Here is a 72,089-nt window from a genome sequence, read left to right as displayed (position 1 = left end):
GCTTGCACATTTGTGTTCCCAGAATCCTGAGAGCCAGCAGGGCCCTCAGAAGTCCGAGGTTTGGCTTTTAGATCCAGGCCAGAGTCACCAGCCAGGAGAGTAGGTAAGGCACAGGTGTAAGGGTCCTCAGCCCCCAATCCCACATTTGTATCCATTCAAGCCAGGCACTCCCACGCCTGGGCTCACCAGGTAGGTGTTAACTCTCTGAAAGCCTGAAGGGAACAAACTCTAAGTTGACCTCTGAACTCAAAAATGTAAGTTGCTCTGGGTCAGTTTCCTCAGTGCTCAGGGCTCCTTCATGGGCAGCCAGCCAAAGACAAGAGAGGCTGAAACTCCTCTCCAGGGACCCTTAGCTCCGAAAACCGTGAAACCAGGAGGCAACTGGGAGAGATAAGAGGGTCACTGACCCGAGGCTTCCCCGGTCATATGCAGTCGGCTCGGGCTACTCATGGCACAGTCACTGACCTTTCCAAAAGGTGTTTCCAGGGGCGGTGGCCGGAGGGGCGAGAGCAGCAGCCCAGGCCCCGCACCCAACACATCTCCCTCTCAGCCGGCTCTGCACTAAGCGCAGTGTAACCAAGGGCGACCAGGAGGCCGCCATCTTGAGCTCTGTACAAAGGGAGGAAGAGGAAAACTTTATTGAAACCCAAAAGAGAAACGGTGGCACAGACAAACCAAGCCGTGCTCACAGAAGGCTACGCAGGAAAGAACGAAAGGAAGCAGAGGAAGAACGCGACCTCCGGTAGCAAGAGGACCGGCTAGACTCGGGTGCCCTTCCGTCCTTCCGGGCGCTGCCAGACAGACTACGACTCCCAGCATGCAATGCGGCAGCGCCGGGGGCGGAGCAGAGCGAGGGGAGGGACGGGCTTGGGGAGAAGGGCGATCCTGCGCCCAGAGCCTGCCCACGTCCGTGGCACTGGATCCTAAAATGTTTTCAGGGAATTGGAACGTGGAACGCGGTAGTGACGTACGGTCACGTCACCACCCCTGAGCATTTTTCGGTTTGCGTACCTGACCGAGATTTCGAAACCTAAATAAGATGTAGGTGACCCAGTGGGCACTCATGTTTTAATGAAATATTGATGTTTACCTGGTCACACCTCCCTAAATGGTAGCCCTAATTCCTTTGCCTCCAGCGTCCGACTCATCTTTGCCAGAGTACCTGAAATGAGCACCTTCCACTTTTTCTTCCTATATTTGAATACCATAAGTCATTTTCAATATGGCATACACTCAAATGTTTTTAAAGAGTGTATAACTGGCATAAGAAAGCCAATGGCCCAAGATGGACAATGAGTGGATGGAGTGGCCATGGGATAGTGTGTCCAAAGAGGAATTTCTCTTAAGTGATTGCCCTAATTTGATTAAACAAAAAATGTTTGAGTTATTATAAGTGTATTGAAAGTACAAATTCCTGTCCAGAAGAGGCTGGCAATCCATCAGCAGGGATGAAAAAAGGCAACAAAAGATTCTACCAGATGTTATGGAATCAATGAAAGGAGAACACTTAAGGAGAGCACTTTGGCTGGGAAATCAGGAGGGCGTTCTGGAAGCTTTACTTTTATCAAGAGATGAAGACCTTCCAAGAACAGGAAATAGAGTGAACCAAGGCAGGCAGGCAAGAAAAGTATGAATTACAGGAAGGATAAAGCCACATTTCGATTGAGTGAAAATTAAAAAGACTACACTAGAAAGAGTTCCAGGAAGTCAAACAATTCATCCACAATAGAAGATTGCTAAGAAACAGGAAAAAGAGCACAGCATAGAATAATAATTTGGAAACTCTCTACTGTCAAATTGTTTATGGAAAAGTTATTTTGATTGTATCTTTCAAAACAAATTTTCACTTACTATTTGATATCTATCTTAAGTTGTATTGTCTGACCTGACAAACTATTCCTCCATGCTATAGTGAATATTTCTTTTTTGCATTTAATACTATTAATTTGGAGTGTGACACTTTGTGAAAGATCTTTTGAAAAAAATCTATTCTTCCTTGATTTACATATTTATCACATTCAAGATTTTCAGAGAGTATCTGTGTGTCATTTTGTTTGCTCTGGAAAAATAGTTGCTTGCCATAGTCAATGAAATTACTTTAAATTTTTTAAATAACTTTTTTTAACATTTATTTTTGAGAGAGAGAGAGAGAAAGCACAAGCAGGGGAGGGGCAGAGAGGGAGGGAAACATAGAATCTGAAGAAGGCACCAGGCTCTGAGCTGTTAGCACAGACACTGTGTTCGAACCCATGAACCATGAGATCATGACCTGGGCCAAAATTGGACACAACGGACTGAGTCACCCAGGTGCCCCTGAAATTACTTTTTATTAGAGATTCCAACAGCTTAACAATTATGGAAGTGAAATAAGCACTCGTAGACAGTTTAATGCCAAATTGGCGGGAATATCTACAGGAAATTTTCACATGGCTGTGCAAGTGAACAGAAACATAGCAAATAAACTTTATTGTGTGCCAGTATTGCGTGCCAGTATGAGGTAACTTAGATTACATCTGTTGTATTCAAGAGAATTCATTATGACCAGAAGAATAATTAAGTAGCCATTATAAACCATTTTATTAAAACATCAATCCTGTGCTCCTGCAGTTCCTGCAATTGCTAAAACAAATAAAAAAGCAAAAATAACTCTGAAAGAAATTCATTGAACATTATCAGAAAAAGTAATAGAAGGAAATCAGAAAATCAGAAAGCATTATTTTGTCCTTATTTTTAAAATCTCCCTAAAGAAAATGCCAAGTGGTGTTGGAATCTAATCTCATGGTCAAAACCAAACGGAAAGTACCCAGATGCCAAAGTAATGAAGGAAATGGGAAAGAAAGTAGTCAATAGACAACATACTATATAGAAGTCATAAATTATATTTGGGTTCTGATTTTGTCACTAAATTAAACTCTCCCTTTGTTTTCCTTATCTATAAAATTAAGATAATGTCTATCCTAGCTACCATCCAGAGGTTTTGTGAGAGTTAAATGAGATAATGTATATACATAAAGGGTTAATCATATACACTTATAAACAGAAACTGAAAGAGGATAAGGTCAAAATATAAAATAATGAGTCTAGGACAGCATGGATTCATGATATCCAAGAATTATAAAAATAAGGAATGTACTCTTAAGCTTGCAAAAGGTAGGGAGAATTTTTTAAATAAATAGAAGAAAGTTCTACTGAACCTTAATACTTCAAGTAGCAAATTTATGAAACTCATTAAAAGCAAAAAAAAAAAATCAGGATGATAATCCATAATAAGTATGGGTGATTTGGAATATTTAGTTCTTCTCCAACTCTAATACACTATGATTTTTCATCCCTAAGTTCATGAGGTTGCCATTTTAGAGTGCCTTTTAGCCACTGTCAGAGAGACACTGTAGAGGAACAGATATAATAAGCCATTGGCAGGAACTAGCTAGGATCCCAGTATAAATCTAACACTGTTATTGTTGTTCTAAAACCAATTCCTTTGAAGGAAGAGGATACCCTAATACATGATTCCCACTTCCACTATCCTATCTGTAGCCCTCTCCATCTCAGTAGATGGCAACTGGAAGGCTACTCATAAGAGAGTTATCCTCTTCCTCTCTCATCCCACATCCAGTCCAACAATGAATTTGTAGCTTCACCTTAGAAAGTGTTCAGAATCCCATTACTTTACACCATCAACATTGCTACCGCCATATTGGTCTAAGTCACCATCACCTCCCTCCTGGATTGCTGCAGTTACCTTCCAATTGGTCTCTTCACTTCCATTCTTGTCCCCTACAGTCCATCCTCCACACAGCAGCCAGATTTATGTTTTACTTTATTTTAAAGATTTTGTTTAGGGGCGCCTGGGTGGCTCAGTCAGTTAAGCGTCTGACTTCAGCTCAGGTCATGATCTCACCGTTTGTGGGTTCGAGCCCTGCGTCGGGCTCTGTGCTGACAGCCCAGAGCCTGCAGCCTGCTTCGGATTCTGTGTCTCCCTCTTTCTCTGCCCCTCCCCTGCTCATGCTATTTCTCTCGTTTAAAAAAAAAAAAAAGATTTTATTTTTTTAAGTAAACTCCTTACCCAACATGGGGTTTGAACTCACCACCACATGATCAAGAGTCACATGCTCTACCAACTGAACCAACCAGACTCCCCCAGATTTGTTTTTAAAATTTTAAGTTGAATCATGCCATTCTTGTGTTTAACATCCACTAGAATGCCTTCCCCTGTCACTCAATTGTTCAAACATCCTGCAAGACCTCATGACTTGGACCCCAACTGGCTTTGTGATCTCATCTCAAGCCCCTCTCCCTTACCCTCCTTCAGTCCATCCACACTGGCTTTCTTACTATTCCTGGAACTCACAAGCCTACTTATCACCCCAAAGCTTTTGCATTTCCTATGCCTTCTCCTGGAATGCTCTCCTCCCAGATATCTACTTGGTTCACTTCTTCATGTCCTTACTTCCTTATATCTTCTCAGTTAAGGCCTTCCCTAGTTACCTATATAAAATTACAGTCTCACCCTGCACTCCTTTTCCTCCTTCCCAGCTTTATTTTCTCCACAACAGTTACTCTCATGGCATAATACACACTGTATAAATTTATTAGTTTATTATCTGCTCTTCTTAGAATTTAAGCTCCATGTGAACAGGAATTTATGTCTGTTTTGTTCACTGTTATATCCCCAAAGTTTAGGAGAGTACCTAGATTAGCAGACACTCAATGTTTGTTGAATGAATAAGCAGTCTTAATAAAAAACACAAAACTTATTGTTTTAGTCTCTGCAAAAAAGCAAATAACCCGCTTCATGAAATCAGTTATACTCCTCATATTTTGAGCCCATTTTAAAGATTTATTAAAAACACCATCAAACTCAGTATCACAGAAGTGGAATACAAACAAAGAGCACTTATTTTCCACTTATTTATTTATTTGCTGATTTGTCATTACACATAGATCCTCATAATTACAGCTCCTCATAATTACAGGTTCTTCTAATTTGTAACAAAGAAATACTTCAGAGCTATAAGAAACACTATGATTCATTCAAAGACACATAAGGAATGATTTAAAACCATAATAACTCATTTTATAAAGTAGAATCAAATATCTAGCTTCTAAATTCCAACAGTTGTATTTAAAAGATTCTGAACCAAGGGGTGCCTGGGTGGCTCAGTCAGTTGACCATCAGGCTCTTGATTTCCAGCTTGGGTGATGATCTTGCAGTTCACGGGTTTGAGCCCCATGTTGAGATTCTCTCTCTCTCCCTTTTTGCCCCCCCCCCCGCGGTTTGTCTCTCTCTCTCTCTCCCAAAAAATATATTTAAAAAAAAAAAAACACAAAGATTCTGAACCAAAAATATAATTTCAGGGGTGCCTGGGTGGCTCAGTCGATTAAGCTTCTGACTTCGGCTCAGGTCATGATCTTACGGCTTGTGGGTTCTTGCCCCACGTCGGGCTCTGTGCTTGCTGACAGCTCAGAGCCTGGAGCCTGCTTCGGATTCTGTCTCCCTCTCTGTCTCTGCCCCTCCCCCGCTCATGCTCGCGCTCTCTCGCGCGCTCTCTCTCTCTCTCCCTCCCTCTCTCTCTCAAAAATAAATAGACATTAAAAAAAATTTAAATATAATTTCAGTTACTTAATTTCAACAAACTAATCAAACATGGTTAAGTACCCTACTAACTATGGAAACTTCTAAACACAATATACAGTACCTACTTCAATAACATAAATTTACATAAAGTATAAATTTTGTCTCAAGCAGTCCATTCCTTCTAGTAAGTAAGAATTATATATTTGCTAACTTTCCAACAAAAGTTACCATTTTTCCCTTTATTGAAACATTGTTTAACCTGTAACTAAAGACTACCAAGACAAAATACTTGAAGTCAAGTCCAGGGCTCAAATCTTTATTTAATTCCTTTCCACTTATTTTCAACAACAGATTAAAAATAACTTGTTCTGTTTGTTTTTCAGTTTCCAATATCCTTTACTGGGATATTCTTTTTTTTTTTTTTTTTTAATTTGAACCACATGACAACAAGTCTGTATCTACCTATATCTTTCCTCCTTAAGTGTTCCTTACCTAAACTTTGAGGGTAGAGTGGAAGCTTTCCTTATATAATTTCTCCACATGCCCTCTCTGCCATCTTTCTTTTTAAAAGAGCAGTGACCCCCAACCAATTCTAACCTCCTTCAACTCCACATGCAAATTTGTAATCTGGTAGCCACCTTCAATTAGTTTCTGTTCCTCATCCCTCAAATCCAGTCTTTCACCAGATATGCCTGAATCCTATAATGTTAATATGACTTAAATCCATCCATTATCATTGGATCTTCCTCCTGTCTTTCCAAGGCTAAATGCAGCCATTTCCTAATTGGCTACATCTCTTTCTCCTCCATTCCAGCCTGCTGTCAGATTTGTTTCCAAAAATATGATCTGACCACATCCCATCACACAATCTAAACCTGCAATGCCTTCCTACTATCTACAGAATGAAATAAAATTTCTTTATTATAAGCCTTTGGAAAATCAAACTCTGGCCCCTACCTAACTTACCATTTTCTCCTGTCAGTCAAATGACTTAGACTCAGAAAACATGTACTGGGCGATTTACCAAATATCTCATTTGTTTTCATGAAACTTTCTCTATATTATTTTAGAAAAACTGGAAAACTGATCCCAGCCCCAACTCCCTACCCCTTTCTTTATTTTCTAAGTATGTTCTGGTATTTTGTGTAATTAGAAAAAAGATCATATTAATAAAATAATTACAAAAACAACTTACAAAAAAAATTGAAATTGAGTACTTCCAGGGCAATTCCAAGGATGTTCCAGGTTTAATACTGCATACGTGTTCAGCATTCATCTCACACACACACACACACACACACACACACACAACATTCACATAGATGGACTATGGACTATTCACATGGATATCCAGACTTAGAAAAAATAACTTACCCAAGATAACACAGGTATTACTCCTTCTTGAAGTTAACTGACTAGTAATAGAGGCTGAAAGCTTGTCTATTCAATGAGCTAGTTCTTCAAACAGCCCTTAAATCAGATCTATATATAGACAAAAAGAAAGTAGACCATGCTACATAGAATTTTGATTGACACTCAGTGATGGTCATAACAAATCTAGTTTTGTCAGTTGGTTTAGTTGGTGGATGCAATACAGGCAATCAAATAGACCAAATGTTTTTCAGTTCTATAGACTGCATATTCTAAGGAATATAAGTTGGCCTGAAATGCAGCCAATATTTAAAACTCAAAGATGCAATCATAAAATTGTATGAACTCATTTGTTTGAATAAATATTAGTACTTGCAGCAGATGATTAGTCTCAGAATTAGCAATGATTTGACCTAGACTTCAAAGGAATCAGCTGGGTATTTCTTTTGCTTTGTTTTGCTTTTGATTGGACATCTTGGGGAGATTACTTGGATAAGTTTTAAATCAAGGTGAGTTTTATTTACCCAACTTTACTGACAACAGAGAAGTTCCTAATCTAGACTCTCTAGATGATAAAACTTGAATATCTGTTAATCATAGGACATATCTAATTCAAGAAGGGTTCATTCCAAAGTTGAGTATCTTCTGCCAAAACCAAGACTGTGCAGAAAACTAAGGGAACAGATGAGGAAAGTGTCATGAGACCTCTAATGTCTATACACACCAATTGTAAGGGCCCAATTTTCCCAGCATGTATCTCACTTAGGCCAAGCAATTCTCATCAACTTCAAAGGGAGAGATGTGCATCCACAGACCCAAGTTTGCAGTATCCAGGGCTTACTCAGCAGGAATACATACTATAATTTATGGTACCAGGCTTCATTTCTTTAGTCCAAATCAACTCAGCTGGATTTTGAAGCTTGAGTTCTTACAAATAATCAACTGTCCCTTAAAATATTAAATTCCTTTGGCTTTATTTTACACATCAGTCCTGTTGATTACCTAGGATATGCCATAGTTTGAGTTTATACATTGATATGCAAGACTTGTAATACACAGCTATATACTATATTACTCTGAAGCATTATAGTATCAGATTACCAGAATTTATTCTGGAGGTAATTTTATGCATAGCAAAGAGAGAAGCAGGAGATATAATTTGCCATGTTTGCTGTTCAACAATTTTTTTAAAAATATAATTCTGTTTACAAGTACTGTTTTTCAGCTTTAATTTGATACTTTACTACCAGGTAAATTATCTTCTAATGTAATTACTTTTATATAATAATTATGATCTTGAAAGTCTATGAAGTGATTAAAGGGCATTTTCTAAGAAATAGATTTCTGGATTTAAATTATGCAATTTTTCTGCTTAGAGTTTTGGTGTTATCTAATTCATTATTATCATTATTACTATTACTATTATTAAATAGTTATGAAATGACAAGTATAGAGATAACCTTTACAAATACCTGAGACTTTAGGTCTAAAATGTTTTTAATTGCAGATTTCAAAAGTTGACACAAGTATATCCCCCTTATCTTTTTTTTTTTTTAGCATTTATTAGTTTTGACTCACTCTAGCATGTTATACACATCAGCACCTGTGCCCATTTAGCAAAGAATTTCAGTACAAATCATTTTTGAATTGAATAGACATCTCTATGAAGCATTGCAATTGTTGCAATATTTTTAGAAACTGAAACAAGGAAATAAACAACTTCAGTAAAAGTGATTTAAATAACAAATAACGTATCTTTATAAACAGCTTATCTCCTTGAGAACAAAGAATAAACAAGGAGACAAGGGTTTTTTTTCTTTCCACTATTAAAGCAGATCACAATATGAATGGGTGAAATGTCATGAATAATTGGAGAAAATCACAGAGTAATCTTCGGCAAAAACATCTGATTTATTTAAATTGTCGCTGTTTGTCTTATTAGAACCTTTATTTAACCTTGTTATCCACAATGCAGTATCCAAGCTGGTTTATCAAAAATATACTTTGGAACTAGCCATATTTTGAAAATTGTGACTTTCTCAAATGTAAGCTATAGTAGTGTAAACCTCCTATGACAGCTGTCTTACTTGGGACCTAATTAGTGGACATTACCTTACACTGAAATGCCTGTGACCAATGTTTTGAATCTAAAACAACAGTAAATAAATCAAGGCTTTGAAAAATTCTGTCAATAGATTTAAGCTCAGGTTTCTGGTCAAGAGGATCATCAAGCTTTCCACTACTAGATTTCATCTAGATACAACATTCACTATCCTCTGCTCACAAACCTAGCCACATAAGATCAGTCATTCCTGATAATGGCGTTCAGGGCCTCATCCTATGAATTTCCATCCATGTTCTTTCTTTCCAGATAAATCGATTTCCTTACAGACTCCTACATAGATTTCAGGGCTTAGCATGTGTCTAGCACTGCTTTAATTGCTTTACAAATATTAACTCTTTCAATGCTCATAACCACCTTGTAAGGTAGGTACTATTATTTTCCTGATTTTATACATGAAGAAATGGAGGCAGTGACAAGCAAAGTACTTTTTGTAGGGTTACACAGCTATAAGTATTTTGCCCATCTCCTCTCATGAACCCTGATTAAATAGAATTGATTTGCTCATAGTATTGTCTTCCAGTCAGACACATTTATATAGCCAAGAGATATTTATAATATAAAAACACATCAGAATAGTAATATTTAAATCATGCTAGTATTATGCATAATGGATAGGATAGGCTAGAGAAAATAAGGAAGTACGAGATCTTTGCAGTCTAACATCAACCAAAACTAAGCTATGGCAGGGGAGTCAGGGGTGGACAAAAAGTAATATTTACAGCAAAAAGGATTTAAATATTAGAGATACTGTGTAAGGGCAAATAGGATGAGACCAATTTTAGACATGTTGAGCTTGAATTAGACAATAAGACAACAAATGGAAAGAGCATATGGGTATCTGTGTGATATCTGTGTGGATATCTGTGTGGTGTGATGCATGGTAAGTATTGTAGTGATACACCCACTCCAAGTTGAGATCTTTATAGATTTGGGAGCATTAGACAGCTTAGTGGATCAAGCCCTGGTCCAGCAGGTTTGGTCAAGCTCTCTACCAAACCCAACCCACAGGTCCTGGACAAATATATCTCTTATGCAGATATGTTTCCAAATGAGTAGTTAGAAGAGTTTACTTCTTTTGCAAATACAATTAGGAATCAACCTGGTATGCCTGGGAGTGTATGTCCTGGTGCCTAAGAGCTTTCACTAGAACACTAGCACCAATCCACAGATATTTATTTGCCAGGTCCTCCATGTTCCAATAAGAGTTGTGGCGCTGTTTATATCCTGACATCCTCCTTTGACTTGGCATCTCACAAACTTTTGGTCTGAACAGTTTTCAATTGTTAGTGCAGTACTTTCGTAGGGTCAAGCAGGGGTAAATATTTTTCAAGTCCATTCACTTTTCTACATTCCCACCATTAACCATCTTAGTTCTGCCGAAGTGACCTTTCTAAACTAAAAATCAAGTCAAATCACTCCTATTCAGTGGTTTCCTTTAGAATGCCTTTAGATAACATCCAGAACCATATACATGGACTGTATGGTCCTCATGGCCTTGTCCCTCTGGCCTTAGTCCTTTCTATTCCCTTTTCATTCCAGTAGCACTGAACTATGTGTAGCTCCTGAGCTATGCTCTTTCTTTCCTCTGGGCCCCTGCATGTTTATCTCTATCTCCAGAAGGCACCTCCTACACACATGCACACCCCATCACAGGCACCTTGGCCGTCAGACGCCAACTTTCTGTCTTAGTCTTCTTGCCACTTCCTTCTGGCATTCTTCCCTTACTACCCTCAAGACTGGGCAATACAGCTCTTATCACACCCCACTCACATGGCTTGTTCATTTTTATGTCTCTATGACCATTCTGAAAGATCCTGGAAGCAAGAACTGTGTCTTGTGTGCCACCTTCCCTCTTCTCCATGCTCCTCCTTCCCCTAGCACCAAAAACATTGGTTTATTGTGGATGCTCAGTGCATATTTGTCACATGAATGGCCAGAAGGACCTAAAAGTCCAAAGAGGAACATATCTGTTCACCTAAAGAGACCATATGATGCCACTGTTTCTGGAATGGGACTCGCTCCCCACCCCACCAGTTCATCAACTAATCTTGCATTCTTGAAATTCTCTAGATCTTTGCTACTCATTGTGGTCTGGAGACCAGCAGCATTGGCATTACCTGGACCTTGTTAGAAATATAAAATCTCAGACTTCATCCTGGAACTCCTGGATCAGAATCTGCATTTTACAAGGTCCCCAGGTGATCTGTATGCACATTAATATTTGAGAAACACTGCTCTAGATAACATTGGTAGTTTTTTAGTCAGAAAGTTGGTAATCCTGGTTTCCAGTGCTCCCACAGCTGAGGACTTATTTTTGCCCTGATCCAGGTGTATACCAAGCTTGCCTGTCCTTACCTGTTTGAAATAAGTTACTTTGCATGTCAGGGGCCCTATTGCAAAAGGCATCCTGTACCTGCCCCTCCCCGGCCCTGAAATCAACCACTCAACTAAAAACAGGAATAGCTCCTTGTCATGGGTGCTTCTGACTTCTAGACATTGAATACAGCACTGTCTATCAGAAGAATCCCTCCTTTCCCAGGAATAGGACTTATATCCCTGATGTCTGAGCAGTCTTCAGCCATTGGTTGGGAGCAGCTCATGGGAAATGTGGCCTTGGAGCAAATGCAGTAATGAATTTCAGAGCACAGCAGCTGAGGCCATAGGTTAATTATGTTTCCTGAGGCTGGAGATCTGAGAGGCACATTCTCATGGCTACCACAAAGAGTATGGAGAAGATATAGAAAAAAAGGAATAATTAGTGGAGAAGAATTTGAAAAAAACAAAAGAGAGTGGTTCTGATGTTAATACAACCAGCTGGACACTGCCTGCTTTACCAAAACAGAAGAGGCACTAAATAAAAAAAAGGGGGGGGGGCAGAATTATTTGTTTTGGAAGAGATATTTTGTACAGGATCTCAGGGTGGGAATTAAGACTCCTCAAAGGGCATGCCTAAAACACAGCAGGTGGTTACTAACCTGCCTGCTGACACTTAGAGTCACTTTACCCATAGGTTTTCTTTGTTGAGTGGGGTATGAAACCAGGGCCTGCCTGGCTAGCTCCACTTCCAGGAACACTTAGCCTCTTTATTTATTTATTTATTTATTTATTTATTTATTTATTTTTTCAACGTTTATTTATTTTTGGGACAGAGAGAGACAGAGCATGAACAGGGAAGGGGCAGAGAGAGAGGGAGACACAGAATCGGAAACAGGCTCCAGGCTCTGAGCCATCAGCCCAGAGCCCGACGCGGGGCTCGAACTCATGGACCGCGAGATCGTGACCTGGCTGAAGTCGGACGCTTAACCGACTGCGCCACCCAGGCGCCCCTCACTTAGCCTCTTTAAATAAAACTGTAAACAAATATACAAAGAAAATCAGTGTTAAGATGTATTTAGCTAAAGTATAAGCCTCCCAGAGACTCCAAACTCTTAGACTGTTTAAGGAGCAACCACGTGCTGATCTCCTTGACTGTGGAAGTAGAGAGGTTAACCTCTGAGAGGAGAAGGATCTGTCTGATGTGCAACTAGAACAGAGTAACATCATCTCCAAAGCCTTTGATTCTCCAACACCAATTCAGCGTCCAACAATTCAAATCCATTCTGACACAAACTGCCTGAACACTTCAGACACCAGCCTATTCCAACGGGGTGCCAAAGCTATCCACTTCTGCCCAGTCAACTACACATTTGGGGTGTTCTCATAATCTCCTCCCTCTCAGGTTTGATAATTCAACTCAAAGATATCAGAAAAACACTTTCCTTATGCTTGCTGGTTTGTCTCTTCCATTTGGCTCAGGAACAGCCAAATGGAAGAGATGCATAGGGCAAGGTCTGGGGAAGGGATGTGTGGAATTTTTATTTCCTCTCCTGCCTGCCACCTTCCAGAAGATGAGGGTGGGGGAGGGGGTTAACATTTCCCATCCTCTCCTCAAGTATTTGGTCTTTCTGGTGACCAGCTCCCATCCTGAAGCCATCTAGGGGACCTGCCCTGACTCACCTCATTAACATAAACTCAGGTGTGATCAAAAGGGGCTCCTTAGAAATAACAAAAGACACTCCTACCACTCAGAAAATTCCAAAGGTTTTAGGAACTCAGTGCTAGGATCCAGGGATAAAAACTAATATATTTTTTATTACACCAGATACAATCTCAGGTACAGGAATGAATGAGAAATACAATTCTCATGTGACTTTAAGTGTGATGATACAACCATCTCCAGGCACCTGGGTGGCTCAGTCGGTTAAGCATCTGACTTCAGCTCAGGTCATGAGTTTAAGCCCCGCATTGGGCTCTGTGCTGACTATTGATCCTGCTTCGGATCTTCTGTCTTCCTCTCTCTCTGCTTCTCCCCCTTGCATTCTCTCTCTCTCAAGAATAAATAAACATTAACAAAAATTAATAACCAAACCATCTCAAATCATTGAGTAAATAATAGATTTTTTAAAAAAAATAGATTGCTTAATAAATGGTGTAGGAACAACTAGGTAGTCAAATGGGGGGAAATTTAGATCCATACTTATACTAAAAGAAATACTAGATAGATCAAATATATTTTTAAAAAACTATAAATATTCTAGAAAAAAACGAATTTTTTTTTATAAGATGAGGGGGACTTTCTAAGCATGCTTCAAAACTCAGAAGCCCATAAAAGATTGATAAATTCCACTACATAAGTTAAATACAGAGTACACGGTAAAAACCGTTATCGGCAGAGTCAAAAGTTAAACTGAGGAAGATGTTTGCAATTTATATCACATGAAAGGGTTACCTTTTAAAAATTTTTTTTCAACGTTTTTTATTTATTTTTGGGACAGAGAGAGACAGAGCATGAACGGGGGAGGGGCAGAGAGAGAGGGAGACACAGAATCGGAAACAGGCTCCAGGCTCTGAGCCATCAGCCCAGAGCCCGACGCGGGGCTCGAACCCACGGACCGCGAGATCGTGACCTGGCTGAAGTCGGACGCTTAACTGACTACGCCACCCAGGCGCCCCGAAAGGGTTACCTTTTAATATTTAATAAACTCCAACATTAAAAAAAGGAAGTCAATGGAAAAATGGGCAAAGAATTTGAACATGTACATCACCAAAAAAGGAAATATGAATAGCTTATAAACATATGAAGAGATGCTCAACTGTGCTCAGTTGAATAAGGAATATGCAAATAAAAATACCATTTAGATTAGTGAAGATTAAAAAGTTTTATAACACTTCATGTTGGTGAAGGTATGGACAAAGAGGTACCTTCGTACATTGCTGAACAGGGTGTAAGCTGGTTAAACCTGTACAGAGGAAATTTTGCAATATCTCTGATAAGTATCTATACCTGTATATCCTTTAGGCCCAGTAATTCCATTCACAGCAATTTATCCTATAAATATAATACCATGTGTGTGTAATGATGGCATATTCAAGGCAATCCATCACAATACTGTAATAATGAAAGGTTGAGACCCCATATATATTTATTAATAGGGGACAAGTTAAATTATGGCACACCGCGTAATGGAATACTTTGCTGCAGTACAAGTATGGAACTATCTTCAAGATACATTGTTAAGTGAAATAAGATACAAAACTGTGTATCCTGTGGTGTTATATATACCCTAATAGACTACTGAAGGGACACAATTTTTATCTCTCATGGCCCCATAGTAATACAGGCACACTATAATTTATTTTTTCTAATGTTAGGTGCTTAGGAAAACATAAAATTAGTAATATATTTCTAACATCTTAGCCTATCCCTGGAATATGCTGATGTCTTCCCATTCCTATCCCCACTACAATTGCCAATCTCTCTTGAGTTACCAGTATTAATACCCTGGTTATATATCTTTCCACACTTTTTCCCATGAACATACAAAAATATGCACATATAGATGTACATATCTTTATTATTTTTTTGTTCTGTTTGTTTACCCAAATGAGATAATATATTGGACATATTTTTCTGTGATCTTCACCAATACACCATGGATATTCCTCTTCTAATTCTAATAACTAAAAATAGATATAGTCTTCATTCTGACTAGACATTGCCTGGACAGAGAAAAACTATAAATAGGGTCTTTACTTTCATTCAGTCACTAAATTCTCCTGTTAATTCTAGCAGCTTATTCTTTTTGGGTCTTTCTAGGAATACAATCATATCTCCTGAAAAACAATTTTCCTGCCAATGTTTATACCAGGAAGCTCTTCTTAGCTGTATGACTGCTATAATGCTGGGTTACTATCCTCTCTGACTGCTTCCCACTGCAGGCAACTGTTGCTGCTGTCCAAAACTGCTCTGAGTGGTCTTCAATGAATGAGACAGGAGCTTTCTATGAGAACACCTCAGGATATTTTGTTCAAGTGTCACAGATGACAGCACAATGCAGCAGTTCCTGATCTCTTAGTTCTCATATACTCTAATTCAAAGTGTCATCTTATAGGGGCCAAGAGCACACCATCCTAAAATATGCTACTTTGGCATATTATTTTCAATTTTTTTAGAGTTTGTTTTGAAAGAGAGAGAAAGAGAGAGAATGAGCAGGGGAGGGGTAGAGAGAGGGGAGCAGAGGATCCGAAGCAGGTCTCTGTTGACAGCAGAAAGCCGATGGGGGGTTGAACTCAAGAACAGTGAGATGGTAGGGGCGCCTGGGTGGCGCAGTCGGTTAAGCGTCCGACTTCAGCCAGGTCACGATCTCGCGGTCCGTGAGTTCGAGCCCCGCGTCAGGCTCTGGGCTGATGGCTCAGAGCCTGGAGCCTGTTTCCGATTCTGTGTCTCCCTCTCTCTCTGCCCCTCGCCCATTTATGCTCTGTCTCTCTCTGTCCCAAAAATAAATAAATGTTGAATAAATAAATAAATAAATAAATAAATAAATAAAAGACCAGTGAGATGGTTACCTGAGCTGAAATCAAGAGTCAGACTCTTAACTGACTGAGCCACCCACGTGCCCCTGGCATGTTATTTTACATAAAAGTTACTTGGGAAACAGTGGGTGCAAGCACAGTCAGACCCTTCTCTCTGCCCCCTGAAAGCAGGAAATAAATCTCCCACATGAAAGGTATCCTTTTCACACTAAGTTAAAAAAAAAAAAAAAAAGCCTTATCACCAGAGATAGGGACTTTAAAGCCTAGAATGCTATAGAAAAAACCTTGGTACTTTTTACTAATCTATCATCCTAGCCCAAATTCTGCTCAGAATTCCTTACTAATTAAAGCTCCCAAGCTTTAATTAAGCTCTGTGTCAATTCTTCACAGATTTATTGGCTTTTTGTCTAAAAAGTATAAAAATTGCCTGCCTTAGTCATTTCTTTGGATCTCAATTTTCATTCTCATTGGGCCTCCATGAGCATGTAATTAAATTTTGGTGTTTTTCTCCTGTTAATCTGTCTTATGTCAGTTTGACTCTCAAACCAGCTGGAAGATCTTAAAGGGTAGAAGGAAATTTTTTTCCTCCCCCACAATCTGCACTCATTTCTTGAACTCACTGTTGTAATAATACAAGCCAAGTTCCCATTTGGTCTCTGGCAACAGGACACAGGCCCAGCAGAGTCCTGTCTGAGCATACTTATTCTGCTATTCCCTTTACTCTCTGAAAGAGGTATATTCTTGGAGAGGATTTTTCTGACCACCCTGTCTAATGAGCTTGTCTCATTCTCTATTACGTTATCCCAGTTTTATTTTCCTTTATTTTTTTTTTTTGTTCTTTGTTTTCGCAGTTTTACTTTCCTTACAGCACCAATCATATTGGCAAATTTATTATTTGACTTATTGACTTATTATGTCCCCCCAAGATAGACCATATACTACACTATAAACTTGATGAATTTAGAGAATTTCCAGTCTTATTTGCCCTTAGCTCTCTAGCATGTACAACTGAAAAACACCTACTAGACCTTCAACAAACAAACAAAAAAACTCAACAAATGTTGAGTTTTCTGGATAATAGTCTATATCATGTTAAAGTAATTTCTTTATTCCAACTGCTCCTAGTGTTATTAGGTTGCCAATGATCTGGGCAATTTTTCAACTTAAGGGACAGATCCAATTATTTAAAGTGAATGAGGTTTCTGAAACTCAACATACTTTTAAAAATGTAGATACAATTGCAGAGCTATGACATAAACAGAGACAACTCTCTAGGTAGATTTTTATCCTTCTACCTCAATGTTCTAAATCTGCATTTGCTAGAGATGAACTACCATCTACTTGTTTTAGCTTTTTTTTTTTTTTCATTTCTTATAAAGGCTTATCTGAGTTTCATTTCAAATATTGTAAAAATACGTTTTTGTTTTGTCTTGAACTTACTGGAACTTTAGGGAAATGAGGGAAGAAAGTTGCAGGTCACCCAAAATAGGTCATGAAAGGCAGATTTCAGCCTACTTACTACGTTATTTTGTTTTAGACAGCCGACCAGTCCCCAAATGGTGTGACCTTAGTGCTGTGATCTGCCAAGGTCTTTTGTCTGTATTCCACTCTACTACTTTATCTCCCTCCGTTTATCAATCCATACACGTGTATGGTCAAACTGTCAAGTTGATATCAAAATCATGACGTGAGGCACTTGTTAATGGTTGCCTAGAAAGGCATTTTCAGTGGTTCACGGTGAGACGTTTGGTAGGCTGCGACAGAGTTTTGTTTCGAATGCGGGCACACCCTCCAAAACTCGCCGTTTAACTTTTGTCCCCGCAGCAAGGCCGCGAAGACCATTTCCGTTGTACCTCCCAACGCTCCAAGCCCAAGCTGCTTGCAGAAAGACAGGAAGCGCCCACCCCCGAGCTTCTAGGTCCCGCAGCACCTCTGCCGCAGCCAGGCGGCGACGCGCCCTCCCGGTGCATTATGGGCGCTGTAGTCTGGCCGGAACCTGTCGCGACCAGAAGTCCCGTGACTGTCGCCGCCCCTCCGCCGTCTAGCCTGCAGTCCCCCTCCGCGGCCTCAGCTGGGCTTTCCGAGCCCAGGTCGTGGCGTCCCGGAGAGTCAGCTGTTTTTCCCCTGGGCATAGGAGGCGGAAGCCGAAAGGACGCAGGGAGGGGCTTCGCGCGCTGGGTGAACGCCTGTCCTACGTGCTCGTTCGCTTCGCGACCGCTGTGCGCGAGCCCGGTGTCCCCGCGGCGGGCAGCAGCGGCGGCGTCGGTGGAACTCGGAGGGGGCGGAGGGAGTCCGCGGCGGCGGCGGCGGCTGCAGCAGCGAAATGGCGGAGACCGTGGCGGACACCCGGCGGCTGATCACCAAGCCCCAGAACCTTAATGATGCCTACGGGCCGCCCAGCAACTTCCTCGAGATCGATGTGAGCAACCCGCAGACGGTGGGGGTCGGCCGGGGCCGCTTCACCACCTACGAAATCAGGGTCAAGGTGAGGCCGTCTTTTCCGCTTCCAGGGAGACCCCCTCCCGCCCTCCGTGGTCGTCCCCAGCCAACCCACTAGCGAACCCCCTCTGGTGGCTACAGGAGCCCCGGGCTGACTCGGTCGGGCAGCCTTGTCCACGGGCGGGGTCTTGGGCCAGGGCCCTTTTTCATGTAGGGTTTGGAAGGGGGCTGCGGAGTGAGCTGAGCCCAGCACTGGCCCTGGGAGAAGGTGCTCGAAGAAGAGGGCGTGGGTTGAGCGCCGCTTGCCCCTGAAGCAGCTGATCTGGGAATGACATTTGAGTTGGAAAGGTGTAGATCTTTCGAGAACGCCGTACTTCATCGGGAGGGGGGCTACATGTGATTGAAAGGGGGTTTGCGCAAAGTTGAAGTTTTCCCAGTTTTCTTTTCCCGGAGACTTTTTCCAGAGGTGGCCAAGCTGGTTATTCCAGGCCCTTCCTGAGCTACCAAAGTAATCTAGGTTGTACACTTTTCTGAACAGAATCTAGTGGCAGCTCACAAAAGCCTGACGAATTTGGTAGGGCTGAGCCTGGCGAGAACGGAGAATTGACCTTAGCATTCTGGGCCACAGTCGTGCTAAAGGCTGAGGTGTGGCAAGTGTTGTCTACTTCCCAATCCAAAATTGCAACTGCCTTAAGAAAGCCTATTCATTTAGGGATCTTGCTCTCTTAATTTCGAGATTTGCACTTCACTGAATGAAGGAATCAGCTGAAGTAGAAACACACTTATAATTTCATAGCTAGTATTTGATGGCAATAAGTAATTCAGATGATTTGAAAGATGCTAATTGAGAATAGTGCTTCACTTTCACTGTAGTTCACAATTAAAGAACTTGCTCGTGTATGGAAGTATCTTTAAAAATTAATTACATAAAACGAATCTAGCTGTTAAAAACGACAACAAACTGTTTTACTAAAAATTAAGTATAATAAGAATTTCACTTCAGAGTAATCGAAATTTACATAACAAGTTACTATAAATAAATTGAGTAATTTCTCATTAACTTGTGCACTTTCGGCCTGTGTGGTTAAAAAAAAAAAAAAACCAAAACCTGTAATCTACCATCTTAACGCTTTTTAAGTATACAGTTCAGTAGCGTTAAGTATATTCATATTGTGACACTTATGTACATAAAAATGATTTATCATGTATTGCTATGAAAATGTTAATGATCAAACTTTAAGATATGAAACTGTTTAATGTTATAAGCCACCCTTGTGTCCCTTTGGATGTGTAAAATGTGGACCCTAAGCAGTCTTATTATAGTGAAATTGCAAACTCCAGGCTCCAGTGTACTTAGCGAAGTACTTTACCACATAAGCCTAGTGAAAAAGGCCTTCCTTCCTTTCTTTTTTTTTTTTTTTAAACTTTTGGTATGATTTTGGATACATGACAGATTGTTCACTAAGAAGAACTTCCTCTTATACCCTTATTTACCACCATGTTTTCCTTTCCTGTGCTAAAACAGAACTTGGTATTCCTGTTTCTAAACTTCCATAGCTTGTACTTCCTGTCATGCAACTGAAGCAAAATCTCCTGCCTACACTTCCTCCATTTAATAACTTTGTGTTTATGTTGCTGAGTGCAGGGTATTAAATACACTCTAGTATAGCTTTATTATTTAAAAAAAATACATCTGATACTTTACTGAATAGCTGATGTGGCACTTAAAATATAGTGTTCATTTGTATTTTTGAGACTAATTTTTTTTTAGTATTGGTTAATGAGTTATGGAATTAATAAAGTATACACCCACATCGGTTTTTTGGGGGGGAATGATGTTTATAGTCATAAATGCAAGTATCCTCTAAAAAACTGTGGGTTTCTAATGCTTATGAAATGCCACTGGAGTTTTTCTTAATATATAATGTGTTAGCTTGAAACTTAGGATACCATATAGTAAAGACAATAGGTTTTAAGGAGCATGTGATTTTTGAGAGTAATTACAATCTGTGTTAAGGGAGAATGGCCAGCGAGATGAATAGGTAAATCATTTTGTAATTTTATTTATTACTGCCTTTCTAAACTGTTGCTGCTGTCCCTAGCCCCTACTTCCTGCATTTTGCTGTTGAATTGCCATGTGGAGTTTGGGCCCTTAAACTATCTTCTAGTTACTCTCTAATTCTGGTCTTGAGAAAAATGTTCAATTTTATAGGCTCTGATTGAAATTACTCTAATTTACAGAGTAATTTTATCTAGATGGTGGCACTTTAGAATGCAAGTTTCCCAATCTCCATTTATCTTTTGGTTTAAGGGTAGTGTTTAAGACTATTAGGATCACTTGATTAGTATCTCTGGGCTTTTGAAAATAATTGGTACATTGTTAATGTTTTTAAAAATTGTTCTAATGGGTAGGTACAGCAGAGAGCACCATAAATGATGAAAGGTTTAGGAAAGCTCCGGGTCTAGAATTATTTTGTCATATTAAAGAGAAGTCTAAAGGGGAAATTCAGTCACTGTTTATGAAGTTTGTACTATAATGTAACCTTAATTTTCTGGGGATTTTGAATTAGTTAAGATCTTCTGTTGTAACCAGAGACAGTTGTCTCAAACAGGAATGAAGTTAAGGATCTTTCTTGAGCCCTGAGTTCAAAGAATAGATTTATCATTTATTAGCAAATAAGGTACACAATCTAAGTTCCACTTCCCCTCTGTAAAATAGGTATGCTAACAATAGCACCTACATTGTAAGACTAAATGAGATAACGCACATAAGTCTCTTGAGCATTGGCTGATAATACTAAGTGTTCAAAAGTTACCTTTTTCTAAATGTGGGTATCTTCTAATTTAAAAGGCAGTTATCAATTAACTACATTTTCTGTATTACTGTGCAGTTGAATTAACTAAAATTGTTAGATTTTCTTGGCATGGAAGTATACTTTCATTGAGGCAAGCGTGGCATAGAAGAAGCCGTCTTGTTTAGTACTTAACCAAGTAGCTTGTTTGTTTTAAATTTTTATTTTTTGTGTGATTCCATGTAGAAAGTTGTGATGCCATTTGGAAGGTGGTAAATTGCATATTAAGCCCAAAAATATTGAGTAGAGTATTTCATATTTTAAGGTACTACATTTCCTATGATGGTACTAGTATTTTTTCCAGTTTTATTGAGGTATAATTGCTATGTAATATTCATGTTTAAGGTGTTCAACAGAATGATTTGCTATATGTATATATTATGAAATGATTACTGCAGTAAGTTTAGCTAACATTTAACTCCTCATGTAGTTCATATAGTTACAGAAGTAGCCTTTTAAAATTGAAGCTTATTAAAATAAAGAGCTGAATAGTAAAGTTTGATAAACATTTTGACAAGAAAGATGGTCAGTAAAAGTATCATCTTGATAGTGTTTGCCATTCTAAACCTGTATTGGTGATTTTTCTCTAGGTGAGTCCACTCTTTTTTTTTTTTTTTAAGATTCTTTATTGATTTTTATTTGTTTTATGAGAGAGAGAGACAGAGAACAAACTGGGGAGGGGCAGAGAGAGAGAGGGAGACATAGAATCTGAAGCAGGCTCCAGGCTCTGAGCTGTCAACACAGAGCCCGACGTGGGGCTCAAACTCACAAACTGTGAGATCATGACCTGAGCCGAAGTCAGAGGCTTAACTGACTGAGCCACCCAGGCACCCCGAGCCCTCTCATTTTAAATTGGGAGTTATTAATATCCAGGTTGGAAGCTGAGAAATAAATTAATTCTTAGACTTGTTTTTAGGATTTATAAGAATGTATCATTAAAGGGCCAAAGTAATATTTTAAAGAATCAAGGTATTTTAGTGCCAAAGGACATCTGCAGTATCTATGCAGCTTTCTCAGTTGGCCATGAGATGTCTGATACACATCTTTGCTGCTGGCTAAGGTTGACATCCAGTATCTCTGTTAAGGAAGGGCATGTGGGGGCACCTGGGTGGCTCAGTCGGTTGAGTGTCCGACTTCAGCTCAGGTCATAATCTCACAGTCTGTGAGTTCAAGCCCTGCATTGGGCTCTGTGTTGCCAGCTCAGAGCCTGGAGCCTGCTTCGGATTCTGTGTCTCCTTCTCTGCCCCATCCCCCCTTTCAAAAATAAATAAACATTAAAAAATTAAAAAAAAAAAAAAAAGGAAGGGTATATAACTAGCTTTGAAGATTCTGTTCTTACTTAGTCCATCCCTTAAGTTGGGAAGAGGGAGTGGCCTTGCTATATTGGGTTATTAGGGACTGTTCTATCTGTATTGTTTATTTTAGTACATCAGGGACCCAAGGCACAGAAGGTTATCTCTTACCCAAAGTAAATTATCTAACTAGTATTAGAGCCAGGGTTAGATTTGAAGTATTCTGGTCCTGGTTCAGAACTGCTTCACAGCCACAGTTCATTTAATTCAAAACAGTACATTAAAACCTTTGTTATCAACAGCCTACTGTTGGAGCATCCTCAGGTGTCTGAACCTTTTGAAGGAAATCCCATAGTTGGCACTATGCGGTAATCCACAGTAGGTCGGATGCACGCAGGAGAGAACAACTGCAAAGAGCTTGCTATTAAATTTTGTGCTCTGATGAGATGACCTGAAGAGAAAGTGTTGTTGACTGGCTAATGATGTTATAAAAGAGATTTTTTTTCCTGTGTGTGTTGAAGCTGAAGAAGAAATTTATAACTTGAGTACTTATTCTGTTCAAGGCATTGTGCCATATATATATATGTGCCATATATATATATGTACGTGTATATATATATATATATATATATACACATATATATAAATATGGAATGCTTCACGAATTTGCATGTCATCCTTGTGCAGGGGCTGTGCTAATCTTCTCTGTATCATTCCAATTTTAGTATGTGTGCTGCTGAAGCGAGCACTGTTAAATCTATATAATGTGATCTTTGAGGTAACTAAAGAGAACAAATAATAATCCTGTTTTGCAGATGTAAAAGCTGGGGTCCCTGTTGATCCTTTCTTGTCCCTCCCTCATTCTTACTTTTTGTTCCAGTCCTACTGAACTACTTGTATCTCCTGAAGAAGCTGAATTCTCTTTTATCTAGGCCTCTTGTATCTATACACTTCTTCTGCTGTTAAAAACAGTCTTTCTGGGGTGTCCAACTGGCTTGGTTGATGAAGCATGTGACTCTTGACCTTGGGGTTATAGGTTTGAGCACCGCGTTAGGTGTGGAGATTACTTAAAAAAATAAAATCTTAAAAAAACAAAACAAAACAGTCTTTTCTTTAGTGGCCTCATTTGGCTACTATTACTTGTCCTGTAGGGCTTTTAGCCTTACTGTCACCTTTTTAGAGATTTTGTTCATCCTTAGAATTTAGACTGGATTTCCTTCTTGTGTGCACTTGTAGCCCTATTGGGATTACGTTGTTTGCTGGTCTGTGATTTCCTTTAGTTCCTGTATCTTCCAGTATAAGCTCCTAGAGGACAGGGACTGTCATTATCACCCTTACTCAACACCTGGCACTGCGCTTGGTGCATAGTGACATTATGAATAAGTGAAATTTAGGAAGGTTAAGTAACTTGCCCAAAGTCATGGGTATTAAATGGCAGAACTTGGATTTGAATCTAGATTCTTCTGACCTTCAGAGCCTGTAGTGAATATTCACCTGGAGCTTTGGACACTGTTGAGATTCTCATTTCATTAGGTAGGGGTGGGATATGGAAAGTGGGAGTTTAAAAAGCACCCCAGCAAGAGCACTTAACTGGTACACAGCAAGGCTTGTTCCTGGTTGCACCATGCTCTCTGTCTCTGAGAAGTATGAGAAAAATATATGGAACCACAGTGATTGGTAGCCATGATGGGATTTAAAAAGGCAAATTCTAAATAAATAGAAATAAACAAATCAACAACTAACCAAAACAAAACAGTGCATCCTGACAGAGATCCGAGAGCAGAGAGGAAAACCAATGACATTTGCCAAAGATAGAAAACTGTTTTTGGAGGGGAGGCAATTTAGATAGCTGAAAGCATAGCAACTTGTACAGCTTAGCTTTTTGGGAAGAAGGGGGGAGGATTTTACTGTATTCGGCCAAGACAGATCTCTTCCCCCTTGCACCATCCTTGTCTATATCACTGTGTAATAATCATGGAGGTAAGCTGGGAGTTCAGAAAATGCAAAATATATATCCATATAAGAAATTACTATATTTTATTAGTATTGCCGTTCTGTCTTTAAAGTGGAACGATCTAAAAGCACTTAACCTTTAGCTATCTTGGTGATTCTTTGTTCATAGAGATTTTCCCTCTCTTCACCATCATAATCATGCTTACTAAAAAACAAAAAAGAAAAATGCTGAACTGTTGTTTTTAGATACTTTGATGTTGTACCATATTGTGTTGCTTTTATATAATCAGACCCAGCAATTTTTTGAATATCAGATAAGAAAGATGGTGTCCAAGAAAAGCAATACTATAATCTTGGTACAGCTGTTTACTGATTTATTAGTTAGATGACTTGAGGCTTTCAACCAAAGTTTTACTTCCTTAAGGAAATACTTAATTTAGAGCCTAGGAATTTTGACATGATGGTAAAGTGGGACATTTGATGTAGCTTTTGCAAGAAAGGTTGTATCAGTTAGGATACAGTTTGGGCCGTTCTCATGGAGACTTCAACAGTAGTTTATTTTTTTTACATGAGAGGTCTCAAGGGCAGTCCTGGGCTGGTACATGACTTGACTGTCTGTTTCCAGCATCACATCCATCTTGTAGCCAAGGGAAGGCATATTCCTGTCCAATGCCCTTTCCCACAAAGGAAGCTGGGAAATTTAGTCTATCTGGGCAGCCTTGTGAAGATAGGGAGAACACTGTACTTTGCTTTGCCACAGTAGCGAATAAGTGATTGGGATTAGTTCCTGTAGGGTGTGGCTTTAGCAACATTCTGATAATCTTTCTTCATTCTTTCCTTTTTTTTTTTTTTTTTTTGGTCTGTGCCTGATACTTCAGAGTTTAGAGAGAGTTCATTTGATTTGTAAGAAATAAAATTGATTTCTCATTAGTTTTGACAGTCTTCAATGTGAATGAGTTCTGATCTCTTCCTGAGAATTAATTTTGATGAGTTGAGAAAGGAGACAAACATGAAGATATGGCATATCTGATACAGGGGTGTACCACGGGATTGGGGTTGGATTAGAGATACTGAAAATAGATGATTAACCTTTTTTTTTCTTTTCTTTAATGGCTGTATAAAACTATGTAGGCAGTTAGGACTAGCATTTTAACTGATGGTATTGAATGAGTATATAATTTGAGCCACGAATATAAATGAGATCAGTATCTCTTATCAGAGAATCATAGGAAGACTTAAAATAATTTTTATAAAATTATTTTGTGTCTCATAATATCAGAATGGGCACTTTCTAATTCTTTGCTCTTTAGACTTTGATTTTATCACTGATAAAAGCATCTACGTTTGCTTGGCTTTCCTTAAATTATTCCCACACCTGCCACCTATAGGTGTGGCAGGGTGGCTTAGTCAGTTAAGTGTCCTACTTTGGCTCAGGTCATGGTCTCATGGTTCACAAGTTCAAGCCCCGCATTGGGCTCTACACTGACAGTTCAGAGCCTGGAGCCTGCTTCGGATTCTGTGTCTCCCTCTCTCTCTCTGCCCTTCCCCTGCTTATGCTCTCTCTTTCTCTCAAAAATAAATAAACATTTTTAAAAACCCAATATTTTGACAAGTGCAGTCTACTTAAATTTACAAATGAAGGGGCGCCTGAGTGGCGCAGTCGGTTAGGCGTCTGACTTCAGCCAGGTCACGATCTCGCGGTCCGGGAGTTCGAGCCCCGCGTCGGGCTCTGGGCTGATGGCTCAGAGCCTGGAGCCTGTTTCCAATTCTGTGTCTCCCTCTCTCTCTGCCCCTCCCCCGTTCATGCTCTGTCTCTTTCTGTCCCAAAAATAAATAAAACGTTGAAAAAAAAATTTTAAATTTACAAATGCAATGACTTAAGATATGTAAACTCATTATAAAGTCAAAAATATTTCATAGTTTAACTAAAGAGGGGCACCTGGCTAGCTCAGTTGGTAGAGCATGCAACTCTTGATCTCAGGGTCGTGAGTTTGAGCCTTATGTTGGGCTTAGGGTCTACTTAAAAAAAAAAAAAAAAGTTGGGTACCTTACTTAAATAGGCTGTAGAGAATTATTTTTCCAAACTGAATAGAAAATTACCAAAAGACGAAGTCACTTTAGCTGTTCAGGTATAGGTCAAGATTAATACCACTAAACAACCAGTGCAGTTTTGTTTTTTTCTTTTAAACTGAGTATAAGAGAAAGGAACCACATAGTCTTTGATACAGTGGTTTATCCTTGTGATCTTATGCCTTCTCATATGAAGGCACCAACTTCTAAAACTAGACAAATGTAAAATTATGAGTACTATATGGTGAATACTGTAGGTTATTGGCTTTTGGTTACAATTTAACTCAGAAAAGGTGTCATGCTTATTATTAGGCCTCTGACCCTCCATAATTCCAAGCAAGGTCTTGGAAGCAATAATATCTTCGATTTACTGCACACATTAGGAGAAAAATACTTTGACTTTAGCAACTTGTGATTCCAGGTCTCAAAGTCTAAAATATATTTAAGTATTTCGGGCGATAAATGTATAACTACACAATTTCTTCTGATGTTACATTTTTTTTTGTTTGTTTCTTGGTTTCTGTTTTGAAAAGAAACCTGCATGTTAACTTCAGGCATTTATTTATAATGAGCAGGAATAATTTGTTCTTTTAAAAAATCCAGATCCATTTGTGACAGGATAGATTTTAAAAATCCAACTTAGAAGACTATGAAGTAAGGGCAGCTGGCTGACTCAGTCAGTAAAGCATGCAACTCTTGATCTCAGTGTTGTGAGTTTGAGCACCATGCTGGGTATAGATATTACTTAAAAAATTTTTTTTTAAATAAATGAAAGGCTATGAAGTTAAAAAATACATGTATCAAATATGTAAGGCACCCAGAGCTGCTATATGAAGAAAGTTCAAGAATGTCAAAGCTAAGGAAGCATTGTAGAAGAATTCTAATTATACAAAATCTGGTAAAACATTCATAAAAGTGAGAAAGGCTTTATAGGTTGGAGTAGGCCATCAGTTATGAATAAAAGTTCAGTGGATTATTTAGAAGGAATATGTTCTTCGATTTGCTTTTCACTAGAATTTTGGATATGCCTTTGTCTAAAACTGTTCTAACATAGTAGCCATTAGCCATGTAGGGCTGTTTAAATCAAAGTGTTAGATTCAAACTTCCAGACATCTATTTGTCCAGTTTCCCTGGAATGAAAGTTGACTTGTTGTTAGTTCATTATAAGTGATAATTGGCCTTGAATATACAGGATGGTTCATATATAAAGGAACCAGTATATATATAGGGCTTCTTCTCCTGAATTTCTTTAACCTTTTTGCCCCTTTTCACTGTGTTTGTAGTCATTGGTCCCTCCATAGTCTGTTCACTGTTCCCCTGTGCCAAACTCCAAGCATGCACTGATTTCAAACACACCCTGTTCTCTGCTGATTAAGATAGACAAAATTGGGGGCTCATCTGTCTCTTGGTTTTGGCTCAGGTCATGTCCCAGGGTCATGGGATCAAGCCTTGCATTTGGCTCCATGCTAACAGTGCAGAGCCTGCCTGGGATTCTGTCTCTTTCCCTATCTCTCTGCCCCTCCCCTTCTCGCTCACGTGTGCATGACGTTTTCTCTCTCTCAAAACAAACACATTTTTTAAAGATGTATGAAAAAAATCTCTAATGCTTTAAGAAAAAAAGGAGGAGGGCACCTGGGTGGCTTAGTTAAATGTCTCACTTCAGCTCAGGTCATGATCTCATGGTTCATGAGATGCTAACTGACTGAGCCACACAGGTGCCCCAAAAGAGAAAATTTCTTCATCCAGCCAAAGGTTACAGACTTTTCTTTGTAGGATAATGGTTTTATATTAGGAAATTGAGCACACATTTATAAATTGTAGTGAGACTATAGCTTAATATAGCTTAACCGAAAGAACTGGGATGAGAGTAAATGGTGCCATTCAGAATGCATAGAATTTCCCTTTTCTTCAGTCCTGTACAGGTAGATGTAAAATCTGTGTGGTTCAGACAGATTTCAGTTGTATTTGCTTTCAGGTCTGTAGAGAGCCCCAAGGCCTTCCCAGGATATTTACATTAGGGCCCCTGAAGTAATTTCCTATTCTGCAATGAAGTTGGGTCTCTTACAGGCCTTGCTGTGGCCAGTGAAGAGGAAATGCTTCCCAAAATCCCTTCCTGCCCCACTTCCTCAAGGGTTTTTTATGAGGGCCTCAGAAAAAGTCTGTTGGATTAAAACATTTTGAAGTCTTTATGACTAAATTCTCATGTAGGCAAACTAAAAGCAACTCACCAGTGGATATTACATCCGGATTTTAAAGCACTTTCGTAAATCAGTGTTCCGCACTATACACTTTAATACCTTCTTTTCTTAAATACCTGAAGTTGGTGAGGAGTCCGTGTTGGCTGCAAAGGATTGAACAAGCTGTGAAGCAAAAACAGCTTCAGATGTAGATTCATTGAAATGTCCTAGAGAACTTCCATTTTTATAACTTCCTAACTTAAATTCTTGGTGGTTGTTATAAAGATTGTTGAATTGTTGCAACAATTTTTTTTTTTTAACGTTTATTTTTGAGAGACAGAGCATGAACAGGGGAGAGGCAGAGAGAGAGAGAGGGAGACACAGATCCGAAGCAGGTTGCAGGCTCTGAGCTGTCAGCACAGAGCCCAATGTGGGGCCTGAACTCACAGACTGCGAGATCATGACCTGAGCCGAAGTTGGATGCTCAACTGACTGAGATACCCAGGGACCCCTCTTCCGCAATTTTTTTTAAAAATTTACATCCAAGTTAGTTAGCATATAGTGCAACAGTGATTTCAGGAGTAGATTCCTTAATGCCCCTTACCCATTTAGCCCACCCACCCCCACAACCCCTCCAGTAACCCTCTGTTTGTTCTCCATATTTAAGAGTCTCTTATGTTTTGTCCCCCTCCCTGTTTTTATATTATTTTTGCTTCCCTTCCCTTATGTTCATCTGTTTTGTATCTTAAAGTCCTCATATGAATGAAGTCATATGATATTTGTCTTTCTCTGACTAATTTCGCTTAACATAATACCCTCTAGTTCTATCCGCATAGTTGCAAATGGCAAGATTTCGTTCTTTTTGATTGCCAAATAACACTCCATTATGTATATATACCACATCTTCTTTATCCATTCATCCATCGATGGACATTTGGGCTCTTTCCATACTTTGGCTGTTGTTGATAGTGCTACTATAAACATTGGGGTGCATGTGCGCCTTTCAAACAGCATACCTATATCCCTTGAATAAATACCTAGTAGTGCAATTGCTGGGTCCTAGGGTAGTTCTATTTTTAATTTTTTGAGGAACGTTCACACTGTTTTCCAGAGTGGCTGCACCAGCTTGCATTCCCACCAGCAGTGCAAAAGAGTTCCTCTTTCTCTGCATCGTTGCCAGCATCTGTTGTTGCCTGAGTTGTTAATGTTAGCCATTCTGACAGGTGTGAGGTGGTATCTTGTTGTGGTTTTGATTTGTATTTCCTGGATGATGAATGATGTTGAGCATTTTTTCATGTGTCGTTTGGCCATCTGGATATCTTCTTTGCCCATTTCTTCACTGGATTATCTGTTTTTTGGGTGTTGAGTTTGATAAGTTCTCTATAGATTTTGGATACTAACCCTTTATCTGATACATCATTTGAAAATATCTTCTCCCATTCTGTCTGTTGCCTTTTAGTTTTGCTGATTGTTTCCTTCACTGTGCAGAAGCTTTTTATTTTGATGAGGTTCGAATAGTTCATTTTTGCTTTGGTTTCCCTTGTGTCCAGAGACGAGTTGAGTAAGAAGTTGCTGCAGCGAAGATCAAAGAGATTTTTGCCTGCTTTCTCCTCGAGTATTTTGATGGCTTCCTGTCTTACATTTAGGTCTTTCACCCATTTTGAGTTTATTTTTGTTTATGGTATAAGAAGGTGGTCCAGGTTCATTTTTGTGCATGTCGCTGTCCGGTTTTCCCAGCACCACTTGCCAAAAGACTGTCTTTATTCCATTGGATATTGTTTCCTGCTTTGTCAAAGATTCGTTGGCCATATGTTTGTGGGTCCATTTCTGGGTTCTCTATTCTGTTCCATTGATCTGGATGTCTGTTTTTGTGCCACTCTTTGGCAATTTTTGATGGCTTGTGGTTCTCATTAGCATTTGTTCTGTATTCACCTGACTTTATTGAGAGAGCACAGTTTATCAGTATCATGTGGTTTCAGAGACATCTTGGCAGTTTTTTGCTATCGGTATTGTCAGAAATTCTACATTCTGTGTCAGAATGTGCCGAGAAATTTTATTCTCTTAATTTATATATGCTGTTATTACTATTAATCCCTACACTTGCCCTGATACTACATTTTGTTGTTCTCATTCTCCATCAGTCCCTGTGTAGGGCTCCATACCCCTACCTCACTAACAGTCCTCATTTCTTGTTGGGTTTTGACTGATTTCATTCTCAGGGAAGCTAGACTTCTCTCCCAGTTGGTCTAAGCATCTGAGGCTATCTTTCCCTACCCAGTGATGGTAGAAAAGAACTGGAAACAGACTTGAATATTATATGTGTGGGGAGGAGGTCGGGCGGGGGAGGTTGTAGCAGAGGAACAAAACTGTTGCATACCTGCATGGCATGGACTTCCTTTTTTTAAAAAAAATTTTTGTAAAGTTTATTTTTAGTTATTTTGAGAGGGAGAGGGAGGGGCAGAGAGAGAGGGAGACAGAATCCAAGCAGAATCCACCCTGTCAACGCAGAGCCTGATGCGGGGCTCAAACCCATGAACAGTGAGATCATGACTTGAGCTGAAACCAGGAGCTGGATGCTTAACTGACTGAGCTACCCAGATGCCCCAGCATTTTTTTTTTTAAGGTTTTTTTTTAAGGTTTTTTTTTTTTTTTTAAGTAATCCTAGTGCCCAGTGTGGGTGTTGAACTCATGATCCTGAGATCAAGAGTTGTGTGCATCTCCAACTGAGCCAGTCAGGCACCCCTATAGCATAGACTTCCATTTTTTTAGAATTTCCACTGTTTTTGTTCTTTGGGGGATAGTGTTTATCTAAGAACACTTAAATTATGAATGTGAATTCATATCCCAGTTTGCCCAGCCTGTTGAGTGCCCTTGGGCAATTAACCCCTCTGAACCTGTTTTCCATCCTAAAGATGACAGTGTTAGTATGTTCCTTAGAGTTACATGAGAATTAAATGATGTGTGTTATGGACTTTAAACACTGTCTCATTAGGGTGCCTAGGTGGCTGGGTAGGTTGAGCATCCAACTTTTGATTTTGGCTCAGGTAAGATCCCAGGTCAGGCTTTGAGCTGGATGTGAAGCCTGCTTAAGATTCTCTATCCCCTCCATCACCCCACCCCCACCCCCCACCTCTTTCCCCAACTCGTGCACTTTCTCTCTCTCTCTCTCAGATAAAAAATAAATAAAAATAAATATTTCTTATTTAATATTAACTGTTATTGTTATTATTACTATTATTATTACTATTATTATTGAGTTGGCTCTAGCTTTCTATTGCACTATCAGAAAAGAGAAGGGGGTGTCTGGCTGGCTCAGTCAATAGAGCATGTGACTCGTGATATCGGGGGTTGTTAGTTTGAGCCCCAGGTTAGGGCAGAGTTTACTTTAAAAAAAAAAAAAGTACCGATTTCAGTAAATGGTTTTCTGACATACAGTACCAAATCTGCATTTTCTCCCAAAACTCTTCAGAATCTCTTATATTATAGAGTATACTGTTTTAAACATGGCAGTGGATAGGGGCACCTGGGTGACTCAGTCGGTTAAGCATCTGACTTTGGCTCAGGTCATGATCTTGCGGTTCGTGGGTTCGAGCCCCGTATTGGGCTCTGTACTGACAGCTCAGAGCCTGGAGCCTGCTTCGGATTCTGTGTCTCCCTCTTTCTCTGCTCCTCCCCTGTTGATACTCTGTCTCTCTCTCTCTCGCTCAAAAATAAACATTAAAAAAAAAAATTTGAAACATGGCAGTGGATGGTAGTGATGGTTGCACAACAATGTTAATGTACTTAATGCTTCAGAATTCTGAGGGGCACCTGGGTGGCTCAGTCGGTTAAGCAGCCGACTTCGGCTCAGGTCATGATCTCGCGGTCGGTGAGTTCAAGCCCCGCGTCGGGCTCTGTGCTGACAGCTCAGAGCCTGGAGCCTGTTTCGGATTCTGTGTCTCCCTCTGACCCTCCCCCGTTCATGCTCTGTCTCTCTCTGTCTCAAAAATAAATAAACGTTAAAAAAAAAAAAGAATTCTGTATACTTAAAAATGTATATTCTGTAACATAAAATGTGTGTTTTATCATTATAAAAAAACCATGGAAACAGAAATAATGGAGGAGGGATAGTTGTTTAAGTTTATATGGTAGTCTTTTCTTTCAGATTACCAAAGCAGGGGAGGAAAGCAGTTCTTCATGACCCTTTAACAAGAATCTTGGTCCTTATTCATTTATCTTGTCTTAAAGTCAATTTTACCTGTTATTAATATAGTCACTCCAGCTTTCTTACGATTTTTGTAGGCAATATTATTTTCCAACCTTTCACTTTTAACCCATTTCTGTTTTTGAATGTTAAATGTGTCTCTTGTAGACAGTTTATAATGGAATCTTAGTTTTTAAAACTTTTTTTTTTTAATGTTTATTTCTGAGACAGAGAGAAACAGAGCATGAGAGGGGGAGGGGCAGAGAGAGAGGGAGACACAGAATCTGAAGCAGGCTCCAGGCTCTGAGCTGTCAGCACAGAGCCCAACGCGGGGCTCGAACTCACAAACCGTGAGATCATGACCTGAGCCGAAGTCAGACGCTTAACCAACTGAGCCACCCAGGCGCTCCGGGATCTTAGTTTTTAATCCAGGTTGAAAATATGTTTTTTGATTGAAGTGTTTAATCATTTTATGTTTAGTGAAATTACTGGTGTGATGGGTTTATTTCTGACATTTGATTCTTTCTTTCTTCTTTTTTTCAGGTTTTTAGTTTAATTCCAGCTAGTTAACATACAATGTTTATATTAGTTTCAGGTATGCAGTACTGTGATTCAGCAATCCCATATATCACCTGGTGCTCATCACAAGTGCACTCCTTAATACTTACTTTCTATGTCACATTTTTGTTTTTCTATTCCTCCTTTATTGCTTTTTTGTTAAATAGATATTTTCTAGGTTTTAATTCCTAAGACCCTTTAAAATTCTTTTTAAAATTATTAGTGTTTGATCTAGGAATTACAGTGACTTAGCTTTTCACAGTGTAATTCAGATTAATGCTAACTTAATTCCAGTAAAATATAGTAACTTTGTTCCAATATACCTCTAGTTCCTCCCCCTTCCTTTGTTCTATTATGTCATGTGTATTATATCTTTATATGTTATGGGGGCAACAATACAGGTTTATAATTGTTTCATGCAGTTTTCTTTTTAATCATCTAAGAGAAGAAAAGAGAAAAGCACATTTATACATTTACCTGTGTAATTACCTTTACTGCTACTCTTTATTTCTTCATGTGGACCCAAGTAACATCCATTATCATTTCTTTTGAGCCTAAAGGGCTTTCTTTAGTATTTCTTGTAAGGCAGATCTACTTAACTTTCAATCCTTGTTCATCTGGGAATGTCTTATTTCATCTTTATTTTTGGAGGATAGTTTTGTTGGATGTATTAGTTTTCTTTACTGCATTAAAAATTATCATAAATGTAGCACCTCAGAATATTACCTTGCCTGTTTCTGTAAGTCAGAAATCTAGGCATGGCTTAGCTGGGCCCTTTGCTCAGATCTTAACAAGGCATACAGTCAGAGTGTTGTTCAGGATTGTGGTCTCCTGTAAGGCCTGGGATTCCTTCTAGGCTCACATGGTTGTTGGGAGAATTCATTTTCTTGTAGCTGTAGAACTTATAGTGGCCTTCCTCTTCAAGGCCAACGGGAAAAATTTTCTTGATTTCAGGGGAACTGAAACCCTCTTTTAAGGGGCTCACCTGATTAAGTCAGGTGCACCCAAACATTTTTTGATGAACTCAAAGTCAAACTGATTAGGGACTTTAATTTCATCTACAAAAGCCCTTCACCTTTGCCACAAAATGTAACCTAATCATGGAAGTGACCTCCATCATATTCATAGGCCTCACCTACACACATATGGGAGGTGTATACAGCAGGGGTTCCCATATCACATTTCTGTCTAACACTGAATATAGATTTCTTTGTTGTTTTTCTTTTAGCTTTCGGAATTGAATATTCCACTGCTTTTTGGTTTCCATTGTTTAAGGGCAGAAGTCATCTGTTAATCTTACTGTGTGTCTCCCTATATATGATGAGTTGTTTTTCTTTGCCATTTTCAAGATTTTCTGGTTTTTGGCTTTTAACAGTTTGACCATGATGGGTACGTGTGGATCTCTTTATGTTTCTCCTACTTGGAATTCATGGAACTGCACGGATGTGTAGATTAAAGATTTTAGTCACATTTGGGAAGTCTTTGGCCATTCTTTATTGTTTTTTCTCTTACTGTGAGACTCCCATTACATGTGTGTTGGTTTCTATGATGGCGTCTCACAGGTCTTTGAGGCTGTTTGTTCTGTTTTCTTCCTGTTTTTTAGAATGAACAATTTTTATTGATCTGTCATTTACTGATTTCTTTTGTCTGCCAGCTCAAATCTGTTGAGCTCATCCAGTGAATTTTTAATTTTAGTTACTACACTTTTCAACTCCATCAATTCCAATGTGAGTCTGCCTTATAATCTCTTTGTTGAGATGCTCTATTCATTGAATCACTGTCATCATTATTTCCTCAAATTCTATAAGCATAGTTTCTTTTAGTTGTTTGGACATATTTATTGTGTTAGCTGTTTTGAAATCCTTGTCAGCTAAGTCCAACATCTGAACCTCTTCAGAGAGTTGTTTTTTTTTTTTTTAACGTTCATTTTTTTTGAGAGAGTGCACCCAATGAGCAGGGTAGGGGCAGAGAGGGAGAGAGGGAATCCCAAACAGGCTCCACACTGTCAGCACAGAGCCCAATGCAAGGCTCAGTCCCATGAACCGTGAGATCATGACCTGAGCCCAAATCAAGAGTCAGATGCTCAACCGACTGAGCCACACAGGTGTCCCAAGATAGTTTCTGTTGAAAACAATTCTGTTTTTTCCCTGTATATGGAATACACTTTCCTGTTTCTTTGCATGTTTCATAATATTTTTTTGTTAAGCTGATCATTTTAGATAATAGAGACTCATGAGTTATGTCACCTCTCGCCCCTCTCCAGTTGGGAGAGGGTCTGTTACTGTATCTTTATTTTTTTAAGGACCTGCCTGCATGAAGTCTGGAGTATGCTGTTGCTAATATCTGATTTTTTTCCCCCACAATTCTTGTTTGTTTTTTAAGCCTGGTTTCCTAGAGGTCACCCTTGGATCAGTATAACTTAATGGTCAGCCAGTGACTTGGTCAGAGGTTGTGCATAAACACCTAGAGCCATGAAAGCTTCTGCCCTTTGACAGTGAATTTGTATGTAGGTTGGGGAATGAATTCGTATGTAGGTTGAGGAATGAATTCAAAGCATAGGCCGTTTACAAGTTCTAACTTTTAGTTTGTGCCAAGTCTTCTCATGTCCATGGCTCTTCTGTATCTGTGAAAGACCTCACAGCCAGAGATGTGTAGATAAGTAGGGTCCTTGCCATCTTTTCTGAGTCTGCATGCAGTTTTGTGCAAGGACACAGCCTTTCAGACCACCAGGGATAAGAGGGAACTTAATTAAGGCCCATCATGGTTGTGCCATTCTTAGGACATCTCTGATAAGCTTCCATCAAATCTGCTGATTTGTTTCTTGTCCTAGTCAACCTTGGAATTGTCCAAAGTCAATCTTTGGCTGCTGCAATATTGGCCTTCCCCTTGTTTGCCACCAAGATCCCTATTGTTCTCAACAATATGCCCTGCATCTGGAACTTTTCTGCATTCTTATTTTAATCAAGTCACTCCCCTCTGGCAGTGATGGTGCTGGTTTAACCCCACTGGTAAAACTACCACAGATGGAGCTGTTAAAACAGCACAGACTTCACTGTTCTTACCTGAGGTTCACTATTTTTTCTTGAATAAGTGTTTTTCAATTTGTTATAGGTCTTTAGTCAGTTTTCAGAATCCTGATAGGGTTGTCTTTGACATGTTTGTCTAGGTTTTTTGTTTTTTGTTTTTTGTTTTTGTTTTTTCTTTTGAGAGAGAGCAGGGGGGAGAGGGCAGAGAGAGAGAATCCCAAGCAGGATCTGTGCTGTAGCACAGAGCCTTACACAGGGCTCAAACTCACAAACGGTGAGATCATGACCTGAGCTGAAACCCAAGAGTCAGGTGCTTAACCTACTGAGTCACCCAAGTGTCCCTAGGTTTGTTTTTCGTTTTGTATTTAATGTTTATTTGTTTATTTAGAGAGAGGGGGAGGGAGGGACGGAAGGAGAATCCCAAGCAGGCTGCACGCTGTCATTGCAGAGCCAACGTGGGGCTTGATCTCACAGACCATGAGATCATGACCTGAGCCTAAATCAGGAGTCGGATAGATGCTCAACTGACTGAGCCAGCCAGGCACCCCAACACGTTCATCTAGTTTTTATCACTGATTTTTTGTAGAGGGGGAGGCTTTGCTTATTAGCTTTTTACTCCACCATTCCAGCAGCTCTACCCTTACCTTTTTTTTTTAATTTTTTTTTTTTAACATTTATTTTTGAGAGGCAGAAGGAGACAGAGTATGAGTGGGGCAGGGGAAGAGAGAGAGACAGACAGACAGACAGACAGACAGAATCCAAAGCAAGCTCCAGGCTCTGAGCTATCAGCACAGAGCCCAATGTGGGGCTCAAACTCATGAACCATGAGGTCATGACCTGAGCCGAAGTTGGCGCTTAACTGACTGAACCACCCAGGTGACCCTACCCTTACCTTTTTAAAATTTTTTATTAAAATTTTTTTAATGTTTACTTTTTTTTTTATTTTTGAGAGAGAGAGAGAGAGACATGGAGCATGAGTTGGGGAGGGGCAGAGAGAAAAGGAGACACAGAATTCAAAGCAGGCTCCATGTTGTCAGCACAAACCATGAAATCATGACCTGAGCTGAAGTCAGATGCTTAACCAACTGAGCCATCCAGGCACCCCCACCCTTACCTTTTTACATTATACTTTTCTTTGAGATTTCATATTTTTAAGAGATCTTACTAATATTATTATGCTTTTAATGTTAACTTATGTGTGCTCAGAAGCACTTTTTGTGCAATGTTCAAGTGTTTTTAAAGGCTTCTTGATCAAGTATTAGTTTCTTGCACATAGTAGTTTAGGTACTTATTAGATGCTTAGTGGAGTTTTTAAAGTTTTATTTATTTAACATCTGGTTTGGGTTAGGTACTATAAGTGTGCCTTAAGAGCATGAACTTTGAACTTGAACATGAATTCCCTCTCTCTCTGCCTATTTGTATGCATGTGACCCTAAGCAAATTACCTCATTCCACATTTTGAGTTTCTTCAGCCATAAAATGAGACTTCAGAGGATTAAATGTGACATATGGCATGACATTTGCCCTACACTAGGTAGCCAATAAGTGATAATGTGTGAAGTAATAGTAGTTCCTCTTTAATTATTGAGGTAAATGGCAGTATCTTCATTTTAAAGATGATGCAACTCAGATTTAGAGAAGGAAAGTAACTTGACATGGTCATACTGTTTATGAGTTCCAGAGGAGAACTTGAGCCCAGGTCTGTTTGAGTAATTTATCTGTTTCTTACTGCTTCCAGAAATCAGAAATGGTATCACAAATTTATGATTAACTCCTACTATGCTAAGTTTAGAAATGTACAAAGGAAACATTGAATGAATATATACACTCACATATATTTGCTTGCATTCCCTCCCCCCCCCCCCATAATGTAGCATGTCAGAAACTTCCACTGAAAGTGGAATAACAATAGTTTAAACTTAAGATACAACCGTACTCACTAGAACCTTGAATATCCTGGTGAGTGGAAAAAGCAGGGACTTTAAACTCTTTATCTACAGAATTGAACATCTACACTTGGAAGTTTTTTCATACATAATGATGTATACATAAAAGTATACCTAGAAAATATTTTTATTAGCTTTGAAAGGTTGTGTATACATGTCTTTTTCATAATAATGTACTCCCCAAACTGTGTACTGTCTTACAGAAGCTTGCCCATGGTATCCTACTATTCTTAATTTCTCTGTCCTTACCCTTACCTATCCTTGTCTGTATAAAGTCTGCTAAATCAGGGATCATGTCCATGTACTTAGTGTTCATGGTAGATTCTCAATTAATGCCTTTTATTCTGTATTGTTTTTAGCACTCCAGGTAACATTAGTGGCTTATGAGACTTCATAATTAATACTTATAGATGTTATGACTTAAAATGTATCATTTGCCATACTTCCAAGTAGGGTTTGGGAGCTAGAAGTGAAGGATCTGGAATGATTTCCTTTTCTTACAAACTTCACAATTCAGAGGAGACGGCAGAGAAAGGAAAGTATGAGGAGAAAAGAAGCTAGACTGGGCCGCCTGGATGGCTCAGTCGGTTATACATCCAACTTTGGGTCAGGTCATGATCTCGCAGTCTGTGAATTCGAGCCCCATGTCAGGCTCTGTGCTGACAGCTCAGAGCCTGGAGCCTGCTTCAGATTCTGTCTCCCTCTCACTCTGCCCTTCCCCTGCCATGCTCTGTCTCTCTCTCTCTCAAAAATAAATAAGCATTAAAAAAAAAATTTTTTTTAAAGAGGCTAGACCAGGTACTCAGAAATGAACTTAAATTATGAGGGACAGAACCAGAATACCCTGTTCTCCAACCCCCCACCCCACTGCCAACACTGAGCATACCTAACAGTTAAAGAGAGTATGCTGGCAAGAAAATTTTTTGAATTATACAGACTTAATAATGTATTGAAATCTTTGATGACAAGTTACAACTCCTCTTGTGACCTGTGCTCTTTCCAGTAGTTTATCATGAGGGTTCTTGAGAGAGTTATGTACTGTTTCTAATAAAAGGGTTTTGTGTTAGTGATTTGAGTACCTTCGGGTTATTAGAACAGTAATCACTCTTTGTGGGGCTTTATGAAAGGAATAAAGTATTGTAATGACACTGCTGTCAGTCTCTACATTTAAAGCATGCCATGTATATAGTATTTAATATCATTGTCTAGTTGCTCGTATTATAGCTAATCACTCTCCCAAGAAGAGAAAGGAGTCTATTAATATAGGTATCACTCATGTCTTAGAGAATTAAGACTCATTAAATATGCTTTTTCATGTTTTCATGTTACAGGTAATATTTCATTCTTTGGAGAAACACCTCAGCTTCTTTCTTTTATAATGTAGGTGGCAAATTATTTCATACTATCTATTCTTAGAAGTTTATCAGGTTAGTGCAGAGAAAGCAATTTAGTCTTAAATTACAACTTTTGTTTTGGGACCTTGCTTTTGTTTAGAGTAGGAAATCTTCAGTTCCATCAACTTCTTAAGTTACAGAGGAACACTTCCTTAACCGAGTATTCCATAATCAATTAACTATTTTAGCTTTTCTGGGAACCTCAGCTGCTCAGAACATAGTTAAGAGCTAATAAGGAAGCAAAAAAGTTAGCAGCAAGGAGTTAATTAGGTACCGTATTTTTATAAGTGAAATACTGCCCTCTCAATATGCTTCTTATTTAGCATAATTCTGCCAAAGTCAGATTACTGATTCAGTTATCTGTTACTGTGTAACAGACAACCCCAAAAGTTGGTGGCTTAAAACAACTAACATTCACTTTATCACATTTCTGCAGTTTGGTTAGGTCTTAGAAGGAACATCTTATCTCTGTTTTCCTTGATATCTGCTGGAGCAGCTTGACTGGGGCTGGAGGATTTATTTCCAAGATGATTCAGTCATATGGCTAGCTGGTAAGTTGGTGCTGGCTACCGACTGGGAGTTCAGCTGGGGCTATTGATCAGGTCCTGAGTCTCCTCCATGTGGATGACTAGACTTTTTTTTTTTTTTTATGTTTCTTTATTTTTGAGAGAGAAACAGAGTATGAGTGGGGGAGGGGCAGAGAGAGAGGGAGACACAGAATCCAAAGCAGGCTCCAGCTCTGAGCTGTCAGCACAGAGCCTGATGCAGAACTCGAACCCATGAACCACGAGATCATGACCTGATCCAAAGTTGGACACTTAACCGACTGAGCTACCCAGGCACCCCTGGATAACTAGACTTCTAACAGAATAGTGGTGTCTGGGTTCCAAGAGAGAATGTCTTTATGAACAGATGTTCCAAGAGGACAAGCCCCATTCACAAATACTTGCTAATATACCATTCATCAAAGGCGTTCACATGGCCAAGTCAATATAGGAGATGATACAGAAAGCTACTGGGAGGCATGATTTTTTGCAGGCAACGAAAGTAATAGCCTACTACAGTTATGTACCTCCTCAATCTACAGTATAGTATAACCTCTCTGGAGGATATTTTGAAGCCTTAACATTTACAGCCTTTGGCTCAGTAATTTCACCTTTAGGACTTTGTCCTAAGGAAAGTATATAAACTCCCTGGATCTGTATCAAGCCTTCATCTAGCTCTCATCCATAGCATTTTGTCAAGGGTGAGATAGCTGGTTAATGCAGGAGTTGGGATTAAAACCAGATTGTCTGGTTCCAGAGCTGCATACTTAATTATTGTATTATACCACCTCTCGTATAAGTAATGTGTATATAATCATGTTAGTGATACCAATTGAGAAGCTCATAACATAGTTAATAAAAATAGAAGTTGTACACATAAAAGTCTGAAAGGATATATATCAAAATGAAATCTCTACAAAGGAATGTGTATTACTGTTCTAATTTTTTAATTGTATTGGACACTTTTTGTTTGTTTATTTTGAGAGAGAGAAAGAAAGAGCATGTGCATGCAGGGGAGGGGCAGAGCGAGAAGGAGAGACAGCCTGCATACAGGGCTCAGTCTCAGGAACTATGAGATTGTGACCTGAGCCAAAATCAACCTGAGCTTAACTGACTGAACCACTAAGGTGCCCCTAATTTTAAGGATACTTTTTATGAGCCTGCTATGCAAACTTAATGTGTTCTTCATATGTATGTGGTGGGTTGTTTTTTTTTTTTTTTTTAAGATTAAAAAATTTTTATTTATTTCTTTTTTTTTTAGTGTTTGTTTGTTTGTTTATTTTGAGAGAGAGGGGAGAGTGAATTCCAAGCAGGCTCTGCACTGTCATCATGAGCCTGATACGGAGCTCAAACCCATGAACCATGAGATCATGTCCTGAGCCAAAACCAAGAGTGGGACATTTAACTGACTGAGCCACCCAAGCACCCCTTATTTTATTTTTTAAGTTTATTTATTTTGAGAAAGAAAGTGCAAGTGGGGGAGGGGCAGAGAAAGAGAGGGAGAGAGAATCCCAAGCAGGCTCTGCACTGTCAGTGCATGGCCCAATGTGGGGCTTAAACCCACCAACTATGAGATTGTGACCTGAGCTGAAGTCAGATGCTTAACCAACTGAGCCACCCAGGCGCCCCAAAATTTTTTATTTTTAATCTTTACACCCAATTTGGGACTCAAACTCACAACCCCAAGATCAAGAGTTGTATGCTGCACTGACTGAGCCAGGCAGGCACCTCTTTATTTTATTTCTACTCTACCTCTTTAAACCCTCCCCACCCTCTGATTTCATGCTGTATCTCTTGAGATCTTTTTTTTTTTTAAAGGTTTTTTTTTTAATTTTTTTTTTTTATTAATGTTTATTTATTTTTGAGACAGAGAGAGACAGAGCATGAATGGGGGAGGGTCAGAGAGAGGGAGACACAGAATCTGAAGCAGACTCCAGGCTCTGAGCTGTCAGCACAGAGCCCGACGCGGGGCTCAAACTCACGGACTGTGAGATCATGACCTGAGCCGAAGTTGGACACTTAACCGACTGAGCCACCCAGGCGCCCCTCTTGAGATCTTTTGTAGATCCCTGTAGTCCATATGTGCCTGATAGTACATAAATAGAAGTTTAGAATACACTTAATGAATAGTTTCTTAACTAATATTCTTTCATTGGTTTCTACATTAAAGTTTTCTTAACAGTGACTTTGCATCCCATTTCCACTTACCCTCCTAAGGATTAGTTCCAAATCACTGTCCTCGAGGAGGTAAAATATTGTTGCCCATAATTGTCCTGGCTAAACTCACTTGGTGGTCTTACAGATTCCTTAGCTCCCCTACCCTGTTTCACAGTTAGTAGGTATAGGACAGTGGTTCTAGAGCAGTGATTCTTGACCCTGGCTGCACCTTAGAATTACCTAAAAATACTGATGTTTAGGTTCCACCTCAAACTAATTTGAATGAAATTCTGTAGGTGGTAGCACTGGGGGTGTGTGTGTGGGAGTGGGTGGGTGTTTTAAACTCCTGAGAGGGGCGCCTGGGTGGCTCAGTTGGTTAAGCGTCCGACTTCAGCTCAGGTCACGATCTCGCGGTCAGTGAGTTCGAGCCCCGCGTCGGGCTCTGGGCTGATGGCTCAGAGCCTGGAGCCTGCTTCCCAGTCTGTGTCTCCCTCTCTCTCTGTCCCGCCCCCATTCATATTCTGTCTCTCTCTGCCTCAAAAATAAATAAACGTTAAAAAATAAATAAATAAATAAATAAAATGAAAATAAAATAAAATAAAATAAAATAAAATAAAATAAAATAAAATAAAATAAAACTCCTGAGACAGTTCTAACCATGAAGCATGTTGGGAAGATACAGAAAATAATTTTGCACTTTTAAAATTGTTCAAAAAAGCTCGTAAGCTATTAATAGGCAGTTTTCTTTCAGGAGAAGCCTATATAAGCTTATGTAAATGTTCATAAACTATTACAAACAAATTTTTCTTTACAGTAGAATTATTACTGCTCGGTTTCCTTAAAGGTTGCTCATTGGAAACCTTGCATGAGCTCATAAAATGAGTCTTGTTGCCGATTCACAAATGAAGACTATGGACGAAGTAGGAAAAGTATATGGAATTACTTGATTTATGCATTAAAACAGTCTAGATAATTTCTTCTCTACTGTTTTGGAAATTATGCCGTAAAGGATACTTCTTTCGTGTTGTGCACCTGAAACTAATATCATATTGTATGTCAACTATACTTCAGTTTTTTTAAAAAAGGATACTGCTTTTAAAATAATGGGAAATTGTATCACTAGAAGGCCATGTCCTTATTTTTTTTTTTTTTTAAAGAAAGAAACTAAACTAAATACCTTGGCTTAGTGACAATCTACATTTCAAAGGTTCTCTGGACTAAAAGCTTATTCTTCACTTAAATGACTTCTCCCCAGCCATATTTAGAGTTCATCTAGGTTATAAACCATATCTCCAGTTATTCATGCTGTTCCAGATTGGGTAAAACAAGTATCAAAAGTACTGAAGGGCGAAGTAATAGCTTAAGCACTTCTCAGCTTATCCTTTATCTCTAGATGTAGATATTTGGAGAAATGCAGCCGTTTAATGAGAACTGGAGTGAGGCATCCATTTACATCTCTTAGGATTGGTTAAATAGAGTATGGTCTATTGAGTATACTTTTGATGTTGTTGCCAGTCTCTTTTTTTCAAATGTACACGTGACACTATCTGAAGAAATACTAGAAACACCTAGTAAACATTTTTCTAATATCTATTGTTAAGCTATATTCAGGTGATCACATTTTGAGGCTCGGTTTTCTGTTTGGCTACCAGTGATAATCAGGTTACATATAGGATATCTATGAGCTGCTGACTTTAATAGGTCAGCCTATGTAAATGTGTAAGACCCAGCTTTTTGGAGACTAGTGTGACTGTTTCCTCTGCTTACATGTGAAGGGAGCGCTTATTTTAGAGCTCTATACTGTGGTTTCAAAAATCTGTTCTTCAGTATATAATGTCTGTTTGGATTCCTGATGATTTTACTCTGTGTGATTAGTAATATCTTCTGGGAAATGGCTGGTTTCTCTTTTATACAAATGGCAGGGTTTTTAACTGTTTATATTTGTGTATAGTTGACACAGTGTTATATTAGTTTTGGGTGTACAGCCCAGTGATTTAAAATGTCTACAGGTTGTCCTGTGCTCACCACTAAATAGCAGTTTTAGAGTCCAGGCATACAGACATCTCATGACGTTTCATCCTTTTGGAGTTTTGTTTCTAGTATATTATTAGAACAAATAAAAACCAACTAAATAATACTGAATAGTTTTCTTTAAGCCTTTGCTCTCATTCTTTTCAAGTTTTCTAAATATCCCAGGTATCTGATATAATTAGCCCATCACCTTTTCACGTGCTCTGCAAAATATATTCTCTTGCAAATGAAAAGGCAAGATATACAGAAGCTTGAGAATTGCCCTGAATTTCTCCTAAAACAAGTACAGATATCCATGGCTTCGTTTAGACTATAAATCCTCTTCTTAATCTATTTACTAAATCAAATTGTGAACATAATATACTTACAGATCTGTATGTTGACACTATATTTGGCAGAGAGTAGGACTTTCATGAAGTAAGCCAGCCTCCTCATCGTTAAAGTCAGGCAGATAACTTCACCTGAAAGTGTAAATTTCTCCAAGAAGCAGAATGCATTTTGTGCTCTGACGGTTCTGTAAGTTTAAGTTTAGGTGGATAAATTCCAAATGGCACTAAATTTTATTATGAGGGCCAAGTGCAAAAATAAGAAAAAACTTAGTATAAAAAGGAAAAAAGGTAATTTTACATTGGAGAAATCTGGCTGACTTAACCTTAATCAAGTGAGCCAATAATAGGACAAACTGACATCATGTCCCTTCTGGTGTGATGATGCACTGAGAAAGCTTTGACATTCCTGCCGTTAGGAACATTGCTGCCAGAAATGCAGGACATGAAACTGGTCGTGAGGAAACAGACAAACTCAAATGTATAAAGTATCTCAAATATCTGGCCTGCACTGTGTAAAATTGTCAATGTCTTGAGTGACAAAAAAGTCAGGAAGGCTGTTCTAAGTTGAAAGACTAAAGAGATAACAAGACAGAACTTGATTCTTTTTTTTTCCCCCTAAAATATTTATCCTTTGTATGGTTTCCCAAGTAGTAAAAAAGAAATTATCTGGGCTGGTTTAACTTCTAAACCATCTATTTTGATATACTTTCACATTATTACCCCTAGTTTATATAGGTGAGCAAATTGAAAAACAGGTTAACTTGCCCAAGTCATACAGCTAAATGATAGTGCTGGAATTTGAACCTAGACAGAGCCTGAGCTCTTAACCACTGTTGTAATGTAGAATATTATAAAGTGTATGCTTTCATATTGAATGAATGAATCTCTGAGATTTGAAGGTAAGAATGACAAAGAGTAGGGTTACTGACTTTAATTTTCTTTGACTATAGAAGGAATAGTATGACTGCCTGTGAAAAGTTTTATAAAACAAGGTATTAAAAATAATCTTAAATTTCACTAAAATGTCATTTATTTGAAGCATTGAATGCTTTTCTTTTATATTTTCCCTTTTTCTGTTCTGTATTTCATTTGTTTCCACTCTGATCTTTATTGTTTCCTTCCTTGTTTTTTATTTAGTTTGTTCTTCTATTTACCTAAGGTGGAAGTTTATTCATTTGAGATATTTCATCTTTTTTATTTTTTATTTTATTTTATTTTATTTTTTAAGGTTTATTTTTGAGACAGAGAGAGACAGAGCATGAATGGGGGAGGGTCAGAGAGAGGGAGACACAGAATCTGAAGTAGGCTCCAGGCTGTCAGCACAGAGCCGACACGGGGCTCGAACTCAAACTGTGAGATCATGCCCTGAGCCAAAGTTGGTCACCCAATCAACTGAGCCACCCAGGCCCCCCTTGTCTTTTTTAATGTGGACATTTACAGCTGTAAATTCCATCTCAGCACTGTGTAGCTGCTTGTTGTATGATCTTTTGAACCAGTCAGACATGTTATAGTAATAGTTTCTAAGCTTGTGTATTAATCATCTGGGGAACTTTTTTAAAGGCCTCTTTCCGCTAGAAACTGAAGAGGGGGAAGGCCTCTTTACCCTAGAAACTGATATAATGGCTCTGAGGTAGTCCTCAAGACTGGTTGTTTGGTTTGGTTTGGTTTTTAGAGACTACCCAGATTACTACCATTTGAGAACGTATTGAGCTATACGCATACCTCAATGTTATTTGTTCACTTTTCTCTACTTGTGTTATATTTCCATTTAAGAAATTGTTTTAAGCTGGGCACCTGGGTGGCTCAGTCGGTTAAGCATCTGACTTCAGCTCAGGTCATGATCTCACGGTTCATGAGTTTGAGCCCCGTGTCAGGCTCTGTGCTGACAGCTTAGTGCCTGGAGCCTGCTTCAGATTCTGCGTCTCCCCCTCTCTCTGCTCCTCTCCTGCTCATGGTCTGTGTCTCTTGCTCTCAAAAATGAATAAACGTTTAAAAAAAAAATTTTTTTTTTAAAGAAATTGTTTTAAGCTGCCTACGTAGTTCTGAAGCATAACTGGGTTGAAGAATCACTGATGTCTTTGATTTTGGTAGTAGTGGTAGGATACAGAGTAGAAATTTTGGATTTTTTTTCTCTTTTTAACATTGTGTCCCATTTTTAGATGTGTATTTTAAAGTTCCTTTCAGTGCCAGATGTGAACATTTCTTGTAGTCTCAGCTTTTGCCTCCCTTGATAATATAGGTAATTTATTTTATAGTTTTCCAAAGAAATGTTATTAAGTACTGGTGACATTTACTAGTATTTGGGTTATAATGATTAAAAAGGCATATTTTGGAATGGTGAATAAAATAATTTTTATAGACTTTGTGAATTCCAGGCACCAACCGACTTATTTTCGAGAGGCAAATAAATGTAATTCTTTGCCTTTTAAATGTTAGTTTGGGCCATAGCCCTGACATAGCTTTAAGTGATTGTTGACATTGTGTTTCTTATATAGATCCTATGGGAATAGTTGATGGAAATGTTCGTAGGAGTCTGTGTCTTTCCTTCAGATGTATAGTGACACCTGATTTGTTCAGCTTTCATAATTCCATGAATGTAATTGAGAAGACCAGGCCTATTCAAACTTGCCTTCAGTTCTTACTAATGATACATACTCCCCAAATAGATGAAGACTATGACTTAGTTTATTGTTCTTGCCTGATAGTGGACTTAAGTTTTACTTGTCTCAATCTTGCCTGTCTCTGGTCACTGTTCCTACTAATAAAATACTGTTATTTTATACAAATGTCTGAGTTTGACACTTTTACTTATTAGGTAAAGTAACAGCTAGGCAGTAAATAGTGGCTTCTAGTTTATGCTCAGTGTGAGTTTAGATCACCTTCTAAAATTAGGGAGAAAATATGAATGTCAGGGTTACAGAATACTAAATGTTGCCTTTTAAAAGATTCAGAAGTTTTAGTCATCTTAAGTAAGTTAACCATATTTAAGTCTAATTTACATTTAATTTCAGAGTTCATTTTATTTCTCTCGGGGTAAGTCTAAAGCATTTTAAATGAAATCCAAAGTAAAACTTATAAGGAACTTTTGCTATAATTTGCCTCCATAGTTTGGCTTTTGTCCATATTCTACAAGCAGATAAACCCTAGAAATAGCTAGAACCAACTATTTTTTATTTTTAAGGTACAGTTGATGTATTATATTAGTTTCAGGTGTACAGCATAATGATTCCATATTTATGTACACTGTGAAGTGATCATAGGAAGCCTAGTTATCATCTCTCACCATACATAGTTAAAAATTTTCTTGTGATGAGAGAACCAGCTTTTCTTCATGCTGCCTCATGTACAACATGTAGCTAATCTGTCCATTTCTGTGGCTTCAACTTTTGTGGTAACTTCTCTGTCCTATTTTTCTGTGTCAAAGTTATTTTCCTGTTGGGAGATGTTTATTAACTCCTGGTTCTAACAGATACATAGTTCCGCCAGATACTCAGGGTACAGTTTAACCTTTTCAGTTTTCCCATGATCTGTGCACTTTAGACTACTCTGCATGTAGTTCACACTGTTTTCACCATTCTCCACGGTCTTCCTATAGTATGGCTTACTCCGTGTGTTAAAAGAAAACTGGCCAAATCAATTGTCAATTCCTTTATTATTATAGGAATATTATTATAATATTATTATATAATATATATATACACTTTACATATTTAATATATATAATATATATTATATATAAAAATACCATTATGATAAAAATGGTATCATACTTGTATATACTGTTCTGAAAGTTCTTTTATAAGATTTTATTTTTTTATGTAATCTCTGCCCCCAACATGGGGGTTGAACTCCCGACACTGAGATCCAGAGTCGCATGCTCAAAAAAAAAAAAAAAAAGTCGTATACTCTACTGACCGAGCCAGCCAGTCTCCCCTGTTCTGAAACTTATACTTAATATGTCTCAGGCAGGCTTTCCAATCAGTCTGGCTAAATTGTAGTTTGTAAAAGCTGTATAATATTTCATTTTATGTTTGTAACAGTTTTACTAGGTTTTGTTTGTTTTACTGTTACATGAACATGCTTAAGTAAATTTCTATATGCCAATATCTTTTTGTATATGTGGAAATATTTGTAGGATTAATTCCTAGTGGGATTGTTGGCTTAAAACATATATGCATTTATAAGAGTGATAGATGTCACCAAAATGCCTTTTTTAAAGATTGTACAGTTTTTACTACCATCAGATTTTTCAAGTGTCTCTGTCTCTCCCCATACCTCACTAGGTATTAAAATGTAATACCTGGCTGTCTGATGAGTGAAAATGGGATCTTACTGTTTTAACTAGCATTTCTTGTGTGAGTGAAGTTGAACATTATTGCCATGAGTCTTTCTGTGTTCTGCCAGTTTTATTCATCTTTATCCTTCACTGTCTCTAAGTTCTTTACATTTTAATAAAGCTATCTTTTGTTTTATGTTGCAAATATTTCTTACAGTTTGTTCTTGGTCTTTCCGCTTTGTTTTTGTTTATGGTGTATGTTATTTTTAACCACGTAGATTTAAACTTTTTAACCTCCCTATTATAGTATAAGCTTCATAAGGGCTGGGGCTCCATCTCAGTCATCTTTATATTCCCCACCTTACCTAGCACTAGTCTTATTATAGATGTTCCCAAACTGTAATTATAGCTTGAATCTTCCTAAACCTGTAGGGAAAAAAGTAATCATCCTAACCCTTCCCTGTTTAAAACACCAAACTGGAACATTTTATGAGTGTTAAATAAGTTGAAAGTGACCAATGAAGTGTTTGTAATTAACAGTGGCTTAAAGAAAACACCTCACTTTTTCATTTTTATTTTGATCAAATTGAGTTGAAAAACAGTGTTGATCAAGAGGAAGTTAACAAGCAAACTTGCCACTCCAAATGTAATGTGTAAATATTAAGAATTACATGATGCAGGGAGCCTGGGTGGCTCAGTTGGGTGTCCGGCTCTTGATTTCAGTTTGGCTCATGATCCCAGAGTCATGGGATCGAGCCCCACGTTGGGCTCCACACCTAGCGTGGAGACTGCTTAAAATTCTCTTTCTCCCTCAGCCCCTCTTCCCTGCCCACTGTGTGCACTCTCACTCTCTCAAAATAAAAAATTAAATTTAAAATTAAAATTCCCTTAAAAAAACCCAAATTGCATAATGTGACTTGATCAAAACTCTAAAGCAATTCTCATATAAAGAGAAATCCTACCCAGCTGAGGAAACTAAATAAAAGAATTTTAAAATATATAATCTATCAAACTATTAGCTAATCATAGAAAGGAATGGACTTTTTCTCCATTCTCCCACTCCTCTTCTATTAAAGTGAATCAGATATAGTCATGATTGTGTCAAAAGTTCAAAAGGGAAAATGGAAGGTAAGATGAGCTGAATTGGCACTCTTCCCTCAACATTGTACCTGTAAGCTTGATATGTTGTTTCAGAGATTAACTTTATGGACTTCCGTACCCAGAAGTATGAAAATTCTTAGGGAACTCTTTCACAAGCTTGATCTTAACATATTGAATAAAGAGAGCAGCTAATCCCTTTTGTAAAGTAATTTGAGAGGAGGGAATTCAAAATGTAAAATCTCACCTGCAGAAAACACTCAATTCTATAAAAGCCTTTCTATCTTTAGACACTTACAAAGACTTAATATTTTAATGCGGAAGGGTGAGCTTGGTTAAAAAGCCAATGGGTGAAATTAGAGAGAAATAATCCAGTGCTTTCTTTCTGGGAATTATCATCCTGCTCCCCAGGGGACCTAATTTTATTCCCTGTGGGGAATGAGAATACCCTTCTGTATAGCAAGCCAGCATCTCTAAATATAAGCTTGACTTTTAGTATAATAAGAGTCTTGTTAGGTGCAATTTTGCTCTTAGTCATTAATACAATGAACAAATGTTGTGGTTACCTGGGAAAGAAAATTCAAGTGCTTTTAAACCTCCTGTGAGATTTGGTTTCATGCTTGAAACCTATCCAGTGTTCTGCCCAATAGCATCTGTAGAGGATTCCAAGCTATAAGGTATACAACATAGAGAAGCTAATACACTTTGGAAAAAATTGAGAATACTACAAAATGGGTTTAAGGTCCTGAATAAAAAGCTTTTCTTTTGCTGAATGACAATAACTTATCAGTGGCATTAAGCTTAACAGATGATTGAAATTTTCTTTTAAGAGTGAGTTTTACATAATGGATGATGTCCCTATATACAATGTATTTCTTCTGGTGACACCTTATTCTTTTCAGCTGTAAAACATTTTGCTGTTCTATAAGTGCAGAGACTGAATTAAAGACAAAATGTAATCTAAGAGTATATAGGGTTTTTTTTATTTATTTATTTTGAGACAGAGAAAGCACAGAAAGCACAAGTGGGGGAGGGGCAGAGAGAGAGAATCCCAAACAGGTTCCACACTACCAGCAGGGATCCTGGAGCGGGGCTTGAACCCACAAACTGTGAGTTCATGAGCTGAACCAAAGTCAGATGCTTAACCAACTGAGTCAACCAGGTGCCCCCTAAGAGTGTATAGTCTTAAATAGCATATTCAGTATGGTATGGCATTAATTGTTTTAGATCATTTTTGTCCCTTATAAACGTTGTGATATTATATGCATTTTAAGTTCTATTCTTGATAATAAAGTCATGGTGACATACTGCTTCTGCTAATAGTCCTTAATCATAAGCCATTCTAAATTGGGTTTGGTAGTATATTTTCTCTCTTTATAGGATCAGTATAAGTAATAGGAATCTTTCTTGTTACTTTAAGTTTAGAGGTTGTTATAAGTGGTCCTTGCTATCTTGTAAAGAACAGTCTCCATTCCAATATAACCGCAAAGTACTGGGTATTATATTTTCAATTCTTAAACTTGCTGTCAGCCTGTAAAGCTGTGGATCTATGAACCTGATCTAATGTATGTAACTCATAATTTCACACTAGTAGTAAGAGTGCAGACATTGCACTCTTTCCCTACTAGTTTCTGGCATTCTTTTCGAAGACCATTAAGAAAAATCTTTTATTAGAGATCACAACTAACACTGCAGAAATACAAACAATAATAAGGGAATATTATGAGCAGTTATAAGACAATAAATTGGGCAATCTGGAAGAAATGGACAAATTCCTAGAAACATATAAACTACCCACACTGAAACAGGAAGAAATAGAAAACTTGAACAGACCCATAACCAGTAAAGAAATCGAATTAGTAATCAAAAATCTCCCAAAACACAGGAGTCCAGGGCCAGATAGCTATCCAGGGGAATTCTATCAAACATTTAAAGAAGAGTTGACACCTATTCTATTGAAGCTGTTCCAAAAAATAGAAATGGAAGGAAAACTTCCAGTCTCATTCTATGGGGCCAGCATTACCTTGATTCCAAAACCAAAGACCCCACTGAAAAGGAGAACTATAGACCAACTTCCCTGATGAACATGGATGCAAAAATTCACAAGATACTAGCCAACCAGATCCAACAATACATTAAAAGAATTATTTACCATGATCAAGTGGGATTTATGCCTGGGATGCAGGGCTGGTTCAATATTGACAAATCAATCAATGTGATACATCACATTAATAAAAGAAAAGACAGTGGGGTGTCTGGTTGCTCAGTCAGTTAAGTGTCCGACTTCAGCTCAGGTCATGCATGATCTCACTGCTCACGATTTTGAGCCCTGCATTGGGCTCTGTGCTGACAGCTCAGAACCTGGAGCCTGGTTTGGATTCTGTGTCTGCCTCTCTGTCTCTCTTTCTCTGCCCCTCCCCTGCTTGCGCTCTGTCTCTGTCTCTCAAAAATAAAAAAAAAAACATTAAAAAAATTAACAAAACAAAGGACAAGAACCACATGATCCTCTCGATAGATGTAGAGAAAGCATTTGACAAAATACAGAATCCTGTCTTGATAAAAGCCCTAAAGAAAGTAGGGATAGAAGGATCATACCTCAAGACCATAAAAGCCATATACAAAAGACTCACTGTTAATGTCATCCTCAATGGGGAAAAACTGAGAGCTTTCCCCCTAAGATCAGGAACGGGGCAGAGATGTCCACTCTTCACCACTGTTATTCAACATAGTACTGGAAGTCCAGCCTCAGCAATCAGATAACACAAAAGTCATCCATATCGGCAAGGAGGGTGTCAAACTTTCACTCTTTGTTGATGACATGATACTCTATACGGAAAACCCAAAAAATTTCACCAAAAACTGCTAGAACTGATCCATGAATTTAGCAAAGTCACAGGATATAAAATCAGCACACAGAAATCAGTTGCATTTCTATATGCCAATAATGAGGCAGCAGAAAGAGAAATCAAGGAATCGATCCCATTTACAGTTGCACCAAAAATCATAAAATACCTAGGAATACACCTAATCAAACAGGTGAAAAATCTATACACTGGAAACTACAGAAAGCTTATGAAAAAATTGAAGACATAAAAAAATGGAAAAATATTCCATGTTCATGGACTGGAGAAACAAATACTGTTCAAGTGTCAGTGCTACCCAAAGCAATCTACATATTCAGTACAATCCCTATCAAAATAACACCAGCATTCTTCACAGAGCTAGAACAAACAATCCTAAAATTTGTATGGAACCAGAAAAGACCTCAAATAATCAAAGCAATACCGAGAAAGAAAACCAAAGCTGGAGGCTTCATAATTCTGGACTTGAAGCTGTATTACAAAACTGCGATCCTCAAGACATTATGGTATTGCACAAAAACAGACCCTTAGATCAGTGGGACAGAATAGAGAACCCAGAAATGGACCTGCAAACGTATGGCCAATTGAATTTTTGACAAAGCAGGAAAGAATATCCAATGGAATGAAGAGTCTCTTTAGCAAATGGTGTTGGGGAAAGTGAACAGCGACATGCAGAAGAATGAATCTGGACCACTTTCTTACAGCATACACAAAAATAAATTCAAAATGGATGAAAGACTTAAACGTAAGACAGGAAGTCATCAAAATCCTGGAGGAGAAAGCAGGCAAATACCTCTGACCTCAGCCACAGCAACTTCTTACTCAACATGTCTCCAGAGGCAAGGGAAAAAAACAAAGCAAAAATGAACTGTTGGGACCTCATCAAGATACAAACTTCTGCGTGGCAAAGGAAACAATCAGCAAAACTAAAAGGCAACCTACAGAATGGGAGAAAATATTTGCAAATGACATATCACATTAAGGGTTAGTATCCAAAATCTGTAAAAAAAACTTATCAAACTCAAACCCAAAATCCAATCCAGTGAAAAATGGGCAGAAGACATGAATAGACACTTTCCCAAAGAAGACATCCAGATGGCTAACAGACACATGAAAAAAATGGTCAACATCATTCGTCATCAGGGAAATACAAATGAAAACCACAATGAGAGACCACTTCACACCTGACAGAATGGCTAACATTAACAACTCAGGCAACAACAGATATTGGCAAAGATGTGGAAAAAGAGGAACATTTTTGCACTGTTGGTGGGAATGCAAACTGGTACAGTCACTCTGGAAAACAGTATGGAGGTTCCTCAAAAAATTAGAACTACCCTATGACCCAGCAATTGCACTACTAGGTATTTATCCAAAGGATACAGGTATGTTGTTTTCAAGGGGCACATGCACCCCAATGTTTTTATCAGTGCTATCGATAACGGCCAATGTATGGAAAGAGCCCAAATATCCATCAACAGATGAATAGATAAAGAAGATGTGGTATATATAAACACAATGGAGTATTACTTGGCCATCAAAAAGAATGACGTCTTGAGGCACCTGGTAGCTCAGTTGGCTAAGCATCCAACTTCAGTTCACGTCAGGATCTCACGGTTCATGGGTTTGGGCCCCACATTGGGCTCTGCACTGACAACTTGGAACCTGGAGCCTGCTTCAGATTCTCTCTGTCTCTTTCTTTATCAGAAATAAACATTAAAAAAAAAATTAGTCTTGCCATTTGCAATAACATGGATGGAACTAGAGTGTATTATGTTAAGTGAAATTAGAGAAAGACAAATATATGACTTCACTCATGTAGAATTTAAGACACAAAACAGATGAACATAAGGGAAGGGAAGCAAAAATAATATAAAAACAGGGAGGGGGATAAAACATAAGAGACTCTTAGATATAGAGAACAAACAGAAGGTTGCTGGAGGGATTATGGGTGGAGGGATGGGCTAAATGGGCAAGGAGTATTAAGGAAGATACTTGTTGGGATAATAACTGGGTGTTACATGTAGGGGATGAATCACTGGATTCTACTCCTGAAATCATTATTGCACTGTATGCTAACTGGGATGTAAATTTATATATATATATATATATATATGTGTGTGTATATATATATATATATATATGTATATATATATGTATATATATGTGTTTGTATATATATGTATGTATATATATGTGTTTGTATATATATATGTATATATGTATTTTATTTCTTTTATTGTGAAGCATCTAATCTAGTCATAATAACAAAATATTTTTTATTCCATTTCAAAGTAGTTAAGGTCTCTTTCCCCTGTGAGCATTGTATAGTAAGGTACTATCTAAACCAGCTCACAGCAGTCGGAGCTAGCTTTATTCTCACTCCTGTTCAGTTGACATTTGTACAGCTCACTGAAATAGAAAAAAAAATGGACTATATTTATGTAGCTGACCTCAGGCAGAATGATATCCTAAAGCATATGTACAGACATGCATTTTAAAGGTTGTACTCTAGGGGTGCCAGGGTGGCTTAGTTGGTTTGAGTGTCCCACTCTTGATTTCAGCTCAAGTCATGATTCCAGGGTCGTGGGATCAAGCCCCATATCGGGCTCCGTGCTGAGTGCTTGGAACCTGCTTGAGATTCTCTTTCCCTCTCTCTAAAAATTAAAAATAAATAAATTGCACTGTAGTGTAAATGATACACGTTTTTAACATTTAGTGAAGTTTTATTTTGTTAGAAGTAAAAATGTCATCTTGATAACTTCATGATTTTCTTATCTTAAGATAACCAGGCTTGCCATATTATCAATTTGACAAACAGATCCCCCAGCCTCCTTATTTTGAAGTCCCTGTCCCATGCTTCAGCTTAGGAATGATTTTTTTTTTTTTAATTTCAGACAAATCTGCCTATTTTCAAGCTGAAGGAATCTACTGTTAGAAGAAGATACAGTGACTTTGAGTGGCTGCGAAGTGAATTAGAAAGAGAGAGCAAGGTAAGAATTATTTGCAATAGGACTTTAAAGCAAAACACTCTGACTTTTAATGTTTAAGAACCTTTCAGAAAACTTACCTAGAATGAAGGAGGTAAAAGCATATTTGATTTCTTCATTTCAAGGAGTTCGATTTTATCTTACGGGAGATAGAAGAAGTCTAATTTTTGCTCAGAACTCTTTCTTGTTTACTTAAAGGCCCAGTTGAGGTCTTTACTAAGTCATAGTTGAGTAACACTTACTTCTTAGAACTTTTTTGCTATTACTTCCTTCCTTTCCCTCATCTTCCTATTCAGTCTTGCCCTCCCACACACTCCTTGCCAAGTTTGTCTTCCTTAATACATCTCATGTATCAGTGGATTTCCAGGGTTTTTTTACTGACTCATAATAAATTTTTATTTCATCATCACACATGTATATATAACAAAAATTTTCAAAAACCAGTACTTACCTTACTCTGATATGTCTTTCTTCAGCTTAGCTTTTTAAATGACGGTCATGGTCTCATAGGTTGCTACATGCGGTTTTTTTTCAAGTTTATTTATTTATTTTGAGAGAGAGCAGGGGAGGGACAGAAAGAGAGGGAGAGAGAGAGAATCCTAAACAGGTTCTGCACTGTCACCGATACAGGGCTCAAACTTACGAACTGTCAAATCATGACCTGAAATGAAATCAAGAGTCAGACGCTTAACTGACTGAGCCACTCAGGTGCCCAATTACATGCAATTTTAAAACTGTTAAATACCTTGGTAAGAGTCATCTCCTCTTAAAAGAAAATTTGGTGACTTTGGCTTCAAAAAAAATCAGCAAGGCAAGGTCTCCTACTAGTCCCTTATTTCAGCCCTATGTCAGAAGAACATCAACAACATAGAGTTCTGGAAGGGCATGGTGTGCTCAGAATGATGAAAAGTTACTTTGTGACTAGAGTGTAATAGGAAACAAGTTGATATGGTAGGAGCCCTGAAGTAGGGTCGCTTCTACTCATTTCTCAAGTGTGATAAGTTGAAGCGGAAGGAAAACTTCCTTAACCAGACCTGTGGCTGGATAGAGAACAATATACACAAATCATAGCATTCCATCAAAATTTAAAGGAAAAACAACTTTACTCAACAGACTATCAAAGCATAGGGGCACCTGGGTGGCTCGGTCAGTTGTCTGACTCTTAATTTTGGCTCAGGTCATGATCTCACAATTCATGGCTTTGAGCCCTGCATGGGGGCTCTGCGCTGACAGTGCGGAGCCTGCTTGGAATTCTCTCTCTCCACCTCCCCTGCTCATTCTTGCTCTCTCTCTTTCAAAATAAATAAATAAAATTAAAAAAAAAAAAAGACTATCAAAGTATAAAATGTTTATGAGTAAAAAAGAAATGTAAGACCATGTAAAGAAAATTTCAAAACTTAGAAATACTACATTCTTGTTTTGGAATATTCACTTTTTTTTTAACTTGTTTTATTTTTTATTTTTTTAACTTTACATCCAAATTAGCATATAGTGCAACAATGATTTCAGGAGTAGATTCCTTAGTGCCCCTTACCCATTTAGCCCATCCCCCCTCCCGTAACTCTCAGTTTGTTCTCCATATTTATGAGTCTCTTCTGTTTTGTCCCCCTCCCTGTTTTTATATTATTTTTGTTTCCCTTTCCTTATGTTCATCTGTTTTGTATCTTAAAGTCCTCATATGAGTGAAGTCATATGATTTTTGTCTTTCTCTGACTAATTCCACTTAGCATAATACCCTCCTGTTCCATCCACGTAAGTTGCAAATGGCAAGATTTCATTCTTTTTGATTGCTGAGTAATACTCCATTGTATATACATACCACATCTTCTTTATCCATTCATCCATCGATGGACATTTGGGCTCTTTCCATACTTTGGCTATTGTTGATAGTGCTGCTATAAACATGGGGGTGGATTTGTCCCTTCGAAACAGCACACCTGTATCCCTTGGATAAATGCCTAGTAGTGCAATTGCTGGGTCGTAGGGTAGTTCTATTTTTAGTTTCTTGAGGAACCTCCATCCTGTTTTCCAGAGTGGCTGCACCAGCTTGCATTTCCATGGAATATTCACTTTTTTTAAACGTGTTTTATTTTTATTCTTTATGTTCTATGAGTTATAGATAGAGCTGTGAATAAATTAAGTTCCCACTTCTATGATGTTTACATTCAATTGGGGAAGTTGGGGTTGTGGTGAAGGAAAAGCAGAAAAAATAGTAAGATGCATAGTATGTCTGATAGGAATATGTTCTAAAAAAACCAAAAACTATAGGAAGCAAGGAATTCCAGGAGAGTACTCTTTTATAGAGTAGTCAAAGGAAGCCCTCACTTAGAGGTGACATTTTAGCAGTAAACCTGATCAGAGTAAAGCATTACCTCCTAACTTACTTATGAATTCATAAAATTCTAACAGAAATCTTAATGTTTTTTTTTAATGAACTTGCAGATTTATATCTGAGCTTTACAATCCAAGAAAGCTCAAGAAGAGTCAGAAATTATTTTCAGCATGTAGTAATAAGCATATGCAGACATCAGAGTTTATCTTAAGCTATAGTAATTAAAATAGTTTGCTATTGCTTTAGGAATAGGCAAATAGATTAGTTGAATGTAGTAGAACTTAGAATGAATGTATAGATCTTAGCAGCTGACTTACGTGTTTATTAGAAATTTAGTTCAGAACAAAAATAACATTGTCATTCAGTAGGGAAAAGAATTTATATTCAGTAAATGGAGTTGAAACTTTGGCTGTCTAGGAATAAAAATTTATAACTGTGTATAAATTACATGGTTTTAAGCTCTAAATGTACAAACCAAGTTAGAAAAGTTATGGGTAACAAAGAAGAAATGTTTTATGACCATAGGGAAGAAGTGTCCTTTTTCCCCAGCTTTAAAATTGAGATATAATTGAGGTGCCTGGTGGCTCAGTCGGTTAAGCATCTGACTTGAGCTCAGGTCATGGTCTCACATCACAGTTCATGAATTCAAGCCCCATGCTGGGCTCTATGCTGACAGCTCGGAGCTTGGAGCCTGGTTTGGATTCTGTGTCTCTCTCTCTCTCTGCCCCTCCCCTGCTCGCACCCTCTCTCTATCTCTCTCTCTCTCAAAAGTAAACACTAAAAAAAATTTTTTTTTAAATAATAAAATTAGGATATAATTGACAGATAACATTATGTAAGTTTAAGGCATACAGTATAATGATTTGTTATATGTATATATTGTGAAATGATGAACTCAATAAGCTTAGTTACTATACCGTCACTTCACATAGTTACTTTTTTTTTCGTGGTGGTGGTGGTAAGAACATTTCAGATATGCTTCTCTTGGCAATTTTTAAATATATGATACATTATTGTTAACTATACTCCCCATGCTCTACTTTAGATCCCCAGAACTTACTCATCCTATAACTGGAAGTTTGTACCTTTTGACCAGCATGTTACCATTTCTCCCACCTGCCAATCCCTGGCAACCACTAGTCTCTGCTACTCTCTGTTGCTATGAGTTTGATTTATTTTAGATTCCACCTATAAGTGACATCATACAGTATTTGTCTTTCTCTGACTTATGGGAAGAAGTGTCTTGATGGGCTTTGGGCTTTGCTTAACATAGTGCATGGCATGTTGGAGTGTTTAATAAACATTTGGTGAATGTATATAGCACTGTTTGAAAAAATAACAGCTTTATTGACATATAATTCACATGCCATACAATTCACCCATTTAAAGTGTAAAATTCAGGGGCCCCTGGGTGGCTCAGTTGGTTAAGAATCTGACTCTTGATTTCAGCTTAGGTCTTGATCTCATTGTTTGTGAGATTGAGCCCTAAATCGGGCTCTGTGCTGACAGCACGGAGGCTGCTTGGGATTTCCTCTCTCCTCTCTCTCTGTGCCTCCCCCTGCTCACACACACATTCTCTCTCTCAAAATAAATAAATAAAAATAAACTTTGAAGAGTAAAATTCAGTGGTTCTTGATATATTCATAAAGTTGTGCAACAATCACTAGTCAGTTTTAGAACATCTTAATTACTCCATAAAAGAAATCCCATACCTATTAGTAGTCGCTACCAATTTCTCCCCCAGCCCCTCCTCACCCAACCCTATACAGCCATTAATCTACTTTCTCTATGGATTTGCTTGTTCTGGACATTTCATATAAATAGCATAGAATATTTAGCCTTCTGTGTCTGGCTTCTTTCACTGAGTGTGTTTTCAACATTAAACACTACTTCTTTTTTTCTTTTTTTTTTAAATTTTTTTCTTAATGTTTTTATTTATTTTTGAGACAGAGAGAAACAGAGCATGAGCAGGGGAGGGGCAGAGAGAGAGGGAGACACAAAATCCGAAGCAGGCTCCAGGCTCTGAGCCATCAGCACAGAGCCCGATGCGGGGCTCGAACTCACAGACTGTGAGATCATGACCTGAGCCAAAGTCGGACGCTCAACTGACTAAGCCACCCAGGGGCCCCACTACTTCTTTTTTTCTTAACTCATTTCTTTTCATTGCCCAATAATAATATTCTGTTGTGTGGATATAACACATTTATTAATCAGTTTGAAGACATTCGGTTGTTTCTACTTTTTGACTATTATAGATAATGCTGCTGTGAACATTTGTTTACAGGTTTTTGTTTGGACATATATTTTCACTTATCTTGAGTATATACCTAGAAGTGGATTTACTGGGTCCTGTGACAACTCTCTTTAATTTTGAGGAACTCCCAGACTGTTTACCAAAGCAGCTGCACCATTGTACATTCCCACCAACAATGTGCGAGAGTTCCCGTGTACTCCACATCCTCACCAACACATAACTATTATGTCTTCTTTATTATAGCTGTCCTAGTATGTGTGAAGTTGGAATATCATTATGGTTTGAATTTTCATTTCCCAGTGGCTTATGATGTTGATCATCTTTCCATGTATTTATCAGATATATATATATTTATTTATATTTATATTTATATTTATTATCAGTTATATATATATTTTTTTCAGATCCTTTGCCCATTTAATCGAGTGTTTTGTCTTTATTATTGAGTTGTACCTAGAATATACAAAAAACTCTTAAAAGTCTCTTACAAGATAGTTGATTTGCCAAAATCTCTTTATCTGTGAATTGTTTCCACTTATTACTGTCCTTTGAAGCACAATACTTCAGTTTTAACAATAGACCAGTTAAATCTCTGAGGGATTTAACCTATGTGAAAGTTGTATTTTCATTATAGTATTGCTAAGAACAATTAATCAAGTTAAGTACCTTTTTTTTTTTAATTTTTAAATTTTTTTTTAGTTTTTATTTTTGAGAGAGGGAGACAGAGTGTGAGTGGGGGAGGAGCAGAGAGAGATGGAGACACAGAATCCAAAGCAGGCTCCAGCTGTCAGCACAGAGCCCAACACGGGGCTTAAACTTACGAACTGTGAGACCATGGCCCAAGCCGAAGTCGGATGCTTAACTGAGTGAGCCACCCAGGAGCCCCTGTTTATAAGTATTTTTAATTAAATAAGATCTGTTATATGAGGCTAGGAAGTAGATGATATTTATTGTGTTTACTGGTCATTTATAGTGATATCTTTTTAGCTTTTATTTTAGTATGCTTTCACTATATTATGCTGGCCAAGTATTTTCCTGTCTACTTCTAACCCCACGTGTACACACGTATCTTTGGATTAATGATGATTAGATTGGTATAAGAATTCTATCAGACTTCAAGCTGTATTACAAATCTGTAATCATTAAGACAATATGGTACTGGCACAAAAACAGACACTCAAATCAATGGGACAGAATAGAGAACCCAGAAATGAACCCACAAATATATGGCCAACTAATCTTTGACAGAGCAGGAAAGAATATCCAATGGAATAAAGACAGTCTCTTTACAAAACATCTGTCTCTAACAAAAACAAATGGTTTTGGGAAAACTGGACTGTGACATGCAGAAAAATGAACCCGGACCACTTTCTTACACCATACATAAAAATAAACTCAAAATGGTTGAAAGACCTAAATGTAAGACAGGAAGCCATCAAAATCCTCAAGGAGAAAGCAGGCAAAAACTTTTTTGACCTTGGCAGCAACAGCTTCTTACTCAACACGTCTCTGAAGGCAGGGGAGACCAAAGCAAAAATGAACTACTGGGACCTCATCAAAATAAAAAGCTTCTGCACAGCAAAGGAAATAATCAGCAAAACTAAAAGGCAACTGATGGAATGGGAGAAGTATCAGATAAAGGGTTAGTATCGAAAATCTGTAGAGAATGTATCAAACTCAACACCCAAAAAACAGATAATCTAGTGAAGAAATGGGCAAAAGACATGAATAGACACCTCTCCCAAGAAGACATCCAGATGGCCGACACATGAAAAAATGCTCAACATCACTCATCATCAGGGAGATACAAATCAAAACCACAATGAGATACCACTTCACACCTGTCAGAATGGCTAACATTAACAACTCAGGCAACAACAGATGTTGGCGAGGATGTGGAGAAAAAGGATCTCTTTTGCACTGCTGGTGGGAATGCAAACTGGTGCAGCCACTCTGGAAAACAGGATGGAGGTTCCTCAAAAAATTAAAAATAGAACTACCCTATGACCCAGCAATGGCACTACTAGGTATTTATCCAAGGGATACAGGTATGCTGTGTTGAAGGGGCACATGCACCCCAATGTTTATAGCAGCACTACTGACAATAGACAAGGTATGGGAAGAGCCCAAATGTCCGTCAATGGATGAATGGATAAAGAAGAAGTGGTATATATACAATGGAGTATTACTCGGCAATCAAAAAGAATGAAATCTTGCCATTTGCAACTACATGGATGGAACTAGAGGGTATTGTGCTAAACGAAATTAGAGAAAGACAAATATCATATGACTTAACTCATATGAGGACTTTAAGAACATAAGGGAAGGGAAACAAAAACAATAAAAAACAGGGAGGGGGACAAAACATAAGAGACTCTTAAATATGGAGCATTGCTGGAGGGGATGGGGGGGTGGGCTAAATGGGTAAGGGGCATTAAGGAATCTACTCCTGAAATCATTGTTGCACCATATGTTGACTTGGATATAATTTTAAAAAGTAAATAAATTATTAATGAAAAATTAAAAAATAAAAAAAATAAAAAAATTCTAACTAGATCTTTCCAGACTTGTTCAGCAAAACTAATTTGATGTTGAAGAGGATCTTTGGACTCTTAGCTGGGCAAGCCACTCAAGATTTTTGTAGATCATTAAATCCTGTTACCTACAACCTCACCATCCATTTCAGTGACTGTTTTGAATATTATGTTAGGAAGAATATATCTCTGCAGATAATACATACTGATCTTAAATTTCATGCTGAATTATGTCCTGAATTAATGGTAATCGTTTGTTTAGTGCATGGGTTCTAGATTCTTTTTTTAATAGTAGTTTCATAGATACAGATGTTTTCCCCTGTCCTTCAGAAAAGCCATTCTGCTGGAGCTCTGTTAATGGTCATGATGTGTTTCTCAGTTGTAAGGTCTCTGCAGGTTTTATCACTCTACTTCACAAATATCAATGTAGGGAGAGAGATTCAAGAATACTGAGGCAGAGTTACAGAGACAAATCTCTAGATGTGTTAATCATTGGTCCTGGAGAGAAGACTACATTTAGGAAGGAATCATGAATTTTATGTTGGGTATTTGGTTTTGTGTTTCTTTTTTGCTGTCATTTTGTTCTTTGCTATTCTTTATGAAGTTGTGTTGCTCTTTCCCTTTTTTTACCCAGCTGGGTTATTGTTTTGGGATAGAAACTGCATCAGGGGTTTAAAATTTTTCCTCTTTTAGGGTATGTACAATTACTTCTGTTTACTATTTATATTTCTTCTTGTTTGATTTGTCACTTACACCTTCTCTCTGTTTTGGTGTAAGATATGGATCCCACTAAGTGGTTAGTCATTTAACAGATATTTGAGTGTCTGTTGTGTTGTGTGCCCAACTTTTCTTTAAATAACCATAGGAAGCCTGAGACAGGATCTTTGATTTGAAGGCATTAGTAGGATAAGTTGGTTTTCCACCAGTGCCTGTTTTATCCCCCAGGAGACTTGACAGGGTCTGGAGACTGTTTTTATTGTCACTACTGGGTGCTACCCAGTCTAGTGGGTAGAGGCCTGGGATGCTGTTAAACATTCTGCAGTGCACCAAGAAACTCCTTCCCCTACTCTCCCCCCTCTACAAAGAATAATGTGACTCAAAATGTTAATAGTGCCATGGGCGAGAAACCCTAACTAACCTGAGAAGTAAGTAGCTAGGTGCTATTTAACTCAAATATTTGAGCTCTAGATAATTCCTAGAAGAGATCAGTATAAGTTGACCCTAGAGGATAGTTAGACTTTGAAGGGGAAAAATAGGATATTGCTATGTAGGAAGAAAGAAATGACAGGTCTTTGGGGAAAGATGGAGTAGTAGATTTGGGAGAATGTTGACATGTTTCTTAACATAGAAAAAGGAAGTGTGGGGCACCTGAGCAGCTTAGTCGGTTAAGCATCCAACTCTTGATTTCAGCTCAGGTAATGATCTCATGCTTCAGGAGATGGAGCCCTGCGTCAGGCTCTTTGCTGACAGTGTGGAGCCTGCTTGGGATTCTCTCTCTCTCTCCTATCTTTCTCTCTGTCCCTCCCCCTACTTGCATGTGTGCTGTCTCTCTCTCTCAAGTAAACATTAAAAAAAAAAAAAAAAATGGAAGCATGGTGACAGAATTGTTGACTTTTTTATCATCACCTCAAACACAAGTAGGAAAGACTGTATGAAGATGGTATGAGGTGGAGGAAATAGACCACAGAATTCTTATCTGCCCATGCTGGAGAGAATGTTGTTAATATTTTATTTCTTCATTAAAAGTTGATTTTGATCTCTGTAGTTTCTCATTATAATAAAGCATGGTCTTCCCTGAGTGGCATCAAAACTGGAGGCATCATAGGCTTCATTTCAGCATTGCTTGAATGCTCTTTTTATATACTTATGCTTCAATAAGTTCAGGAAAACCTTAAGCTATGGGCCATGCCATTAAGGAGCATTGATCTAATGGGCTATTTATTCTGTCTACTTTTGGTTATCTTGCCTCCAAAACATTGACTGTTTTTTAGTGTGTTTTTTTTTTCAATGTGTTCTTTACTGATTTTTTTATTTAAACTAGTTAAACAGTGGAATAGCTGTCACAGTGAACATATACTTTGTCTTCATGTTGTGCTCTATAAATTTTCACAACCCAGTCAGCATCTTCAAGAACTTTCCTATGTTTTTTTAGGTTGTAGTTCCCCCGCTCCCTGGAAAAGCATTTTTGCGTCAGCTTCCTTTCAGAGGAGATGATGGAATATTTGATGATAATTTTATTGAAGAAAGGAAGCAAGGGCTGGAGCAGTTTATAAACAAGTAAGTACTTTCTGTACCTCAAGAGGTATAAGAATGAATAGTGTTCTGAGACAACTTTAAGCAAATAGTCAAAATTTAGATATTAAGCTAAACTGTAGTATTGCTTTTCTTTTTTGGCCATTTCCTAACTAACATTTTGTATCATTTAAATAAAGTAAAAGTATATAACAAGTTGAATATCATGTGATAAATATTAACACACTTGAGTGATTAAAATGAGTATCTTTGTGTTGACCTAAGTTTTGTATTTGTTTTTCTTGGTTAATTTATGCAAATTACATTTAAAATTGCAGCATTTAAAAAATAGTTTTACTTATGATTCTTTCTCATTTAAGGTATGTTCTAGCATGAACAATAAAACTTGCGGTACACTTGCAATCATTTTGTTTGATTGCAAATGGAGGTATTATCAGCATGTCTTGTGTAAAGGTGCACATTCAAAATTTTCACAGCAAAATGTTTCTTTCCAAACTGTAAGAAGACTTTCAATTGTTTATCTTTTACTTTAGGAACTCTTAAACCAAAATTTCTAGCTTTTAATTTTATTCTTAATTTGAAATATAGCCATTTTTAAAAGCCAAAGTAACAGAGCTGATGTCAGGAAGGGGCTTGCTATAAATTGTGCATTGGCCTTAAATTTGACCAAATGAAGTCAAATGCTGAAGAATATAGTTGTACGAGGTTACATACTAACCAACAACTTCAGTTTTTAGTAATTTGAAGATCTGTGAGTGGTAAACAGGAGGGAAAGTTGTACAAAGCCTTTAACTTTTAGTTTAGCACATAGCCTTCATTGTATTTTATGAACACGCTTTCCTTTTGGAGAAGGTAGTGTTAGCTGAGGTACTTTTGAATTCAGAAATAGAAGTCTGGTTACCCATTTTGATCTTGTGTTTAGTCTGCAATGGGAACCTTTAAAGCAGGCCAAAAAAAGGAAAAAGAAGAAAAACCTGGACACACTCTTTCTTAGTGTTTTGGGCTTTTATTGAACTTCAGTGTATTTTTTTTTTCCAAATTCAGTATATTTCTAATTTTGATCCTATATCTTTTCCTTCTTTAAAATGGGTTCTTAGAATTAATGACATGTTTCACTTTTAACATTAAAATTCATTTAGGTTTTTTGTGAATGTACAAACTGCTATATAAAGAAGTTTATTGGGTACATGTGCAGTCCAGAATAACACTTATTATTGCTAAATCATACATGCTTTTTAACTATAGAATATGTGTGTGTGACTCCTGACCCCACTTTTATAAAGTATTGGGACTAAATTTGTAATTTTTATTCCTAGGGTCGCTGGTCATCCTCTGGCACAGAATGAACGTTGTCTTCACATGTTTTTACAGGACGAAATTATAGATAAAAGCTATACTCCATCTAAAATAAGACATGCCTGAAATTTGGTGAGAAGGGGCAAAAAAAAAAAAAAAAAAACCTCCTGTGACTATTAATGATTCGTATGCACCAGTGAAGAAGTTCTATCTAACTTTTAGCATGCTGCACAGAAACTGGTATAACATGCCTTCAGTATACTAACATTCATATGCTCAGTTTTGTTTTGTTTTGTTTTGGCAGTTGACAAGAAGTTAATTTGCTTTAGTGAAAATCCCTTGTTCCAGCCTTTCTCGCTCTTCCTTGCTGTTTTAATGTGGTACACGCTATAACCCCACAAACCTGTTACTCCAGTATGATCTGCAGTGTCCTAACTAAAGTTACTGACTTGGTCTTATCTGCACAGTTTTTGTGTCCTGTTTGCTTCTTGAATCTGATTAACTAGAATATTTCTCTTACCCCTTTTTAATATGTGATGTCACTTGTCCTAATTTATGTGTAGAAGCACTACACCATTGGTTTCCAGTCCCCTACGTGTGAGATACACACTTGTGTGCAGAAAGTATCTCCCTTCAGGCTTGTAATACCCTTCACATGGAAGATCAATGAGGGAAATCTTTATATTCTGTATAAAAACAAAATCCAATTTATATACTAAAATCATTTGTCTAAAAATTTAAGTTGTTTTCAAATAAAAATAAAAATGCATTTCTGATATGCACTGATTGTGTTGCCTCCAGCTTCTTTTTTTCCCCTTTACGGCTGTCCTACTTAACTCACTTGTTGAGAGGGATTATTTACTAATTATATACTTCTCATTCCTGTAACTCCATTCCTCTTAAACAGGGGTGATATCAAATATGCTACCACCCTTTGAATTGGGGTATTTTCTTTTATACAACAAAAAAAGTGATGTACTAAAAGAAGCATTCCTTAAAGCTTACTGAGTTGTTATGAAGCACTTTGTGTATTTGAAAAATGCTTTGTAATCTCAAGTCATTCTTAAAAGGCCTTTTAAGATAAGTCAACACTGTGCCTCCTGTTTTTCAGAGGAATTTTTTTCCTAGTTCATCTAAGTGACTTGTTTAAACAAACTTAGCAAGGGTATAATAACGCTTTTCTTGATCAGCAGATTCACGCTTTCTCTTTAATTTGGCTTGGGATGGTGGCACACTTTATCCTCTTTAATCAAGGGAGAAGGGCACAGCGTTCTAGCCCGACTTGTATAAGTGATAAGAAACCAGAAAATGCATGACTCCTTGCTGTCTAACTTGTGTTGTAGCCAGACCTTTGCAGCCAGAATGTGGTCTCTGATTTGAATTTGAACAACATCTGGTGGTTTGGGAGGGTCCCATTGTGACCTAGAGTTAAACCACAAGGTAAGGAAGGTTTGCCTCCCCACTCCAGTGGCGTCTCCTCTGGAGACAGGTCAGTTCATTTGAGAGGACCAGCTTTGGTCTTAGCCAGACTAGGATGTCCACCTAGCAGACTGGAAGTCCTAGGAATTAGAGCAGCCCTGTGAGACCTTTTGTTGCTTAAATAATATTTCACAATTCCATAAACTGGACATTTCTGTTACTATAAATTAAGAAGGTACAAAGCTAAACAACATGTGAACTTTATTTCAGGGAGCTAGAGAAGTAAACTCAAAAGGCTGTCGGTTTTTGGTATGCAGAACAGAGTCATGGTAGCTCTGAATCAGTTCCTCTCAAGCAGTGTTTCTCAAGCAGAGATGAGTTTGCCCCCAGGGCAATTTGGCAATATCTCGAGACATTTTTGGTTGTCAGAACTGGGGAATGCTATTGGAATCTAGTGGGCAGAAGTTAGACATGCTGTTAAACCTCCCACAGTGCACAGGACTGCCTCCTACAACAGAAAAACCTCAGTAGTGTGGACGTTTCTGCTCACTGGAATTCTTTTGATTTTGATCATTTATAGACAAAGGAATAATGTGGCTTAGGATGGGTTGTACTGGCCTGCTTACTTTTTTTTTTTAATGTTTATTTGTTTTTGAGAGAGAGAGTGCAAGTGGGGGAGGGGCATAGAGAGGGGGAGACACAAAATCCAGAGCAGGCTCCAGGCTCCAAGCTGTCGGCACAGAGCCTGATGCGGGACTTGAACTCACAAATGGTGAGATCCTGACTTGAGCCGAAATTGGACGCTTAACTGACTGAGCCACCCAGGTGCCCCTGGCCTGCTTACTTTTAACCTCTACAATTGCATTAGGGTAGATATAATCCTTAGAAATTTGAAGATTTGGGGGCGCTCTATAGCTCAGTCAGTTAAGCGTCTGACTTTGGCTCAGGTTATGATCTCAAGGTTCATGAATTCAAGCTCCACGTCGGGCTCTGTGCTGACAGCTTGGAGCCTGGAGCCTGCTTAGAATTCTGTCTCCCTCTCTATCTGCCCCTCCCCCACTCACACTCACTCTCTCTTTCTCAAAAATAAACATTAATTAAAGTTTTTTGTTTTTGTTTTTTAAAGAAAGTTGAAGGTTTTGGGGCACCTGGGTGGCTCAATCGGCTAAGCATCCAACTTTGGCTCAGGACATGTTTTCACAGTTTGTGAATTTGAGCCCCACTTCGGACTTGCTGTTGTCAGCACATGGCCTGCTTCAGATCCTCTGATCTCCTTTCTCTCTGCCCCTCTCCCACTCTCCCTCAAAAAAAAAAAAAAAAAAAAGTTGAAAGTTTCAAGTTAGGTGAAATGTTGCTTATTTCAGGTGATATGTTTTTGCCTAATGTGGGCAGGCACTTCTCACTGTTGTCTCTTAGAGAATTAAAACCATGGTCCATTTTAAAAGGACACCTTTAATCCTGTGAAGTAAAATGTAGTTGCAATTAACTCTAACCATATAGGAGGAGGTTCTGGAAGCCCATAAGGGTCTCCTAAAAGTAGAAGTTAATTTGGCAGTAAGTTCTGTTACAAGAGTCTCAGGCTGTGTCCTCTCAGTAAGTAATTGCCTTATCTTGGCTGTTAGTTGTAAAAGGTGAACGTCACTGGTACCTTTAGTAACTTAGAGTTTTTGAGGACTAAGTGTAAACTCCACAGAACAACAGTATCTGGGACATATAAAGACTTAATTATTTGATGGCAGTGATAGTGATCAATACATTAGTAGTAGCAGCAAATGGCACCATTAAATCCATGGCCGTTCGTAGATAAGTTTATCTAGTATTTGGCTTCCTTCTTGGAGGTTCTGCCATCATGACCCTTGGTTGTGATGATGACCTCTGAAGGGAGGATGTGGGGTGGGGGGTGGTGAGGGGCACATCTTTTTATTACATCCTGTGGCTTTCAAGCTCAGCCCTCTTGTTATGGTCACCTCTAGATTAAAAGTCCTTGTCCTGGGGCACCTGGCTGACTCAGTCGGTAGAGCATGTGACTCTAGATATCAGGGTTAGGAGTTTGAGCCCCATGTTGGGGGTAGAGGTTACTTAAAAATAAAATCTTTAAAAAAAAAAAAAAAGTCCTCATCCTGTTGTTTCAGCTTGCTTTGTCTATTTTGGTTAGTGGAGTGAGGATAAGTATAGCCAATCGAGGAGGCTGCTGGCCTCCAGGCCTTCACAGTTAAAATTTGACATGTGGCTGGACTGATAGCATAACACTGCCTGGCATGCAGGTTAACTGCTCAGTGAGTACTAGCTGTGATTATTTCAGTGTGCAAGTGTTTGGACTGGAAATGAGCTAGAAACTGCTTTAGGAGGATGGAGTGTAAGTCTTCCTCAACGCTTTATGATCTCTGTCACAGAACCCTATGAAGTAAGTGATATTCTCCCTTATAGATGAGAACACTGAGGCCCTGCAAGCTTAAGTGACATGCTCACAGTTACCCAGGATGTGATGGCTCTGGATGTAGGTTGTACGGATGTCTGACTCTCAAAGCCATGCATGAGCACAGTTCCTTATTTTGGACAGGGCCTGTGACTTGGTAACCAGCCCTTACCTGGTGCGCAATAAATTTAGCGAATGAAGAGTGAATTTTTGATAACATTTCCTGTGTCCTCTAGGCTGAACATGAATGAATGAATGGATCAGTTTTGTTTGTTTTTTTAGTTAGATTAAGTGTGGGTAAAAAAGGCACTTTTGGACATGAATAGCTCGCTGATCAGAGGTATCTTATTTTTCTACACTTAGCTGTATACCACAATTACTCCCTAAGACTGAGTCCAAGAATTTTTTTTTAAGCTTCCTAGATAATTCTGCAACAGCTAGGTTTGGACATTTAGCCAGAAGGCCCTTTTCCTAGGATTTGGTCAGATTTGATCTTAACCTAGCTACTTAAGTCATTACAAAACGAAGTCAGGAAATCAAGAGAAAGACAAATATATGATTTCACTCATGTGGAGTGTAAAAAGCAAAACAAGCAAAGGGGGAAAAAGAAAGGCAAACCAAGAAACAGACTCTTAACTGTATAGAACAAACCGATAGTTACCAGAGGGGAGGTGGGTGGGGGAATGGGTTAAATAGGTGATGGGGATTAAGGAGGGAATTTGTGGTGAGCAGTGGGTGTTTTTTGGAACTGTGGGATGACTGTATTGTATACCTAAAACTAGTGTTACACTGTATGTTAGCTAACTGGAATTTATGTTTGTTTGTTTGTTTTTTTAATTTTTAATGTTTGTATTTCAGAAAGAAACAGTGTTGGGGGGAGGGGCAGAGAGAGAGGGAGACACAGAATCTGAAGCAGGCTCCAGGCTCTGAGATGTCAGGACAGAACCTGAAGGCGGCTCAAACTTGTAAGCAGTGAGATCCATGACCTGAGCCAAAATCCTACACTTAACCGACTGAGCCACCCAGGTGGCCCCTCTTTATTTTTTAATGTGGGGCTCCACACCCAACCTGGGGCTTGAATTCACAACCCTGAAATTAAGAGTCACAAGCTCTACTGACTAAGCCTACCAGGAGCCCCTAACTAACTGGAATTTAAATAAAAACTTAAAAAAAATGAAAAGGAAAAAAGAGTAAGGACTTCTCAGATCTTGAGAAGTTACTTTTGCAAATCTCGATTTACAATAAGTGAAATTTGCATTATTCCAACCTTGCTAAGAAAAGAAGACCTTGATTCAGAGATGACAATGATTCATTTAAAAGCACAAAAGGGGGCGCCTGGGTCGCTCAGTCGGTTGAGCATCCAACTTCGGCTCAGGTCATGATCCCACAGTTCGTGAGTTCGAGGGCTCTGTGCTAACAGCTGGGGGCCTGGAGCCTGCTTCAGATTCTGTGTCTCCCTCTCCCTCTGCTCCTCCCCTGCTC

The 72,089-nt window shown here is 38.4% G+C and overlaps 2 protein-coding genes and 1 non-coding gene across 4 annotated transcripts in view; 1 reads left to right on the top strand and 2 right to left on the bottom strand.

Moving 5' to 3' along the window:
* Positions 1–824, bottom strand: part of AFG1L (AFG1 like ATPase) — a 203,560-nt gene extending 202,736 nt beyond the window's left edge. The window contains exons 1-2 of one of the 2 annotated variants that reach the window (XM_040474323.1): positions 738–824; positions 466–609 (exon numbers count right to left, since the gene is read on the bottom strand). In XM_040474323.1, the coding sequence (XP_040330257.1) occupies positions 466–609; positions 738–819 (226 nt within the window). In that variant the 5' untranslated portion in view covers positions 820–824. The remainder of the gene's footprint in view (positions 1–465; positions 610–737) is intronic. The other variant, XM_040474322.1, reaches the window with a different exon arrangement.
* Positions 825–17,952: 17,128 nt separating this feature from the next.
* On the top strand, positions 17,953–67,558 carry SNX3 (sorting nexin 3). The gene is made up of 4 exons (XM_040474320.1): positions 17,953–18,411; positions 56,011–56,106; positions 65,376–65,500; positions 66,793–67,558. The coding sequence occupies exons 1-4, from the start codon at positions 18,250–18,252 to the stop codon at positions 66,896–66,898; spliced, it is 489 nt and encodes a 162-aa protein (XP_040330254.1). The 5' UTR covers positions 17,953–18,249; the 3' UTR covers positions 66,899–67,558.
* LOC121030160 (U6 spliceosomal RNA) lies at positions 23,152–23,258 on the bottom strand. Its single transcript, XR_005790091.1, has one exon. It is a non-coding gene; the product is annotated as a U6 spliceosomal RNA (small nuclear RNA).
* Positions 67,559–72,089: the final 4,531 nt, after the last annotated feature.

Source organism: Herpailurus yagouaroundi, unplaced genomic scaffold (genome assembly GCF_014898765.1).
Source record: "Herpailurus yagouaroundi ecotype Mexico unplaced genomic scaffold, PumYag 139, whole genome shotgun sequence".
Lineage (NCBI taxonomy): Eukaryota > Metazoa > Chordata > Mammalia > Carnivora > Felidae > Herpailurus > Herpailurus yagouaroundi.
The sequence above is the reverse complement of the archived record's forward strand: the minus strand, read 5'-3'. Positions and strand labels throughout refer to the sequence as shown.

Excerpts from the sequence above, each read along its gene's own strand:
- SNX3 (XM_040474320.1), top strand. The coding sequence starts at position 18,250 with ATGGCGGAGACCGTGGCGGACACCCGGCGGCTGATCACCAAGCCCCAG. Across the intron at positions 18,412-56,010 it reads CCTACGAAATCAGGGTCAAG|ACAAATCTGCCTATTTTCAA; the intron begins GTGAGGCCGTCT and ends TTTTAATTTCAG. Across the intron at positions 65,501-66,792 it reads CTGGAGCAGTTTATAAACAA|GGTCGCTGGTCATCCTCTGG; the intron begins GTAAGTACTTTC and ends TTTTATTCCTAG.